The sequence below is a fragment of the Dermacentor variabilis genome, chromosome 1 (assembly GCF_050947875.1).
Source record: "Dermacentor variabilis isolate Ectoservices chromosome 1, ASM5094787v1, whole genome shotgun sequence".
NCBI classification, from domain to species: domain Eukaryota; kingdom Metazoa; phylum Arthropoda; class Arachnida; order Ixodida; family Ixodidae; genus Dermacentor; species Dermacentor variabilis.
In genome coordinates, this window is record NC_134568.1 from 126784410 (window position 1) to 126856498 (window position 72089).

Consider the following 72089-nt stretch of genomic DNA (forward strand, 5'->3'; position numbering starts at 1 on the left):
TCACGTGCAGGGCGACTTCGTACAAAACATCCAACAAGGACAGGCAACTACAAAGCGAACCCCACAACACGGCTCTGCGCCGAGATGACGTATCTTGGATCTCACTTTAGACTAGCTAGGCTTCAAAGAAAACACAAGCGCAGAAACAACCAATGCTGCATTTCGCTATGCCAATTTTTGAAGGAATTTCGTGCTGACAAATTCAGCAATCATGGAGGGAGTCCTGCTAAATGAGAGGGGATCTTCTTGGCTTAGCAAAATTAACAATAACAACCCCACAATTTAGGCGGGATCTCCAAACGCAGAATTCAAATTAGCCTGCCCAAACCATCCGCATTGCTATGCAACCTTCCCTTCTTATATCTAACGGAGAAGTTGTACTCTTGGAGAGTGAGGCTCCATCGGAGCACGCGGCCATTTTTGTGTCACATTTGATTGAGCCACGTCAGACGACAGTGGTCGGTCTCGAAGATGACCCTCGCTCCGTACAAGTAACACGACAACTTCTGGACTGCCCAAACTAAACAAGCACATTTCTTCTCTGAAGCGCTGTACACTTCCTCTCTTACAGGTAGTTCACGGCTGGCATAGAAGATAGGAGGTTCCTCACTATTGTCGCCGATCTGACTAAGTACCACGCCTATACCCCTGTCGCTTGAGTCGCACGGCAGTATGAATTCCTTTGCGTAGTCCGGTGCGCGAAGCACAGGACGACAAACCAATAGCGTTTTCAAACTTTGAAAGCGTTCTCTTTGTCTTTATCCCAATCCACGCTATTCGGTGCTCTCTTACGAAGGGCGTCCGTTAAAGGACTTGCTATTTGCGAGTAATTCGGAATGTACTGCTGATAGTGCCCCACAAGTCACAAAAATGAACGAATGTCTGTTTTCGTGCGTGGCTGTGAAAATTCTCCAATCGTAGCTATATCCAGCTCGGCCGGCCGTCTCGTGCCCTGGTCGACAGTGTAACCCAAATAAGTAACCTGCGAACAGCCAAACCTGCACTTTTCCGCCTTCGTCGTTAAGCCGGCTTCCCTCAAACGTGAGAACGCCTGTTTGAGGTTCGATACGTGCTGTTCGCAGCTGTCCGAAAAAATTGCTACATCATCAAGATATGGCAATGGCAAGGCGAACTCCCGCAAGTCTTTTAGGACAATATCCATTAACTTATGGTATCTTCGACTGGTCGCCTCCATTCCCCGAAGCAGAGTCGGGCAGATCCGGCGTTCCCCGAGCTCAGAGGTAGAGGACAAACGCGCAAGCCGAACGTGCGACTCGCTCTCGGGGAGGAAATGGGAGATGCGAAAACACGTGGCTATTCTGAACGTCCGATGTTTCGCCTATGCAAAGATCCCGGCGCTGCCGGGAAAACCGGCGGACGCGCCGGCGGGACGAGCGTTCGTCGAGACGCCAGCATGCAGTGGCCTAGGTTGCCTAGGTTACGGTGGGCCGTCGCCAAAAGCAGCGACGCGGCGCTGCGATGACGTTTCAATCTCGACGACTACTCTGACAACAGGGCCCGGAGCGCCTTAGAGCGCTCGAAGATGGAGTAGCGCTATCGAAAAGAACCAGCCGAACGCAGGGCGCGCACTCTCGTTCGACCAGCCGAAGACAACGCCGCTCGCGAGAGCGCTCCAGCCGAAGATGGCATTAATGAAGCTAAACGGCGTGTTGATCAGCCCGAAGCTGAGGGCGAGAGGGCGAAAAGTGCCTACAGGTGAGATAAATGCGGCATAGCGGCTGGGACTTTCTGAAAGGGGAACTTGCCAGTATACCCGCACGAGATCTATAGTTGAAATGTATTTAGCAGCGCTAGCTCTTTCATTTCGTTCTTCAATGTTGGGTATCGGGTACAGCTGATCCAAGTGATGGCATTTAACTTCATGTAATCCACACACGGACGAGGGCCCTTATTAGGCGTTTCTACAAGTATTAGCGGTGACGTGCAGTCACTCTCAGCGGGCTAAATAACTCCCAACTCTAGCATGCGCTGTATCTCTGCCTCCATAATTTCTCTCTGTCGTGGAGACACCCTGTAAGGCTTTGATCTTACGGGTTCGGTTGATGTCAGCTCTATTTCATGCGTTATTAGTTCGGTTCTACCTGGCCTATCGATGAATCTGTCGAGATATTCCCCTAACAGCCCTCTTAGCTCATCTAGCTGCTCGGGTCTAAGAGCATGCGAGCTAATCGAATGTTTTAATACTTCTTCTAGGCTGATTTCAGAGTTGGAGGTCGCCTGACACTCATTAAACTTGGTACTAGTGTCATCCTGCACTTTGATGGTACAGTTAACGACTCCGCTCCGCTCTACGTACGGCTTCATCAAATTGCAGTGGTATATTCTCACCTCCTTCCCACGACTGGACACTTTCAGAGCATAGTTAGTATCGGAAAGTTTGTGCAACAGTTTAACGGGTCCGTCCCAGTGAACTTCAAGCTGGTTCTTTCTTAAGGTTTGAGGATCATTACCTGGTCTCCGGCGTTAAACGTACGAAGCCCCTTATTCTTGTCGTAACATAACTTGGCGTTCTTTTAGGCTACTCCCATGTTTTTTTCGACTAGTTCTTGGGTTGCACTTAGCCGTTCCAGTAGATTTAGCACGTATTCTACCACTGTTGGACTTTCTCCTCTTTCCTCCCACACCTCTCTTAAGATTCTCAGTGGAGAACGGAGTGTCCTCCGATACACTAGTTCTGCTGGCGAGAACCATTTAGCCTCATGAGAAACCGTTCGCAAAGCAAACAAAGTGGTCGTAAGACAATTCTCTCAGTCCTCCTTGCGCTTGTAACAGAGCGCCCGCAAAACTCGCTTAAGTACTGAATGCACCTCTCTACACTATTTGACGGAGGGTGATAGACGGAACTGTGTATCATCTTTACCCCGCACTTCTGTAAGAATGTGGAAGTCAGTGCGCTGGTGAATACTGACCCTTGATCCGCCGGAATTTCGGCTGGAAACCCAACTCGTGTGAATACTGTCAAAAGCGCGTTAACTGCTTCGGTAGAGCTGAGCTCTTTCAGAGGGATTGCTTCTGGAAACTCTGTAGCCGGACACAGCATGGTAAACAAGCACCCGTAACCCGACTTTGTCTTTGGTAGCGGTTGTACCGTGTCTATCACAAGTCGTCTGAAAGGTTCGGTTATTAAAGGCACCGCCTTTAATGGAGCTTTCCAGGTTTCTCCAGGTTTACCCAAGCGCTGGCAGGCGTCGCATGATCTTACAAAGTTTTCTACGTCTTTGAAAAAGCCAGGCCAGTAGTATTCCATAAGCAATGTTTCCTTTGATTTGTTTATGCCTAGGTGGCCAGAGCACCCATTTCCATGGTAGAGACTCAAAAGGTCCTCCATGTACTTAGTAGGTACGACTAACTGAACAGGAATCCTACCCTTTCGGTCTCTGTAGTGCCGATACAACAATCCTCCTCTCTCATGTATCGTCACGTTGCGCCTAGCAATGCCTTCTTTAGCTGTGTGGTGCAATTTAGCTAAGCTGTCATCATTCGTTTGTTCAGCTGCCAGTGAATCTCTGTCCACACGTAAGAGTGGATCAAAGTTCTTTGAGGCCGGTGATAGTAACGACCCTGCCTCGCTTGCGAGTGCGTCAGCTGGCTCTGTCTGCAGGCGTGAACTTTGACACCCTAGTGATACGCTCTCATTGAGCGGGTCAGCTGGCAGGCTTTCCTCAACTGTTTTTTCGTCGCTCGAGCCTAGCTCGGATTCGGTTACTGAAGTTACCTCTTTTGCTACTTCCGCTTGAGCAGCTTTTGCATTTTTAGCCGAAAGCGACGCGATTTTACGAGCTTGGCCTCCCGTCAACGCCTCTACTGCGCCCTCTCCCAGTTTGAGCCCGTTGTCACGCAGTAACTGATCCGACCGATTCGAAAAAATGTAAGGGTACTGCAGTGACAAAAATTTGGAAACTGCAGCCTTGGTCACGAGCTCGCCGAACGGTCCACTGATTTTGACTTTGGCCATGGGTAGACGCACGCTGCGTTCTTTTACAACCTGTTTGATCCATGCTGCTTCTCCAGTGAAGTCATCTACCGTCACGTAAAGGAGATAGACAATGTCCATAATGGCGGCACTGTCTCGCAGCACCCGGCATGGGTGGCCATTAACTTGCAGGTCGTGAAGATACGAGCTTAAAAGTTCCATGTTCTTGTCTTTTTCAGCCACGTAGGAGAAAAATACGCTAGGCTTCCCGCAGTTTACAGCGATATGTCTGACTTTGGAGCACTTAAAGCAGCGGATCGGTCTAAAAGATTCGAACTTTCTTTTCTGCTCTTTTTGTACGGGGGTTTCCCTGTTTTATTTCCCCTCGCTTTTTTCTGAGGGCTTTCCCTCCACGTCTACAGTCTCCGGTCGTCTAGTCTGCGAACCCTTCTTGGACGGAAATGGTTTCTGCGGTCCATTTCGACCGTCCCAATTTCCGTCCTCGGCGTTCAGCTTGCTACGCGTTGCGTACTCTTCGGCTAATTCAGACGCGCTTTCCACTGTGTTTACATTTCCTCTGTCTTGCACCCACAGCTTCACAGATGGTGGCATGCTTTTGTAAAACTGCTCTAGACACATGCATTCAATAATCATGTCTCTGCTCTTGTACGCTTCCGCGCTTTTCAACCACTCGACTAGGTTGGCCTTTAAGCCTTATGCAAACTCCGCATATCCCTCGCTATCCTTCTTGCCTGTGCTTCTAAACCTCTGCCGAAAAGCTTCGGCTGAAAGGCCGCCTTAAAGACTAGCCTCAACTTTCGCATACTCATATGCATCCTGCGCGCTGAGTCCGGCGATTACTTCCGCAGCCTCACACGGCAACATAGACAGCAACCACTGTGGCTATGTACTCGGACCGAAGTTCATCTTCTCGCAAGTCCTTTCAAAATTCCCTAGGAACAAGCCTATGTCGTTCCCGACCTCAAATGGCTTTAACAGCCTGTCCATGCGGTATGATTCTGCCTCACTTGATCAACCGAGAGCCCCTTCACTTCCTTGAGACAACTCCAAACGTTTGCTTTCAAGTTCAAGTTGCATTTTTCTTAACTCGCGATCTTTCTCGCGTTCCTCTCTGTCCCGTTCTTCTCTCTCTCTCTGTCCCGTTTCTTTCTTTTCCTAAAAAGTTCTAATTCAATTTCAATGTCCTCATCACTGGCCTGTTCGGAAATCAGCTGCAATAATTCCGATTTTAGCATTTCCTTGCGTACCTCCAGGCCCAGTTCCTCACCAACACCTCAGCAGTGTCTTTAACTCCATGATTGCTGCTTTACTGCCTTGGTCCTGCTCGCTTAACATACCTAGACAAATACAACCTAGCTATCAATCAACAATCCAGCTTCCCTACTGTTCAAAGCAGAACAACCACAAAATGAAGCCTAGAGCGTCAAAGCAAGAACCAAGCACTCACCGCAGACACAGCACCACGTCGCAAAGTCCGTCTCACCTCTGCCAGCCAGTTGTAATGTTTGGGGTCGGGCATGAAATAGATGGTAGCTGGCCCATGCCATCGTCCTACTCATCCACGCTTAGGACGTTGTTGAAGGGAAGGACTTGTTCTCAACGAGGACGAGGAATATGGGATTTATTTACAGTATCTACATGGAGGACGTTACAGTTCATCAGTCTAACATGACTGAAAGAGGAATGCACACTGAACAGCCGACGACGGCTGCTTAAATACACTCTGTCCTCCCTAGATCCCTAGGTGAGGGAAAACGGCCGTTCAACTTTAGACCGATAGCAGCGTCCAAAGTCAGCGTCGATGACCCGCCTTTGAGGGGGAAGGTTTACACACTCGCTGCCGCACAGGTTTCACTGACCACACCGAGGTGAGAGGGTTCTCGCAGGCATGGGTCCAGAGCAGGCGCCTCTTTATCCCAGAGTTGACTCCGCAGACAGTGGCCACCGCGTCTGTCCATTGACTGACGACTTCTAAGACCCGTGAGACGGCACCGTAAAACATCTTCCAGGAGCTCCCCTGCTCCAAACAGACCGTGACGATGACGGCGAACATACTAACATTACTTGCTCCGCCGACCGCCCCTGAACATGGTGGCGCGGACGGGCTGGGTACTGTCGTATTATCGTCCTTTCAAAGCGAGTCGCCGCAGTAGACATGGTGGGGCCGTTTGGTTAGGGACTGTCGTATTGTCGTCCTTAGAAAGCGAGTCGGCGCAGTAGACATAGTGGCGCCGTTCGGTTGGGGACTGTCACTTCCCCGAAGATCACTAGCCTCCGCAAGTCGAACGTAACAGTATAAGTAGGTTTCATCAACTCTCGGGTGAGAAAGTTTCATTCTTCTGGGCCGAACGGAAGCACTTAGCATATTTCCCCACAAAGGTGCATCAATCACAGCAAGCGGGCATCACGCCCAAGCAATGTGTACCACGTGCACGCGCCATAAAGGTCGTCGTTTGGTCTACTCGCAACGCCACCGTGAAGGAGTACTGACATGACAGTTTCGACGTTTCATTTTTAAAGTAAAGCTTCCTTTGCCTCTTCCTTGGACTCTCCCACTGCTTCTGCTGCTGTGGGCTGCTGCTGTCGCGCACAACGCGTCAGGGGGTGGGTCAGAGCGTGTATATATATGACAGGCGCGAGTAAGAGAGGAAAGCCGACAGGAGAAACTTGTTTTCACCCCACCGCGTCGAATGCGCACAATTCCCTCTGAAGCTCCCTGGCCGCCACATTAGCCGCTTGACAGCTATAATTATCTGTGACTCCTCTCAGAAGCATTGCAGAAACTGCAGCACTTCCCTTTCTACTAACGTGCGAGGAGAAGGAGAGAGAGGAGAAGGAGAAGGAGGAGAAGAGGCAGTTCCCATACAAGAGCCGGGTGGGTGGGGGACGTAAGAAGGCAAGGAAACCCCACTACTATACGACAGCGGTTGCGGGGAAACAGGATAAGCTTAAGTTCAAGGTACGGTACAGTACGTTGCTGCTATTTCTGAAAAATAAACGTCATGCCAATATGTCAAGCGGGCATCTTACACAGGGCGTGCAGAAGCAGAGCCGCATTAATTAAAGCGTACCGCAGGGTCCAGAAGACACTATACGGAAGCGGTCGACCGTCAAATCAGCAGTTCTGTACCCGAGGCGTTAGCTTTGCGGCTATGGCATTACTAGAGGTCGTGGAATAGAAAATGCACGCGCACTTAGATTTGGGACACGTTAAAGAACATCACGCTGTCAAAATTCATGCGGATTCCGCCACTACGGCGTGCCTCATAATCCGAGTGTGGTTTTGGTACGTACAGCCCCATAATCCAATTCAAGTTTAATACTTCTGCCACAATTCGATCTGCCACATGAGGAAATGACAACGCTGTACCCTCTCAGCTAGAGGTTATAAAATATGGCGTACAACAACGCCTCAAGCAAACATTTCTCCCTGTGTGTTCTGCGTAGTACGCCAACAAACAGCAGTGGTGCACACAAGGTAACGCTTAACATCAACTCACCACTCTCGTGTTAGCCTAAACGTTGAAGAAATTAAGCTTTAGCCGTCAATGTCATCGCTAATTATCATCAATCAAACCATACAGCACAGAAAGCATCGCTAACATCGATTCCCACAGTGAGTGGGATCTGCATATTTCTTTCCTTCTTTGAAGTCCTCGAACTCGAACCCCCAGAGAAAATCCTGGCAAGCCTGAGAGACCTCTAAATAGTAAATATTTTACCCTAATAGCTTTTCTGGAATCAGTTCACATTTCGTTTGCGAGCAGCTGTATGTATCGTGACGTTGCGACACATGAGGTGGTCATGTGATAACAGAACATCGCGACGGTTTAGCGATCGCTCGACCGTCTGCTATGATACTAAAGCGGCTCACGCACCGAGTAGCAGCATGACTGGTAGAACCGGAGTGAGTGGGCACCCTGCAATGAAGTTTGCCTGCACATGTCGCGCCACCTAGCAACGGTGAGCACCTGTGAGTAGGCTCTCACCGCCATTTCACCTTTGTCCGTGATGCGCTCAGGCCCGCCAGAAAGCCTGCTTTTCCAATTTTCCGATGGACTCACCACGGCCTCATGGCAGCTCCTCAATGAGAAGTGTGAACAAAAAGAACAAGCGTAGATACTGCTGCGTTGAGGATTGTCACAACCACGAAGAGGATGTCGGCATCAAATTGTACCGCTTCCCTTCAAAACCGGGGAAGCAACCCGGCAGCCGAAGTGGATCGTCGCGGTTTCTGTCGGTCTTGAGAATTTCTGTTAAACGAACTAAGACGTAAATGCAAAAACACGAAAAAAAACCACCAGTGGCATCTGTAAAAACAAATAATAACGTGTTAATTGTATAAAAACGCGTGAACTGATTCCCGCTGTTGTAAATTAGTTTAGATAGTTGTTTAGCTTGTCTTGCTACAAACCAAACATGCAGTGGTTGTTACGTGTCAAATCTATCTTCGTAAGCGCTCCATGCTGGAGCTTTGTACGCACTGTGCTTCTTCCTGCGTCAAGATCAAGACGTGACTGCTGGAACCGGGCTCATTCGTGCCGTTGTTTTCTCGCGCTTAGAACAACACAGGTAATGTTGGAGTACACCGTAGCAGATGTCGAGCATTCGAAAATTAGCATTTCTTTCGTGCACGCTAGCGCATATTTGTTCAGTCTTCACGTTCTTTAGTCTCAGCTGATTGCTCTTTATTTTGCTTCAGCGGTAATGCCCTCTCACGTTCGAGCCCGAACGACAATACTAGAATATGCTCGAGGTACTTTCTCAACGGAGAAAAAAGAACTTGCCTGCCATTTCGCCAAAACCTCTACAATTGTGACCTCGTCACGAACAAGGCGCTCAAGAACCTCGATGACGGCTCGATTGAAAAGCTCGCACAATACTACAACAAGTGCTGGAGAGCGGGAGCGCTGCCAAAGCTGTGGAAGACAGCCAAGACCATCCTGATCCCCAAGCCGGGGAAGCCGCCGGACACGGATAACCTCCGGCCCATCTCGCTCACGTCCTGCGTGGGCAAGGTGCTGGAGCACGTCCTGCTCAACAGGTGGCAAGACTACCTGGAACGAGAAGGGCTGTACCCGGCCACTTTGATCGGCTTCAGACAGCATCTCAGCACGCAGGACGCGATGCTGCAGCTCAAACACCAAATCATCGATGATGGCGGCAGCGCCCGCGACAACAAAGCCATCCTAGGGCTCGACCTGCAAAGCGCCTTCGATAAGGTGAAACACTCGGCGATTCTGTCCCAAGTCTCCAAGCTCAACATGGGGGAAAGATCCTACAACTACATCAAGGACTTCCTCACGGACAGGACCGTCGAGCTACGAGCAGGCGACCTACAGACGCAAGAGAAGAAGCTCGGGAGCACCGGAACACCACAGGGATCGGTCATTTCGCCAATGCTGTTCAACCTGGTAATGATCGGAGTGGCCGAAAAGCTCGGGTGCATCGAAGACGTCAGGCACACCATCTACGCGGACGATATCACGATATGGGTGACCGGTGGCAGCGACGCCCACATCGAGGGCGCGCTGCAAGCCGCCGTCGACGCAATAGAAGACCAGCTGGAAGGCACCGGACTGAGATGTTCGCCGAGCAAATCGGAGCTTCTCATACTCCCACCTACCAAATACAGCAGAGGCAAGACTAGACAACGCGAAAACGAAAAAATCAGAATCGTGACCAAATCCGGCAACGTAATCCCCGAGGTCGGCAAAATTAGGATCCTAGGCATGGTCATCGAAAAGCACGGAAGGAACGGCGAAACCATCACCCGTCTCAAGGCAAAAACAGCCAACGCGATTCGACTCCTCAAACGAGTCACTTCCCGAAAGGCTGGCATGAGAGAGGAGAGCCTAATTAGGCTCGTCCAATCTTTCATCATCGGCCACGTCGCGTACGTTGCAGCCTACCACAGATGGCTGCAACACGAACGAAACAAAATCAACGTGCTCATCAGAAGAGCGTACAAGACAGCGCTGGGCCTGTTCGAGTCCACAAGCACAACCCACTTGTTACAACTCGGGCTACACAATACGCTCGAAGAAATAGCCGAAGCGCAACGGACCTCTCAACTGGAGCGGCTGTCCATGACCAAAGCCGGGAGGAAGATACTGGACGATCTGGGAATAAGACGCTCGAACGAGGTGGAGATGAAGCTCCCCGTCCCCGAAGAGGTCCGACGCCAGACCAGAATCGACCCCATACCGAGGAACATGAATCCCGAGTTCAACAAGGGAAGAAGAGCGGCGAGGGCCAAGGCTCTCATCGACCAGCATGCCAACGACGAACACGCGCGGTACGTGGACGCGGCCGAATACCAACGGAACGCCTTCGCAGCGGTCGTCATAGAGGCGTCAACCGGCGCCACGAGGACGGCAGCGAGCGTGAGAAGCACCGAAGCGGAGCAAGCGGAGGAGGTAGCCATCGCCCTGGCCATCGCCGACGCAGACTGCCACACGGTGCTGAGTGACTCAAGACAGGCGGTGCGAAACTTCGCCAAAGGGCAAATCTGCAGGGAGGCTGAGCGCGTACTGCGAGCGGTAAAACTAGACGAACGAAAAGTACGACTCAAGTGGTTCCCGGCGCACGCGGGCGACGCGTCGGAACGCAATGAGAACCATAACGAGACGGCACACGCCGCGACGCGAGCGCTAACCAACCGCGCCCCGGCGACAGACCGTCCGACGTGGTTCGGAACCAAGGACCGCATGACGGATTACAATGAAATCACGAAGGCCTACCGCTTGGCTCGCAGGACTCTTCCACCCCCGCACCCGAGACTGAGTCGAGCGGAGGCGGTAGTACTGAGACAGCTCCAGACCGGATCGCTACCGAGCCCGAAACTGTTGAATCGCATGTACCCCGAGACATATCCGACAGATATGTGCAGAGTCTGCCGGAGGGAGACCGCAGACTACACGCACATATTGTGGGACTGCATTAAATATCCAGAAGACGCTAACTCAAGAACACTCCCACCGCGGCTCGAGGCAGCCGCGAAGAGCTACGACCGAGACGATCAGCTCTGGGCCGTCCAGCAGGTCCTCGAGGCGCTCGAAAGGCACGGACCCAGCGAGCCGGCAACGGCGAGCGGAGACCCGCGCCGAGTAACGGCACCTTCGAGGATGACGTAGGCCCTCGTCGGGGCGCGCGAGCGCCCAACTGCAGGCATAAATAAAGTTTCTCCAATCCAATCCAATCTACAATTGTGAGGTGCAAGGCACGCTCCAAGTAATGAATCTACAAATGACAGTTGCAAAACGTCCACGACCGTATTTGCTCACTTAGGTGGCAGAAAACAATGATTTGTTAACTTACTTTGAGTTCGGCGTTTAAGCATGCTTGCTTTGCTGTGAGAAAGACCTCTCGGGCGGCGGTGGTTGCTTAGTGGCCATGGTGAAGGGCTGCTAAGCACGAGGTCGCGGGAACAAATCCCGGCCACGGTGGCCAAATTTCGATAGGGGCGAAATCACCCCTGTACTTAGATTTAGGTCCACATTAGAGAACCCTAGATGGTCCAAATTATTCCGGAGTCCCCAACCACGGCATGCCTCGTAATCAGATTGTGGTTCTGGCACCTAAAACCCCATAGTTTATTTTAAGCACCTCGCTGCGATGCCAGTGCTGTTTACCTCTTTGACGTGATATACATGGTTGTCGTTGTAAATGTCACGTACTTTTTCAGGCGTCGGTGGTCCGAAATGGGCCTCGATGTTTTCTGATTGCTCGGTGTTTCGCGGAACTGACACGGTGCCGCTGACGGCTGCGCCGATCGCTGCGCCGCCTGGCCATTGAAGGTAGCCCTATCTATGCAATGCACTGTTCGACTCGCACTTAGGTTATTGCTATTTAATCTGCGGCAATGGTAGGAAAAGATCCGCAAGTGATCTCATAGTCTTAGAAAAAAAGTCCGTTACGGTCCGTCGCTAATTTATCTCATGATGTCCATACCTACATCTTTGTTCAGAAAATACAGTGTAGTTAAACTGGCTTCACTCTTTGAGTATATATTATTGCATTCTTTAAAGATTGAAATTTGTATTTGGCGCGTATAACCGACGATCTACTGCAAAATTAAACCTCTATATGTCATCGCGCTCCGCAAGTGATCGTGAACACCGGTTTGTTAACAGGCCGCGTACAAATTATGGCTTCCAGATGTTGTCCTACACTGTACCACGTACACTCAATAAATTTAACCTAAGCGATTCGGAATTGTGCGTATTCCCAAAAAAACTCTTTTGTACGACCTGCTTCATTAATTTCTTTTCATGAATTTGATCTTTTTAATAATCTAGTCGCTTCTGCAAAATTTTGTGTGGTGTCATATGTAAGGGCGAGAAGTGTCGCCAACGCAGTTTCTTTACTTTGATTTACTTACTTTTGTATAATGATCCTCTGGTATGTTTATATATGTAGAATGTAGCGTATTTTTGCTCAGTTTATTTCTGCTAGATACGGAAATCGCCTGCCCTCTCTACTGCCTGGTTTTATGGAAGAGTTGTGCAGTCAAGCTGCCCTAATGCAGCTTTTTTTTTCTATCCTCCTCATAAAAACATGTTTTATTAAGTTTGTTTTTTACTTAATAAAAACAGATCGTTTTCAAAGCGCCATTAGGCCTGTTCAGATGGATTATCTGACGATGAGCATGTTGCTCGCACTGCAGCTCGCTGTGTCCACGTATTCATAATTGAATAGATTCACTAATTAACTTTTTAATTGTTCATTTTATGGTACATGTTGAAAAATATGAAGTGCAGTAGGTCGTGAGTCATGCTTGCTTAGGAGAAATCATAAAACTCACAACAATTTGGACAACTGCTTCTCCAAAATGTGGCAAGAAATATATTAGCGTCCCTGCAAACAGTCACATAACAGTCTGTGTCTCAGAGTACGGAACGATAATAACTGCATCGCCAATGTAAATTTAGTACATTTTCGGGACTGGTGTTATTGAACGTAATGCCAGTTGCGCAGTTTCGAATTATTTCACTACGTCTCGGTTTCAATTTCGCCATTTGATAAGTCTATAATAAAAGAAAGTTTATTAGCGCATTTTTTTTCTAAAGTTATCTAGTGGCCATTTCAATTTGTAGTGCAGGTAATTTCTGACTCTTCGTGTAATTCGCCTGAATAGACTGCATTGAGTTCCAGCTCGTTCCAAAAACTCGTTCCAGCTAAATAAAGCAAAGGAACACACACGCGGTACCACTCACAGCGATATGGAAATCTGCCGTGTTGCGTTTCGCCTGCGACACGTGGTTTTGCCGGCGCGACGGCGGCGGGGCGGCGGACATTTTGGCCCGATCGTCGTCACCGCAACACTCATCGCCAGGTGTTTCCAGGCGCGTCTGCGGCGATGCGACCGCCTAGGGATTTCGTTCCAGTCATTGTGCCCGAAACAGGCGAGGCCAAAGCAGGGATCTCCTTCCAGTTATTGGGCCCGAAACAGGCGATGCCAAAGCAGGGATCTCGTTCCAGTCATTGTGCCCGAAACAGGCGATGCCAAAGCAGGGACCATCTTCTCGTTACAGTCATTGTGTCCGACCGGCAGCGCCACGACAGTGTGCTGCGCAGCGCCACGACAGTATGCTGCGCAGCGCCACGACAGTGTGCTGCGCAGCGCCACGACCAGGTGCTACGAGATCGTGCGCAGCGCCACGACATGGTGCTACGGCATCGCTACGACAGTGTGCGTCACCATTAGCCCATTGTACATTCACGTGCTCGTCTTTTGAGGGGTTCCTTCTTGCCCTCAACTGCGAGAGTATAAAAACAGCTGCCCCCGGACGCCAGAGGAGGGCTCCGATTTCTTCCGTTGAGTGAAGTGCTCTCCCGTCTCTCTACTTCGGTCAAACCTGACCGCCAACTCTTTGCGATGTTAAAATAAACAAGTTGTTTCGTTGTTACCTGTCGACTCATGCTTTGCCGGGACCTTCGGATGCTTGCAGTTGTACCCCAGGCCGCCAGGCCAACGCTACCCTTGGGGCTTGCGACCCAGGTACAACCACGGGCGTCAGCGCCGAGTTATCAACAGATCGTACCAGCAGTCGGATCCAAATATCTGGTTGCCAGCGGTGAGATCGCCTACGACTTCAAACAACGGTCTGCCAGCGGCGAGATCGCGACAACGGAGGCCAGCAGCAAAGAGATGCAGTTGACTGTATGCTGAGCAGCTCAACGACGATCCGGGAGCAGTGCAACGAGCCCTGTGTGACGACTGGTTGCCTGCAGCGGAACGACTGCGCGGAATTCCTGCCTGCGAGGTTTGGTGAGTGCGGGACTTTCTTCTTCTGAGCGTTGCCAGGCTTTTTGTTAGTGTCAGAAACAGAGCTGGTAATTGTGGTTGTCGTTGCTGCCGGGTTAGTTTGCGGCAAGACAATAGTAAGCAGTAGAGAAAGCAGCATTCAGAGCAGCCATGGATTTGAAGTCGTTGCGCAAACCGAAATTGTTGGAGCTTGCAAGAGAGTTGGGTCTGGATGTCTCAGACAAACTAAGAAAACCGGAACTGATAACGGCTATTCTTGAGTTAGAGGCTGAGGATGACGAGCTGTCGGAATGCCTTGAGACTATTGAGGAGACGTCAAAAAGACAGGAGCGCGAACTTAAAGAGCAGAAAGAAAAAGAAGAGCGCGAACACGCTTTGGAAATGAAGCGTCTCGAGGTAGAGATGGAACGCGCTCGTAATGGAAGTCAGGCACACGGTGCAGGAGAACGCGTATTGTTCAAAATGACTGACCTGATGCGGCCGTTTAAGCTTGGAGAGGACATTGGTTTGTTCCTGGTTAACTTTGAGCGAACGTGCGAGAAGCAGGGGTTCTCTCGGGAAACGTGGCCACAGCGCTTGCTCACTTTGTTACCCGGCGAGGCGGCCGACGTAGTCGCTCGCTTGGATAGAGAGGAAGCAGAGGATTTCGACAAAGTAAAATCGAGTCTGCTAAAAAAGTACCGGCTGTCTGCGGAAGCGTTCCGTCGGAAGTTTCGGGAAAATGAGAAAGGCAAAAGTGAGTCATATACAGAGTTTGCGTATAGGCTTATGTCGAACATGCAGGAGTGGCTCAAAGAAGAGAAAGCGTTTGGTGACCACGATAAAGTTCTGCAGTGTTTCGGGCTAGAACAGTTTTATAGTCGGTTACCGGAGAACGTGCGATACTGGGTCTTGGATAGGCCAGACGTGAGTACGGTGGCTAGAGCCGCTGAGCTAGCCGAGGAGTTTGTGACGCGTCGAGCTCGCGGAGCTAAGGACGGTCAAAAGGGTGAATTTGGCTCGAAGTTTGAGAGGCCGAAGTTCACGCCCATGAGATTAAAGGGGGACACGCGTAGTGCGGATGCGAGCGAAAGCAGTCCGACCAAACGTAAAGAGACGGCGGCAGCCAAACGCAGAAAGCGGTTCGAGATGAGGCGAGCGCGCTTGTGTTATACGTGCCAGAAGCCGGGTCACTTTTCGGCGCAGTGTCCGGAAACAACACCAAAAGTTGTGTTTTTTTCAATAGGCAGCACTGACGAGAACATGAAGCTTCTTGAGCCTTACATGCGAGACCTCCTCGTAAACGGGAAAGAGTGCCGAGTGCTTCGCGATTCCGCAGCTACGATGGATGTAGTTCACCCGTCTTACGTAGAACCCCATATGTTCACGGGCGAGTGCGCGTGGATCAAGCAAGCCGTGGAAGCTCATAGCGTGTGTCTGCCGGTAGCAAAAGTGCTTATTGAAGGACCTTTCGGAGCGCTTGAGACGGAGGCGGCAGTGTCATCTATGCTGCCACCCCAGTACCCGTACCTATTTTCAAACAGGTCCGATCACCTCCTGCGCGAGAAGGGGCTTTTGTTTGGTGAAGCTAGTGTTCAGGCCTTAACCAGATCGAAGGTTCGGGAGCTCGCTGCAAAGGCGGTAGTTGCGGGGCCGACGTTATCAAACAACGAAAAAGGGTCAGAGGCGCAGCAAGCTGATATTCCGAGCACGCCCGAACTGAATAAAATTGAGTCTGTAGCGTTGAAGGCGCCAGATACTGGAGAGGAACCGCCCGACACGGGAAAGTTAGAAGAGCTATCTACAGATTTGCTCATCGCGCCTACGTCAGACGGACTTGATAGGTTGCTAAAAGTCAGCCGGTCGGCTTTGATAGCCGAGCAAAAAAAGGATGGCAGCCTGGAAAACGTGCGCTGCAATCTCAAAGAAGGTATCGCCAGGAAAACTGCGCGTTTTGTGGAAAGAGGTGGAGTCCTGTACCGGAAGTATCTAGACCGCCGAGGAGTGGAGTTCGATCAGCTGGTCGTGCCTCAATGCTATCGTCAGGATCTGTTGCGCTTGTCACATGGGGGTTCGTGGTCCGGACACCTAGGAGTTAAGAAAACTAAGGACCGTCTCTTGCAAGAGTACTATTGGCCAGGGTGTTTTCGGGACGCAGACCATTTCGTGAGGACATGTGACACTTGTCAGCGGGTGGGCAAACCAGGGGACAAATCGAGGGCGCCGTTGAAATTGGTACCTATCATTACGGAGCCTTTTAGACGGCTCGTTATTGATACAGTGGGACCTCTGCCGGTAACAGCCACGGGGTACAGACACATTTTGACTGTGATCTGCCCAGCGACAAAGTTCCCTGAAGCAGTGCCGCTTAAAGAACTCAGCTCAGTTGAGATAGTTAATGCACTACTGTCCATATTTGCGCGAGTTGGTTTTCCTGCAGAAATTCAATCAGATCAGGGCACAGTGTTTACTAGCGCTTTGACGACAACTTTTCTCGAAAGGTGTGGGGTAAAGCTGCTACACAGCTCAGTGTACCACCCACAGTCGAATTCCGTTGAGAAGCTCCACTCCGTCATGAAGCGCGTGTTGAGAGCCTTGTGTTTTGAACATCAATCTGACTGGGAGCTGTGTCTGCCTGGGGTGATGTTTGCTTTAAGGACCGCGCCGCATGCGGCTACGGGGTTTTCGCCAGCTGAACTGGTGTACGGTCGCTCGCTTCGATCTCCGCTTCGCATGCTTCGAGAATCATGGGAAGGTAGGGGCGACGACCCAGTCGTGGTGGAGTACGTGCTTAAGCTCCTCGAACGCTTAAGAAGGGCACAGGAGTTGTCAGGTGAAGCAATGACAAAGGCCCTGCAGAGGGCCAAGGTTTATTATGAGCGGACAGCCAGGGCCCGTCGTTTTGAGGTTGGCGATGAGGTCATGATATTGCGCACATCGCTAAACAACAAACTAGACGTGCAGTGGGAGGGCCCAGCGCGAATTGTTCAGAAACTGTCGGACGTTAACTACGTGGTAAGTCTGCCAGGAAAGCGGAAAGCACAGCAAGTTTACCACTGTAATCTGCTCAAACCTTATAGACAAAGGGAAGCAGTGGTGTGCATGATGGTAAACGTTCCTGAAGAGCTTCCGGTCGAGCTTCCAGGACTAGGCTCAGTGACGAACAGGGAAGACACCGGTCAAGTCATTAGTGACCTTATCAGTAAAGCGCCGCTGTCGCCTGAGCAGAAAACCGAACTACACCAGCTATTACAAGAGTTTCAAGGTCTGTTCTCTGAGAGGCCTGGTAGGACTTCTGTACTTACTCATGATATAGAACTTACCTCCACAGAGCCAGTACGATCCAAGGCGTATCGGGTGTCACCCCGCCAGAGCGATATTATGGAGGCTGAGGTAAAGAAAATGCTACAGCTCGGTGTTATTGAGGCAGGTGAGAGTGATTATACCTCCCCTTTGATTTTAGTTGAGGTACCGGGCAAGGAACCTCGTCCTTGCGTCGACTACCGCAGGCTTAATTCCATCACTAAGGATCAAATTTATCCGATCCCTAACATCGAGGAGCGCCTTGAGAAAGTTAGTAGCGCTCAGTTTATTTCCACCCTAGATCTTGTCAGGGGTTATTGGCAGGTTCCACTTACAGAAGAGGCTAGTAGGTATGCGGCGTTCATTTCACCAATGGGAACATTCCGTCCTAAAGTGTTGAGTTTTGGTTTGAAGAACGCGCCATACTGTTTTTCAAGTCTCATGGATAAAGTGTTGCGGGGACAGCAAGAATTCGCTTTACCGTATCTAGACGACGTAGCGATATTCTCCGCATCCTGGTCTGAGCATATGACACACTTGCGGGCAGTGCTAACCCGCCTGCGCGAAGCAGGCTTGACAGTAAAGGCTCCTAAGTGCCAGTTAGCACAGGCCGAGGTTGTCTACCTCGGTCACGTGATTGGTCAGGGTCGTCGCCGCCCCTCTGAAATAAAAGTGGCCGCTGTGCGAGACTTTCCGCAACCGCGCACAAAGACCGATATTCGGTCGTTCTTAGGTGTCGCCGGCTACTATCAGAGGTACATCCCTAGGTACTCTGATATCGCGGCTCCCCTGACGGATGCTCTAAGAAAGACAGAGCCTCAAACAGTCGTCTGGGACGAGACAAAGGAAAGAGCTTTTAGCGCCCTAAAGAGTGCCCTAACAAGCCAGCCTGTGCTACGATCGCCAGACTATACAAAAGGGTTCATTGTTCAGTGCGATGCTAGTGAGCGAGGCATGGGCGTTGTACTGTGCCAACGGGAAAATGGAGAAGTAGAACACCCCGTCCTGTATGCTAGTCGTAAGCTGACCAGTCGTGAGCAGGCGTATAGCGCCACCGAGAAAGAGTGTGCATGTCTCGTGTGGGCCGTTCAGAAATTGTCATGCTATCTAGCCGGCTCGAGGTTTATCATTGAGACAGATCACTGCCCTCTCCAATGGCTGCAGACCATCTCTCCCAAAAATGGCCGCCTCCTGCGCTGGAGCCTCGCTTTACAACAATATTCCTTTGAGGTGCGTTACAAAAAGGGGAGTCTCAACGGTAACGCCGATGGCTTAAGTCGAAGCCCCTAACGTAGGAATCAGCCTCAAAATTGTTTGTTACTGATGTTTTTCTTCCTGAGGCAGGATTTTTTTTAACATATTGCTTTTGTTTAGTGTTTCAAAGTGATGATATGCTTTCTAGTGCAATTTTTCAATTTGTGGACGCGTTCTGAGTGATGCTAGACTACTGTAAGGAACTAGGCAGTGGTATAAAAAGGGGAAAGAGCCTGGCAGGGCTTAGTGAGGGTTGTGCCGTGCTTGCTGACTGAGCGGTTGAGTTTTCAGCGTAGTTCTAACGCTTGCCGGGAACGAGAACAAAAATGTGAACTCTCCCGAAGTCACTTTGCAGTGTCCCGTGCGAACCTGAACGAGAGAACGAGGCCTTCTCTGTGCGCTGCGCTCAAGAAACGTCAAGGGACGCCCGACTTCGGTTATGAGCATCATCGAGCGACATCCCTCCGGACAGCGGATGCAGTCCCCTGTCCATCGGGATCTCCTTTCCCCGGCGGGGCGGTCTGTTGCGTTTCGCCTGCGACACGTGGTTTTGCCGGCGCGACGGCGGCGGGGCGGCGGACATTTTGGCCCGATCGTCGTCACCGCAACACTCATCGCCAGGTGTTTCCAGGCGCGTCTGCGGCGATGCGACCGCCTAGGGATTTCGTTCCAGTCATTGTGCCCGAAACAGGCGAGGCCAAAGCAGGGATCTCCTTCCAGTTATTGGGCCCGAAACAGGCGATGCCAAAGCAGGGATCTCGTTCCAGTCATTGTGCCCGAAACAGGCGATGCCAAAGCAGGGACCATCTTCTCGTTACAGTCATTGTGTCCGACCGGCAGCGCCACGACAGTGTGCTGCGCAGCGCCACGACCAGGTGCTACGAGATCGTGCGCAGCGCCACGACATGGTGCTACGGCATCGCTACGACAGTGTGCGTCACCATTAGCCCATTGTACATTCACGTGCTCGTCTTTTGAGGGGTTCCTTCTTGCCCTCAACTGCGAGAGTATAAAAACAGCTGCCCCCGGACGCCAGAGGAGGGCTCCGATTTCTTCCGTTGAGTGAAGTGCTCTCCCGTCTCTCTACTTCGGTCAAACCTGACCGCCAACTCTTTGCGATGTTAAAATAAACAAGTTGTTTCGTTGTTACCTGTCGACTCATGCTTTGCCGGGACCTTCGGATGCTTGCAGTTGTACCCCAGGCCGCCAGGCCAACGCTACCCTTGGGGCTTGCGACCCAGGTACAACCACGGGCGTCAGCGCCGAGTTATCAACAGATCGTACCAGCAGTCGGATCCAAATAGCCGCGTTAACATACGCGTGCAACCGCTCGTTGAAATCTGTGCCATCAGTGCATAAGACGGTATTAGCTCAAGTTTTGCAGACAGCGTGCAACGCTAATATATATGTATTTGATTACGCAAAAAAAATTTGGAGCACGCTTAAGCTTCGCCCTCAAGAGTGGAACGTCATAGCGTTATCGCGCCCCGTTCGCACCGCCCACTCATTCGCTCGGCATGGTCTTGAGCCACACAAAGACGAAACGTGCGCCTGAGCAAGCGGAACGAACCAAAGAACTCGGTGTCTCGGAGGGAGAAACGGTCTACGCGAGCCAAACGTCGTGATCGGCACGGACAGCCAGGCCGCGACGCGCGAAGAAGGCGTACGCGATCATGGGGCTGACGCCTCGATGGGATCGTCCTCTATCTCGCTTGGGAGCATCACGCAGACGCCTGACTCCTCGCCAGCAGCACGGCACACATCGCAGGGGACGCTTTCCCACCAGACACGCTACGGCGCAGCGATCACGTCAGAGGCGTCCCGCGTCGGACGCTGCACCTAGGAATCGCGCTGTGAGCGGAAAGAGGAGCCGCGTCGCCTAAACACGAGGGTTCGAGTGACGCACGCTGGAAGTCGGAAGGGGAGGGAGCGGGAAAACTTATTAAACGCAATGGTATTGGGGCATCCTCGCACCGGTCAACGCACGGCCCCAATTCGCTCAAATGAGACGAAGGGGAGACGCGGGCGAGTGGCGCACCACCTGTCGAGACAGCGCCGTACATTGCGAAGAGGGGGTCTTCTGTGTTTGCCGCAAGATGGGTTTGCATGTGCGCCAAGCGCAGAAGAAATTTAGCGGAAACGTACTTCGCTACTCGTTTAACTGCGGCTTCTGTAATTTACATGCTCATAATTACCGATATACACCGCAGTATAACTTTCTACGGCACGTTTCTAAGGCAAAACCGCATTCACTAGAGGCGCTTTTGTCACGCTTTGAACCATCGAACTCATGGCTGAATGAGACGATTTCCGGCCACCGAGCGTGACGGACGTGTGCTTCATGGGCTCCCAAGGAGCGGCTTTAGCGGCCCAGCCGGGTCGCGGTATCAGGAGCACTGAAATGCCTGCCCAGGATTATGAAATAGTTGTCCCGCATCTGCCATAAGGTTCGAGTGTTTTGAACACAGTATTTTTGCATGGTGATGTCACTGCCAGGCCATATCGCGTCGAGCATTTTCGCGACGCCCTAGCGCGTCTGTCATTGCTGCCGGATGTGGTTGCCCTTGGGGCATATCAGATGAACCACCGGTGGGCCGTTACTTTCAACAGCGAAGAAGCGAAGGCAGAGATTCTGCAGGCCGAAGCTTTCAATGTGAAAGACCACCGCTGCGTGGTTATTGACCCGACCAACCGAGGCGTCAGGCTGAAGCTGTTTTGGCTGCTCCACGGTGTGCAAGACGACAACGTGCGAGTGGCATTAGCAGCGTTCGGAAAAGTGACCGAAATAACCCGCGATAAATGGAAGGTTAAAGGCTGCGTCGACAAGGCCTCAACAATACGGTCGGTTACACTGAAACTGAAGGTGGGTGTTACCATCGAGGACTTGCCCCATCAGTTGCGTGTTGGTGAGCACGTTGCTCTCGTCCATGTTCCTGCTAGGGCTCCGCTCTGCCTTCGGTGCCGGGGAAAAGGACATATACGCCGTGATTGTCGAGTGCCACGCTGCGGGCTATGCCGGCGTTTCGGCCACGATGAGAGCCAGTGCGTGCGTAGCTACGCTAATGTTACGGGCCAGGCACGAAGTGATGAAGCGGCCGAACACATCATGGATGAAGCAGACGCGGTCGAAGCAACCCGCGGAAGTGGGGGAGATGATGCTACCATGGACTCAACATCAAAGGAAACCGCACCCGCACCTCTTGCAGATACCAGCCAAGCCGGTAAGGACCAAACCCAGCCGGCCGTCGCATCAAAGCCAGCGTTCCTTCAGGAAAAAGCGGATAGCGTGAATGCTGTAAGCCTGGTTACGACTGGGCAGAAGGGCGACAACCAGGAAGACGCCGATACCGAGATGCCCGCAGCCTCAAGTGTGCCAGCGAAGCGGGCTCACGAGGATTCGGATAATCAGGAACCGAGATTGGTCGGTGAACGCGGCGAGGAGCCTTCGCCGAAGGCACCTTCAACGCGCCGCGGACCGTTCAAGCCCAAACCGAAATTGCCACCGGAACGCAGTACTGCGTCTGCTCTCCCTCCACCTTAGCGGAGGCTTCTTTTGCCACAACGGTAGAAGCCCGGTCTTTGATCGGGTTAGTACTAAGTTCAAACACCTTAATGGATATGGATTCACCCTGTTTGACGTGTAAGTAGACTGATCGGCGTCTCCCTTTTCCTTAGATGGCTACCAACCTCACGTCCAGCCTACGTGTTGCTACGCTTCATGTAAGGGACCTGTCTGCGCGTAGAAGGCAACTGCAACTGAACCGCCTTCTGCTACAAAACGAAATAGATTTGCTCGCGGTTCAGGAAACTAAAATTGAAGACGAAGAACAAACAGACAGAATGGTAGCGGTCTATCGTAGCAGATACAGCGTTTGCATATGTCATGCTGTTGGAAGAGCGGGTGGATGGGTTATTTTTTTACGAAATGGTATTGGGGCTGTTGGTACTGTGTTCTCGTGTGAAAGTGGCCGTCTTGTAATGTGTGATTTTGAATCGGATCGAGTGGCATGGAGAGCTGTGTGTGTATACGCTCCGAATGCAATTGCTGAAAGGGAGAGTTTCTTCCGACAGGTGAAGCCTGTCCTGCTTACTGAAAGGCGGGTGATCTTGCTTGGTGACTTCAATTGCGTCTGTAGACTGGAGGATTGAACAACAAACCGTTCCTTTCAAGATCGGAGCGCCGAGTTACTTTCAGAAATTGTAGGAGCACGACCTTGAAGATGTAGGCTTGATATCGACGCATGAAGGCCAGGCAATGTACACTCACTTTCAGGGAGGCAGTCATGCTTGATTGGACCGTATATATTGTTACGTGTAATAAGACACAGATGAAAGATGATATTTACATGCTATTTACACAGGAGCCAGGCTGACACTCGCTCGTGCCAAGGGCACCGACCAACTTCTTCGTCGTTCTCACTTCGGCTCGTCTCTTGAGCATCGCTCGATGATATCGTAATATTATCCCCGGCGGCAAAAGCACCGTCACGGTGCTGTTAAATATCCAAGGTACATGAAGAGTTGTAGGGCTCGAGTCGGGCAATGTGAACAATGTGACTAGTTGTCACAGCGGAGGACGTAGTGGGCGTGGCTAGAACGATTTCATAGGTGACATCGGTCACTTTGCGTATCACGCGATATGGGCCTGTGTAACAGGAAAGCAGTTTTTCACAAAGGCCGACTTTACGCGATAGTGACCAAAGCAACACGAGGGCGCCGGGCACAAAATGGACATCACGGTGACGGAGGTCGTAGCGTTGTTTCTGCTTGTCTTAAGACACTTGTAGACGAGCGCGCACAAGTTGGCGAGCATGGTCAGCATGGGCGATTGCATCACGGGCATAATCGCTAGTTGAAGCTGTGGCGGACGGAAGCACAGTGTCCAGTGGTAGCGTCGGTTCGCGGCCATACAAGAGGTAAAACGGGGAAAAGCCAGCAGTTTCGAGATGGGAAGAGTTGTATGCAAAGGTAATGTAAGGTAGAACCAGGTCCCAGTCACGGTGGTCGTCTGAAACGTATTTGGATAGCATGTCTGTAAGGGTGCGGTTCAAACGCTCAGTGAGGCCATTCGTTTGGGGGTCGTAGGAGGTGGTAAATTTATGCTGTATTGAGCAGGCACGCATGATGTCGTCAACGACTTTGGCCAAAAAGGTGCGGCCGCGGTCTGTAAGCAATTGACGCGGAGGACCATGCATCAAAAAGATATCATGTAGGAGGAAGTCCTCAACATCAGTTGCGCAACTAATCGGAAGAGCACGGGTTACGGCGTAGCGGGTCGCGTAGTCCGCCGCGACTGCAACCCACTTGTTTACTGATGCAGATTCCGGAAATGAGCCGAGAAGGACCAAGCCGACACGATGGAAGGGCTCGGCGGGGATGTCGAGCGGCTGCAGGTAATCAGCGGGGAGCTGGGGAGGCTTCTTGCGTCGTTGGCAAAGTTCACAAGCGGCGACGTAACGTCGTACGGAACGGGCAAGGCCCGGTGTTGTGTACTCCAGGGTAGCGTACCGTACTGCTGCCGAGAAGTAGCGGCGCCTGCCTATTGAAGCTCGACCGACATTACTTATTGGGTAGCGTGGCGTTGTCGGCGGGCTGCAGGCATCCGGTAGATCATGGCCACCAAGTAGGGGCGAGACGATTTGCTAGTGCGAAACTTGCACGGTTTATTCAAAGGTAGTTGAAAGAAAATAAGGAAAGCATGAAGTATGAAGTCTCAAGTAAGAATATATCAAAGTACATTTCGGAGCCCCTTAAATAGCTCTCTACAAGTGTGGGCGGGATCTTGCTTCCATCGATGACACGTGACAGGCACGGAGAGAGGGCCCCTCCTCCTGCAATACCAAACACGGGTCGATCCTCTCAGCGACGAATCCGGTTGGTAGGATGACCCCTCCGGTACACGTGGGCTCCGGGTCAGAGAAGGTCGGGTGAATGACCCCTCCGGTGCACGTGGGCTCCGGTTCAGAGAAGGTCGGGTGAATGACCTGTCGCCACGTGGTGTCAGACGCCAACCCTAACAGCATCTCCGGCGGGGGAGGAAGATCCCGACGTGTAGGGGCCAGCAGCCGCTGTACGAGGGATCGGCGTTTCGGTATCAGGATTCCCCGTGGAGGTCATGAACCCTTCGTTTGTAGCAGGTAGATTCCGGGGAGTGGTCTTCCGTCCTTGGTGGCGCTCTTGACTTTTCTCCTTGGTCCGGTCCGGTGAAATTGGTCTTTGCCAGCAGGTCTCGCAACTTTTCGTCTCCTGCGAGGGCAAGCAATCACCCCAGAACAGTGCCGGACCCACAACCACAAAGCAGCGAGCACACGGCCACTCTCCCTCCCCCCCCCCTAGAGACACCCGGCTTTAAAAAAAAAAGACAACCCGCTAGACCTTTCCCATAACATAAAGGGAGTGCGCAAGAACAATTTTTCAGCACACTTAAGCACTTCCGGCACACAGCAAGTGTCGTCTGCTTGTGTTACAACGTGCTCAGTCTTTGACGAGAGCTCCGCCGTCAGTGTCGGTCTGTCTTTTCGCGAGCGCTATGATTCGACTTTGTTGCGTTGTGGACTGCAAACGTAGCGACTGGCAATATGTCAAGCTGCGACATCGTGTCCCTCTGCAAGCCAGTAGACGAGCGGACTGGCTGCAGCGCATCGGACTGCCGCTATTCGATCGGCACCAGTATTTGCGCGATTGCGGCCGTCACTTTACACCGGAAGATTGCTAACGCAATAGCGTTTGCGAGTCCGGTATTAGGGTAAACGCAAGTGAAAATAAGGGGACAAGGCCTGGCCGTGTCCCTTTGCGTGTCGTTTCATGGGATGAACAGAAGCGCAAATGTGAATGGTCTGCACGGTGCAGCCATCTGGTGGCATGGAGCTCAACCAGACACAGTAGCAGTAACAAAAGGTATCCTTCTTTGCTGCTGGTGTAAATTTTTCGCAGGAGTGTAATTGTTAACACGTTGTTTTTGTAAATGTTTAAAATATTTTACACTTGGTTAGAGCAATATTAGCTCTATCTTTGGCTGGTTAAGCTTTGCGCCAACGGGTGGCTGGACCGTGGAGACCGATCAGGCAGCTCACGTACGTCTACGCTAAAGTTCCTTCATCAGCTTGAGTTTAGGCTTCCACCGTTCTGTCGACACGTTCCGCTAGTGTGTGGTTACCGGAATACCGGACACTTTCGGCGCTGCGACAGAATGCTCGCAACGCCGCACGCTGCTTCGATAGCTTTCGCTTGGGGTTGACGGCCAAGCCGCTAGCGGAGACGTCTCGCGCGGGCGGGGGCTGGCTCCAAAAGAACCGGAAGTGGACGATGTGACGTCGCATCATGACGCGGAACCAGTGAAGGTGGAGCTTAGCCCCGATGGCTCGGCGAACGAGTTGAGGAGGAAAAGCATGGTTAGGGAGGAGGGTAACTTGTAATCGCTTGTAGCTTCATTAATACGTAACGCTTCACTTAAATTGTGGTGCGAATGTTCTACTTGAGCTGTACCCTACGCGTCTACAAAATTTGTCCGAACCGTTTCAGGGGCCCTATAACAACCCCCATTGTTCTGTGTGGATTGTCTGACATACTGGTCTTGCTCAATGAGTTCAACATTTTCATCTCCCTTTTCTGTTTGGGGCAGTCCTTGGAATTCGCATCGTCTGGTAGATGCCGCTATGGCGGCCACAGGCCAATGCATAATGACACATTCATACTGGGAATTCGTTTAAGTATAAAGTATTCATCTACGTGTTACACTGAAGTTGTTGTTCGTGACTGGCCAGAGCATACGCAGAACGTGTCCATGTGGCACGTACTCCTCCCGTCTCCGACGACCATGGCACTGGCAGAACACGCACTGCGAAACGGCGTTCTTGATGTTACGTGCGCCCTAGTGACACGGACAAACCACTGACAACAATAAATTGACGCTTGGCCTGCATATTCTGTATCGGCTTATGCGATTCCATGTGCACGGAAGCTTCGGCGGCTGAGGAAGCAAATCCAGTCGTCCTCAGTATTTACGCAAATGTACATTTTTCAGGAGAAAGAGAGGCAAGATTCATCAGCAAAATGTCTCCACATTTCTGCATCTGTTCCCCTTGTCTATTAGTGAAGGTGTTAATTATAGAGGTAGCAGTGTTGCATGAATAACGCATACAAACATATAAGGTGTTCCAGCAAGTACGTACGCGAGCACAAGTAAGAAGAAACGGACAGGACAACGCTGGACTGACAACAGAAGTTTATAGGGAATACATTCCACAAATCTCCGCCACGCATGCGTATACACCCAAGAACAATACCAAGGTCTATAGTCAAATATCAAGAAAATATATACACGTACACGAAAGCCAAGTCACACCCCTTCCCGAAAAGGGCAACGACACTTGAACTAACACGAAAAATCTTAAATTTCGAGTTCTTTATGATTGATATGGACCGAAGGTTCACTCACACATGTATACGCACCCATCTTTTTGATGTGGAATGCTTCGCTCATTTCCCTTTCTAGTTTACTGCGCTCTCTCCCCACAGTCGATACACTAACAAAAACTGGTCGGCAATCGTGCTTTTTGCAATGCAATGGAAAGTTACCTCCTGTACCTGTAGGTAGCACAGGCTGCATGACAAACGTATTGTGCCAATTTTTCGATATGTGGATGATTTTTTAGTGCTTTTAAGATTAAGTTCTGATGACAGCCTTGAATCAAATGCGAGAACGATTTTAACGTGTTTCGAGGAGTCCTCCCGCGACCTCAGGTTCACGTTCTAACTTTTCAAAGAAAACTAGATCAGATTTCTTTATTTGAAAATTAAATTTAAAAGTGAGAGTCATGTGCGTTAGTGTTATTGCCCTATATCGGAAAAATTGCTCCTCCCGTACGAATCATCCCACTCCAAATTAATAAAACGTGGCATAGTTTCCTTGTGCTTGACGAACGCTCTTAACAAGAGTTGCATCCACTAATTGCAGGAGAGTTTTGAAGCCCAGAAGGCGAGGTTAATGTCGGCAGGGTACCCAGTCTCACTTTTGGTGGCTGTGGCTGAATCCGTGTTTAGAAAGTTGACAAAAAAGAAACCCCTGGAAAACGCGGACGACAATGAATCTTCAAAAAGAAAAAAGAAATGTCATAGTGATGCCGTGTTTGCATGGCTTGTCTCATAATCTTAAGAGGGTGGCCCCTAGGAATGGCGTCACACTAGTGTTTTCGGCTCCGGTCAAACTGGTTGGGTTCTGCAAAAGCATCACAGGAGAGAAGAAAGATGCGACTTGTGGCTGTGGAAAAAAGCACACCACTTTTTTTCACAAGAAATGTACCTCTTCGGTCGTATATCACACACCTCTCTCATGCGGACTGGCCTATATTGGCCAGACAGGTCGTTGCATTATTGACAGCATGCGCGAGCACAGCTATTTGCTACCTACAGGTACAGGGGGGAACTTGCCATTGCACTGCAAAAAGCACGATTGTCGACCAGTTTTTGATAGTGTATCGATTGTGGGGAGAAAGCGCAGTAAACTAGAAAGGGAAATGGAAGCGAAGCGTTCCACATCAAAAAGATGCGCGCGCATACATGTATGAGTGAACCTTCGAGCCATATCAATAATAAAGAACTTCAATATTTAAGTTTTTCTTGTTAATTCAGGTGTTGTTGCCCTGTTCGGGAAGGGGTGTGACTTGGCTCTTGTGTACGTGTATAACTTTTGTTGATATTTGACTATACACCTTGGCATTGTTCTTGGGTGTATACGCATGCGTGGCGGAGATTTGTGGAATGTATTCGCTATAAACTTCTGTTGTAAGTCCATCGTTGTCCTGTCCGTTTCCTTCTACTTGTGCTCACGTCCGTACTTGTTGGAATCCCTTATACGTTCACCATGCGCCAACTGGCCCAGCAAACCACACTACTAAACGCATATAAAATTGTGGCATCTAATGTTTCTGCGTTTTGCTAACCACGGTAATAAATTATGCTGACCTTCAGAATTATGTTTTTTTTGGAGAGCATTCAAAATCTTATCAATGAAAAGACGTTTAGTCTAAATGTTTATTTATGTTTCTGCAGTGTGCTGTACTATGGAATTTGTTGTTTTTACTTTTGTTCAGTGTTTCTGCGCAATAAGGTTGATTGCTTACTAAAATATATAATTCGTGCCATAATGTGCGGTGTTCCAATTCCCAATAATCCTAGTCTGTTGTATTTTTTTTTGTTCACTTATGCCTTCGTTCAGGTGGTTATTTAAAGAAAGTATTATTCTTACGTACCTGTGGAATAATTAATTTCGCCTCCCGTATATCCCTGCTCGAACATTGCGTCCAAGAGATCATTTCATTTTGCACAGAGTGCGGACTAGATATGGGGAACGTGATCGTGCTTGCTAAGTTCCAAGTGTTCTGAATGACCTCCCAATTAGTGCCTTCTCTTTCTGTCGTCGCAAAGATGTAATGTCTGTTATTTTTGTTTTGTATGATTGATTTCTTTTATTTTCTTCCTGCTTAGTCGAGTTATTTTCGTGATGTGAACCGACATGGGGGGGGGGGGGGGGGGTGTATGCTCTGACTTGTCCCATGCTGCCGTCCGTTGGCTGGGGGAGGCCCATAATTGTACTCCGTAAATCCACAAATAAAGAATTTATTATATTTAAGAGAACGATGGACGCCTGTAATATACCACATGACAAGTATGTCTAACTGTCCCTTTCTTCTGCTGCATTCAACTTGATGAAAGCAGCGTCCTTGGGGTAAACTTTAATTCAATCCCTTGAACAGGATTCAGAACTATGCTTATGGCCAACTCAAGCTTGTCCATAGGAACTTTGGAGCTGACGTTGAAGCGGCGTAGAATGTGTGTCAGAATAATCTTTTGCTCCCTCAGCGCAAATTTTTGCCCTGTAATGGAAAAAAAGGGGGGAGAGGAAATTAGCAATAAAACAACACTGTGGCCAAAACTGCAATATTGAACAGCAGTTTTTTTTTTCACTTTGTTGCATCAGTCAGGGAAGTACCAGTAGAAAATGATGAGTCTACGCGAAAGTATGCAAAGGTCTCAGTGTCAGCAAATATTCGCCTCCACCGGCCACATGAAAGCCAACTTAAGCAGAACATTCGACAACTTATCGTTATATGGGTGTCATGCATATATATTATGTGAGAAGTATATATGTAGTATTAGGGTCATCTTTTCAAAATATAACCCTTTCCGCATGTTGCATAGACCGGCCTGTGCCGTTCCCGAACACCGAGGAATACTATTTGCCCAAGTTTGTTAGAAACCATCCAGCACAGAAGCTTTTTTTTTTTAATCACAGAGCTGCAATGCTGCCCTAAAGTCGCAGTTTTAGCGAGCATGACCGTAGGCTGTGAGCAAACCTATCGCTTACCTAGGCAGTTACGCGGTCCCGCTGAGAAGGGCACATATGCGTAGGTAGACATGCTTTTTGCACCCATGAACCTCTCGGGTATGAAACAGTCTGGGTCCTTAATATACCTGGGATGTCTGTGAAGGAAATACAAAGCTATGATGGCCAGCGTGCCGCGGGGTATTACGTGGTTTCCTGCAAGAAATAAAAGGAGAAATATGAAAATCAGATCCTCAGAGTCAAACTTAAACAAGCCAACTGCTCAAAAGACATAGCTTGTCATTAATGAATTTGTCACGGCAAACTTGATTAAACTTCACACTCTCCGAGTACTTACTCCGATAAAACATATATGCCCATCTGGTACTAGTGGATGTACATTACCATACGTTCCGTTCAGTTTCGCCACTCCGACGTCGTGCGGTGCATCGAGACATACACAACAATTTAGCTGTGGCTGATATATTTGGAGCTCCTGCGATGTCACAAACAGAAGCTCAAATCACAGTGGCGGATTAAGTGTTGAATTTCGTAGCCAAAAAAAAATTTACGCGTCGCTGTTTGAGTCGAAAAGTGAACTCAGGTTCGTTTTATCGCAAAATGAATCCTCCGAGCACTATGCCACTCGGGCAATGCAGGGGTGGGCCTCCTTTGTCATGGACAGATTTACGACTGAATTTGGGATAGATTTCGCGACAATGATTTGAAAAATATGATTGGGCCAAATGTTCTGTCCCTTTTGCTGGCGCGTTACATGTCTGAGTGAAACGAAAGAAAAACCTTTAAGCTATATATATGTGTAGCCACTGCCACATTCGAATTCATGCATTACTTCGTCCGCAAATCATTGTCTCCTACGTAATATTTCGAGGTTTCCAGACTCACGTTGTTAAAATTTCGCCTGTGTTTCGCCGACGAATTCGGCCGCGAAATACAGTACCGTTACTTGCGTTATGTGCTGCTGAAGGTGTGTAGAAGACATTTTCTGAAACGCATTCCAGTTGTACGCCTAGTATATATTTGTTGGGAGCTCGGTTTAGCGGATTCAAGTAATAGACGTTTGGCAAGTTGAGAACGGAGAGTCGGCTGGCTTTATTCCACAGTAAAAGCAGGTTTCCCAAGTGGCTGTGGTTGCGCCCCTGTCGGGCAGTCACCTCACTTCCAAGAGCGGGGGGCAATGACCCCTACATGGAGGCCAGGTGAGGTAACTGGATTTCCCAGAAGGGGAGGCAGCGTATAGTGGCGAACAGTCGCTACAAGGGCTCACCCCCCCCCCCCCCCCTGCAATGCCGGAGGCTTAGGTGTGCATGGCGGTAGGAATGAAGCGTTAATGTCCAAGATAGGCTGGTTTCACGCGGTCGCACTGCACTGTCTCTTTTTTGCCACGTACGTCAATTTTCAAGGCTTTATCTGAACGAGAAAACACAAGAAAGGGGCCTTCATAGGAAGGAGTCAATGATGGCTTGGTAGAGTCGGACCGCAGAAAGACGTGCGTGGTTGTGTCCACTGTCGCGTAACTAAACGCAAGCTGCCCGCGGGCGATACGTGGGAGTGTAGGCCGCAGTTGGTCGAGTCTAAAGATGTCGCCTCTCCAAGTGCTGCGCGGCCGCTGGCGGAGTGCTCTGCTGGGTGCCGAAAGACTGGCCTGGAACGCGGATTGCTGATCCATAGAGTATCTCGGCAGCGCTGACTCTGAGGTCATCTTTTATTGTTGTTCGCAGCCCTAGTAGTGCAAGGGGTAGCCTTTCGACCCACTGCTGTCTGTCGAGCGTAGCAGTCAATGACGCCTTCAGTTGTCGGTGGAGACGCTTCCATCATGCCATTGCTTTGTGGATAGTAAGCCGTGGTGATCTCAAGGCACGTGCCGAGCAGTCTCGCCGGGGTAGAAAAAAACGAACTTGGGAATTGTCGGCCTCGGTCAGCAGTTATTCCCAAAGAACAACCGTACCGCGTCATTCACATAGCATCAAATGCTCCCGCTACTGTTTCGGCCGTGAGGTATTGTAGAGACGTCGCCTCAGGCCACCTTGGCAGCTTCTTGCCCAGCTTCGAACATCTTTATTGATCCTTGGCCAGACGAAGCGGTCTGTAATCAGCCTCTGTGTCGCTTTGATGCCGGGATGGCTCAGACCCTGCAGTGAATTGAATATTGGCGGACGAAACTGATGAGGCACGAACGAGCGAGGAGCTGCCTGCTATGTGTCCCATGTGACCAATGTTGTCGTGTAGGGAAGCGGCACCTCCGCAAGCTGCAGCGACGAGCCTTTTCCCCGCAATTGGCTCAGCTCGGGGTCGTTCTGCTGGGCGGAGGCTAGAGCTTCGAACCTGTTTTGGAACCAGATGGAGAGGTTAAGACGAATTTCTCGAGGAAGGACGAATAACGAGGAGCGGAAATGCTTGATAATGCAATAGATGGCCAACATCGCGTTCGAACGTTAATGCATTCATGCGTTCATGCGTTCGAACTCATGGCGGGCAACTTCCAACCTCCGTCGAGCGAGCTTCCGTGGTCGCGTTGCGACAGGTGGGTCTGTGGGTGTGATAGGATACGTCACCTTGTGTTTCACGGGCAGCGCATCGTTTCGGGGCTTCGTGAGTTGCGGTTACTCAGCAAGTATCTTGTCGTACCTTGAGGTGAGGTTGGACTGCAGGCAGGGATGTACTACCTGCATTGACAGATGCATCGCGGGATGTGATGTTATCATTTAGGCGCCGATCGCAAACACTCACATCTAGGTTGAAATGGCGGCGGAAGTCCGCTCCCAGTATGACAAAGCTGACGTCGACGATCGCAAACAACCATCTATGCAAGCACCAGCGTCCGATGTCTAGCGTTGTTCACTGGAGCCCATACGACGCGATGGCAGTGTTTACTGCGTGGAGCGTGGGCGTGGACTTACCGCTTTGGCGATCTGCGGCCGTGGCGGGAACGATAGACAGCTCGGCTCCGGTGTCGACGAGGAGCCGGGTGCTGGTGATGCGGTTGACTACGAAGAATAGGCGGCTTGCGCGAGGGCCGATGTCGTATGCCGTCGTTACTGGCCGGTGCGTTTCCGGTCCACGAACAGGGCTGGGTGCAGCGACTTGCTTGTTCGCGAAAGCGACGGTGATACCAGCACAACTGCTGCGGCGAGTATCTAGGTGCGCTGTGAGACTGCGAAGGCTAATGGTTGCGCCGAAGTCGGTCGCCAGTGTTGCCACCCGTCGTCAGCTTGTCCAGTGCACTGGTAAAGCGGTCGAGTTTCCCTTGAGGCGTTAGAGTCGGTGTCCTGCTTCTGAGACTCGCAGCGGTGATGGGTAGCTGTGCCGCAGACGAGCAGTCGCATGTGCGACTGCTTGTCAGCGAGTGCAGCTAGCCGATCGATTGAGACTCGTCTGGTCGGAACCGACCAGCACCATGCCTGCGAACTGTGGAAGGCGCCGCAAGAACAGGTGGCGCGAAATTGGAAGCTGGCTCTCGTTTGTGAAGTGGCTACCCAGCAATTGGCGTCACGAAGAGAGGAGTTGCTCTCGCAGAAGTTTTTACCGGTGCAGGACTTGTGGCGGTCGTAGGTCGCCGATTTCCTCGGAGAGGAGCTGTTTATGCCCACTCGGTTGTGATGGCTCAAGGCGCTGCAGGACCGTGCATTACAGGTCATCGTATGCTGTGGACGAAGGCGTACCCGCTAGCAAGTCGTCTATATATGGCATCTTCGATGTCGGAGGATAGCGTGGCGACGTCGTGCAGGTACCTTGCTGTCTGTGAAGTAATGCGCTGGAGTTGAAAACCCGCCTCCACTTGCACAAACCAAACTCGAGGATTCTTGTGCCAAAAGCTGGGGAGCTGAAGCTCTGCGGCGATGACAGGAGACGTAATCGTGGCGTCTTCTCTGTCAGCAGAAGTAGGAGCAGCGTCGTTCATGTCAGTGTTCGAAAAAAATTAAACTTAAATGTCCTGGGTCATCACTTGTTTGCAGCTTGGTTTAGCGGAGGCAAGTAATAGACGTTTTGACAGGTTGAAAACGGAGAGTCCACTGGCTTTATTCCACAGCAAACATCCCTTACTGCGCGTACACAGACAGAGGGACTGAAAGAACGACGAAGACAAGTACACGCACGCTTGAACATGCCCGCTCAATGCACATGATCGCACATGCGCGCTCGTTCATCTTAAGGAGGCGGTCATGGTTCATTTGAATTTTGTATGCGTACTCATGCTGGCTTCGTGCTTTGGAGGGGGCGCTTTTTTCTTGGTGTTTGGTATATATGCTTCTTATTCAATATAAAAAAATCAATTGGTAGTCAGCGCTTGTCTTCGTCGCTCTTTCAGTCCCTCTGTCTATGTGATGGTGATTTTTGTAATGGAATACGAACTAGCCCGTACCCAAACACCCGCTTTATTTCACAGCAAAGCAGGTTTGCCGAGTGGCTGTGGTGGCGCCCCAGTCGGGCAGCAACCTCACTTCCAAGAATGAGCAGGAGGCAATGACCCCCACGTGGAGGCAAGGCGGCGTAGCTGGGTTTCCCAGAAGAGGGGACAAGGTCGTTTCATATTCAACTAAATATTTGATAACAACGGCGTTTCAGTGTGCTTCCAGCTCGCGGCTGCTTGATGCACTGCTTGTTTACGTCTCCAATTTCTGGTGTTGGATGCATCACAATCTACGAATAAAACATTTTCTAATGTACATGACAGCATTTTAGTTGTGGTCTAAGAGGTGTTAGTAACTGCCGATGTCAGCACGGAACTCATGCGTGTATCCACTTTGGATGTGAAGTGTCTAGTAAAGGGAGGCAGTCGCCACTGCCATTTTGTTTTTTCATTCATTCTAAATAAACCTCAAAAGCTATAGATTAGTCCTGGCAGTGCTAAATGTGGAAGGTTGCAGAATTAGAATGGCGCTCTTTGGCCACATCTGGCCCTTGCGTCAGTGAACTCCAATGATCATCAGAATTAGAACCGTTAATTATTCCAGTAACGCAAGAGGGTATTAAACATGTAATTTATCCCTGTTGAGTGATCTGTAACTTGTAGACTACAGCTGGCGTATACGTTCTCTGTTTGCCCGAAAATGCCTGTAACACGCTTAAACCACGCTTTTTCTATAATTTTTTTTGTCATGCGTCTTTCACAGAAATTCAGTGAAAAAAATTCCATCTCCGAAGCGGCGACTCTTTTACCATCACTCACAAATACAAACCTATCGACGCCCGCAATGTATTCGACGGTGGTGAGGGCTAACAACTAAATGGGTATGTGTACGTTTTCACTACGCGCTGCTTCTACGCAGTGATTTGGCGCAAACGTCAGTTTCGGCTAACGGACGCCTCTTCAGTAAAGTAGAACGGGTACTTAAAATACGCTTCGCGGGGCACATGTAACAGGCACGTCTCTGCACAGCCGACTCTGAAAGGGTTCACGCATTTCGGAGCGCACAATCAGCAATACTCATCGAGGACGAAGGCGACGTTGTCGGCGTCCTAAATACGACGTTGTTGTTTGAGAAGACGGCACCACTGTTTCAGGAGCAAATAAACAAGCCACAAGACGGTGGCCGCTGCACGAGCCAGCTGCTGTAGAGGTAAATTAGTTCGGTCTAATGATTTTTTTTACTGATGCCATTGTCTGTGTTGTAGCCTTGATGACTTCAGCAGTCGCGCCTCGCCCTTGTTCCGTCACCTATTTTTCCACATTTTACACCATCCGCCGCGGTGACAAAGTGGCTATGGCATTCTGCGAATCAGCGCATGGGTTTGATTTTCCGCTAATCAGGACAGAAATATTTTTTTCAGTTTGAACAATGCAACAAAGTAACTTGATTCGCCTACACATCGACTGCGTATGTAGCAGGAGAGAAGTGAGAAGCGGCGAAGGTGACCTAGGGATTTACGCACCAATTTTTGTGTCTCTTGTGACCAGGCGGCCTACAAGTTGTGCCGGGGGATAAAGCCGCAAAGCTTCCTGCAGGGTAAAGAGAAGCAAGCTGTAATAACAATGTTACTGAAACTGAAAAAAAAATAAAGCTGACAAAGAGTAGAGGCTTGGGCGTGTTTGTGATTCATCGCAACACAAGCACAGAGCGAAAGACAGAAAGGTAGAAAAACACACACGGCAGGTTGGAAGTAAGCACCAAGTGTGTCTATCTTGTCCCCGACTTTTGCGCTGTGCTTGCGTCACGATGAAAAAAGAAGTTTTAACAAATTTCTCCAACTACAAGAAAGTTTCGTGTTGAAGGCGGCACAGTCACTTGGAGTGCCTATACGTAAACTAATGCGGTTTATTATTTAAAAAATCCCAAATAACTAGCATTTAAAAGAAAATAAATGCGCCTTCTTTAGTTCCAACTAGAGGTCCGAATGTAGACGGCGTCCCAGCTAACTTAAGCCACGGTTCAAAAATATGCCGACGCACTATAGGTGGACGCAATCAAATGCACGTTTTTGGCTAAACTATGGAGCAAGTTTAACTATTTTTTGTTTCGCCTAACTGCATATTTATTCAAGAACTATCAAGCAAATTCGCGAACATTTACTTTATGGCACAATTTCCAATGACAAAATTGTAGAAGCGTTCCAAGCAACATTGAATTTGAGCAGCTTATGACTTCCTACTTGTTACATAATCATTTTTTTTTCTGCGTCGCAAATAAATTCCGCGAGATATGCGAAAAAAAAGCACGTGGCATGTCTTATTGCGCGCTTCGTATGAGTAAAAGGTGCATTTAGCCGGGTGTACTGCCGCTTAATAATTGATAGTCGCTGATTTACGCCCAGCGATGCTCTTCCCTTTAGGCGGTTCATGATAGCGATAAGCAGACCTGGCAGCTTTCACAGCGCTTTCGCAGCACTAGAGTGGTTCTCTAGAAGCACTGTATAAGTTTCATAATCTTCTCAACTAAGACTGTTGTCTTCGTTGACGAAACTGTACTGCAGAATGGAACCAAAATTATAGTGACAAGACTATTATATATATATATATATATATATATATATATATATATATATATATATATATATATATATATATATATATATATATATATATGTATAGGAAATTACTAAATCAGGGCAGGCAAGAGTATGTGCCTCCCTAAATGTATGTGATATTTGAGTAGCAAAATACGCAATGGCTAAATTAATTTTGATATTTTAAACAAATAATTCTCGCCCGATCGATTTGAAAGCAATTTAGTGCTATCAGTTCGAGTGCAAATGAGAGCAATCGTCCTCTTAACTGCGTTGTAAGCCACAGAGCCTAACTTTATGCAAACTTTTTAATTGCGCATCCCTTCCAGGCTGTCGTAATCGCCAAATGTCAGCGCACGCATTGGCTTCATGCTAATTTGCACTAAAACGCTGTGCGTATTCTGCGCGAGGTCATGTTACTAACTGAACGGCTCCTGCGAAACGTTTCATTCTGAATATCTGGTTGACTGGCCATCAGATATGATGCACTACTATAGCGGCTTGCCTCCCAAAAGAATGCAATAAATGGTGGTATAATAGTGCGTGATAGCTTCCCTATCGCTCTTATTTCTCGTGCGTGTAACTTTAACAATTCCGTTTACAATATTCCATTCTCGCAACTCCGGCTAAACGCCTTGAGGTGCTCCACCAACGACAATACGCAAGGTATGTCAGTCACCTTGCGTATTTGGGTGACATACCTTCAGAACACAGTCCATATAAGTGAGGCTTTTTACAGCTTCGTGGTCGAGCGGCTTCTCCCAGTCGTCTCCAAAGGCTGCGTCGATCTCGTCCCGGAGCTTATCTTGAATTTCTGGATGGTGGCCGATTAGGTAAAGAGCAAAAACGAGGCCTGTCGCCGTGAAGTCGAAGCCCTAGATGGGATAAATACAGGTATTTCATGTTTTAAATTATGAGTTCAGCGGATGTGCATGGGTGTGCGTATTCAAGTGCTAGCAGAAGAATTTCACTCCACTGCTTCACTGACGCCTATGAACTTCTGTAAGAATCTAATGATTCCGTTCGGTGTGCAAAAGAAACCTCAAATATGAGGAGCCGTCTTGCTAATCGTTGGATAAGTGGCGCGAAAAAAGGCGCCCTAAAAGAAATAGCGTCCTAAAAAGTCTTCAAATCGTCAACTGATTCAAACAAGCCTTGGAGAATTTCAAAAAAAAAAGAAAGAAGACCGGTTCTCAAGCTTCAATTTGTCTCTGAGAGCACTGTTGTTACTTTTTTCATTTATTTATTTGTTCATTTAATCAGTTATTCATTCATTTATGCATCCATTCGTCTGCAAATTTCCTTAAAAATGACAAATTGTTCCCAAGCAGCAGCACAGGAAGCTGCGACAGCGTTGTTAATGCTCTTTTATCGAACCTAACCTACAAGACACCAACGGAAGTCTGCAGAAGACAGTACACATCTTGGCGGCAAATTGCTTGGGCTGGCAGTGTTGTTTCGTTATGGCAATCGTGCACCAGCACGATCCCACTAAATGGGATTGGCTGGAATAACCATCATCCATTTTGCAATGCTTCGAACAGGTTAACGAATTTTTGCTAAACTCGCCATGATTGCTCAATGGCTATGGCGTTGGGCAGCAGTGGCTCCTGTTGGACGGCAAAAAACATTACCTTGGCTCTGTCCAGCTACGTGGCATTCGCATATTTTCAAACTCTGGCTAAAGTTAGCTGGTACGCCCTGCATATTGTCACGTGGTTGTGAGGGTGAAGAAAGCAAAACGCTGAATGGTGAAACTAGCGTTTTATTGGGCGAACTTGTGCCCACAAAAGCAGCTTACACATAAAGGAGAGCAACAGCGGCGAGCACAATCGGCGGTCGTCGAAATCTGATCAGCGGGTCAAGCGCGTCGGCTTTTATACATAAGTCATCGAATGATCCAAAGTAATCGCTGGGACCCGCGTGTTTTCCATAAAGTTCGACATTATTCGCGTCGCGCATACATGTAATCAGATTACACAAGCTTCGGTCCCAGACAGCTGATGGAACCATTGATAACATTCCAGAAACTTCCGATACATGCAGACGCGTCCTGCGCTGTGCGATAACATTTGTTGGGCGGTGAAACGTGGTCGCCCAATAAGATAAAGAAGTACCATGTGTCAATATGAAAAGAATAAATGTACACGGCGGCCGCATTTCGAATGAGGGCGAAATACGAAAACACCTGTGTACTTAGATTTATGTGCACGTTAAAGGACCCCGTCGAAATTTCCGGAGTCCTCCACTACGGCATGCCTCATAATCAGAATGTTGTTTTGGCACGTAAAATCCCATAATTTAATTTTTTTTCTTTGCTATGCATATGTCTTGGTGACATACAGCCGCAAACACCTGTTCCATGGCAGCAACACCCGCCGCGGTTGCTCAGTGGCTATGGTGTTGGACTGCTGAGCACGAGATCGCGGGATCGAATCCCGGCCACGGCGGCCGCATTTCAGTGGGGGTAAAATGCGAAAACACCCGTGTACTTAGATTTAGGTGCACGTTAAAGAAACCCAGGTGGTCAAAATTTCGGAGTCCTCCACTACGGCGTGCCTCATAATCAGAAAGTGGTTTTGGCACGTAAAACCCCATAATTTAAAAAAGAATGGCAGCAACGTGCTTCAGCATCATCACATTACAAGTGCAGAGATGTGTTTGCGTGGGCGTTGTACATATTACTTTTTAGCAGCGTTTTATATATTCAAAAAGAACTAAATGCGATATCGCAAAGAAATGTGATTCCAGCAGAAGTGATTGAGCACTTATTGGCCTTTTGCAGCTATCTACACTGAGATGCAAAATGCATAGGAATAGGAGCACGTAACTGAAGCTGATGCAGGTATGTAAATGCACTAGTGAAGGAGTAGCCCTGGAACAAAGGGCCGCTTAAGATTTCCAAGAAGATACGTTAGCAGAATACCAAGGGCATCTATTTCTTAGCTTCAATGGACAAGTAAAGAGACGTTAATACGCTGAGCCGTTGAAACACTGATATCAACGCAGACAACACACTTCGGAAGAACTCATCTCATAATGACTGTCGATGATAATGCGTTTAGCATTAAATCAATTATAGCGACACACCGTATTGCCACCATTGAAACGAGTTAGGCATGAGGCGTGTACTGCAGCAGGACCCCTCTTTCTCGCTTTTCTAAGAACACTCGGCGCCATCTAGCACCACCACCGCGAAGCCTGCGCGTTGCCTCCGAAATTCACGGCGCGCCTGTGCGTGCGAACGCTTAGAAACACATCGCCGCAACTGGCCTCCTCTCTCGCGCTCCTGTCCTGGCATACGGTGGCATTTAGTGGCGCTACCGAGAAGTTACGGCGTTGCCTTCGATATGAGAAGCCTGGCGTGCCGGTGCATGGGAACGCTGAGAATTGTTTCCTCGCGTGCCACACACCCAGTGGCGTATACTTAGTGACCCAAGTTGGCGAGCGGTTCATTGAAGAGCGCCCAGTGCATTCATGCTGCCGCTCGCTAGAGCGTTGGAGTGAAAGACGTTCATTAAAAAGCCGCAGACAGGCAGTAAATATGTGCCGCAGCCTGCCAAAGCACCAGGTTGCTCTACTTGAGGAACCCTATGTTTTGCAACCAATTGCGCCCCACGACGACAATCAATATATATGCATCACAGTTAAACATAACAAACTCTTGTTTACTCTCATAGGCGTTTATATATCGCCTTCCAGCAATTTCAATACCAAAAGATTTGCGGATATCTTGAGTGTTTGTCCCGCCCCATCGGTCATCATAGGAGATTTCAATGCACACCATCCAGCATGGGGAAGTAGAAGGACAAATGCAAGAGGACGAATATTAGCAAACATCGCGTACAACTATGGCCTTACTCCTCTGAACGATGGTAGCCCCACCTTTCTTCGAGGCGTGACATACGGCAGCTGCCTCGACCTTGCTTTCGTCTCCAACTCTCTCGCCAGATGTGTGAAGTGGTTTCCAGACATTGAGACACATGGGAGTGACCACATTCCCACCTATCTGAACATCAAAGGCTTGTCGTCTAGATCAGGCCCACGGAATACCATTCGGACGATTCAATGGGCCAATTTCAAATCTGAGATGGAAGATGCCTGCCGCGAGGGCCTACCCTCTGGGTTAGAGCAAACGATTAAAATTATGATGCAAAACGCCACTCCCATGATGACGATCTCTTCCACGCGAAATGACTTCGACATAGAATTAGAGCGACTTCGAGCGCTTCGTCGCCGGGCGGAACGTCGATATCGTCGTACAAAATCAATCCATGACCTTAGGGCAGCCAGGAGAATGCGAAAGAAGATTCAGCGTCGTATGGATAGATTAGCGTAGGAAAGTTGGGCAACATTTTGCCAGACACTCGACCCCCGCAAGCCACTGTCTCACATTTGGAAAACGGTGCAAGGTCTGCGTTGCCTTCCGGAACGGCGTTTTCCATTCACGGCGCTAGCGTTTTTCCAAGGGCGGCAAGACATCGATGTCGCAGAAGACTTTTGTGCGCGGATCGCAGACCAAGCGACTCGTCCAGATCCTCCAGCCCGAGCTGACGTTCCCCATTCCCGTGATTGCCGCATGGACCTTTCTTTTACGATGGAGGAGCTCGAAGCGGCACTAGCTCTTTGCAGGCGCTCATCATCTCCCGGTCCAGATGGTATATCATACCGGGCCTTGTGATATCTCGGAGAGTCCGCACGGATAGAATTGTTGAGCCCTTACAACTCCTCATGGCAGGAGGGAAATGTTCCTGACGAATGGAAAGTAAGCCGCCTGGTGCCACTCTTAAAGCAGGGCAAATCCCCACTAGAACTCATCTCTTACCGCCCAATAGCGCTGTCAGCTGTGTAGGAAAGATAATGGAGCGGATGATCATTGGCCGCCTGGAATGGTACCTTGAATACTACAAGATTTATCCGATTTCCATGGTTAGTTTCCGACGTGATCGCTCTTCCATCGACAATGTAGTTGATCTCGTTTCATATGTCCAGGACGAAAGGTCCCGTAAGTGTTTATCTGCAGCTTTATTCTTAGATGTGAAAGGGGCATACGATAACGTATTACATGAGGCCATTCGCGACGCTCTTGCGACGGTTGGCCTAGGTCGTCGAGTTTTTTTTTTGTGGATTGCAAGTTACCTATCTGCAAGATCATTCTGTGTGTTAACTGACAATGGCCCAACTACGCGACGCTATACCAGCAGGGGCATTCCTCAAGGTGGTGCTCTCAGCCCGACGCTATTCAACCTCGCTCTTGTTGGACTTGCTGAATACTTGCCAACAACCATCAAAATTTCAATATACGCTGACGACATCTGTGTCTGGACTTCGGCAGTCACACCTCCTCAGATACGTGCGCGGCTTCAAAGAGCGGACACTCTGACAGCGAACTACTTGTGTAAACAGGGTCTCAGCATATCACCAGAGAAATGCGCACTAGTAGCATTTACTCGCAAACCGATGACGGCTTATGTCATCTCAATCAATGGGCGGATCATTTCCTATGTCCGAACCCACAGATTCCTTGGTGTAATTATTGACCGAGACCTCTGTTGGAGCCCGCACGTGACCTACATGAAACGGCGCCTGACAGTAACTTCCCAGTTGTTTAAATACTTGACAGGAAAGACGTGGGGGATGTCAGTAGACGCAATGCTTAAACTCTACAGAGCTCTCTTTCTTGGTTTTTTAAGATATAGTCTACTTGTACTGACCAACACCTGCAAGACAAATATTCCTGTTCTGCAGGCAGCACAAGCTCAACCACTCAGAGTCTGCCTTGGTTTGCCCAGATGCACGTCAACAGAGGCAACTTTTGCGATTGCTCGGGACCATCCAATGCGAACTCACATTACGGTGGAAGCCCTGAGAACGCACATCAGACATTTTGCACGTGCCCTCTATCACCACCTTGCAACACTACCTTCAGACAGGCAGCAATCATCATTCTCTAAAACTATCATCAAGTACAACGACAAACTTCCCTCGGGCTTCACCGCTGCATCTAAACCATCGATACCCCCTTGGTGTCTTATCATCCCCACAGTCCATCTTAGTGTACCAGGGATCGGGAAAAAGTCTGAACTGTCGTCGCTTGTGCTGAAACAACTGTCTCTGCTTCCTCTGCACGAGAGGTACGCGGACAGTGAACACATTTATACTGATGGTTCCACAAACATCCAGTGTTCGTCCGGTGCTGTTGTTGTCCCAGCAAAAGCTATTACCATCAGCTTTAGGACTGACCACACTACAACATCGACATCTGCTGAACTAGCTGCTCTTCGCGTTGCACTTTGTTTCGTCAATCGGGAGCCACCTCGACAATGGTCAATCTTTAGCGACTCAAAGGCAGCCCTACAATCTGTACTATCAGCTCTGCGTCGCGGGCCAGCTCGTATTCGATATTAGATGCCTACTCCATACATCACATGAGAAAGGACACCACGTGACGTTTCAGTGGCTGCCAAGTCACTGCGGCGTCACTGGAAACGAAGACGCCGATAATGCCGCTCGGGCAGCTCTTGAAGACGCACAAGAAGAGGCCATACCGCTTTCATGATCCGACGCAGCTAGCAGACTTCGAGTGCTTGCACAGGAGATCACGCTCTCTCTATGGTGCACACCAAACAGCCACACCAACCAGAGCAACCGTCAATACCACCCGCCGCCCTCTTTGATGCATCTCTATATGCCAACTGGACTCCGCCGAAGACAGACACTCTGCTTTATCGCTTATGGCTAGGGGTGGCTTTCACGAAATGGTACTCATTTCGCTTTGGAATGGCCGACAACGCTCTCTGCAATGGCTGTCTTTGCGAGGAGACGCTGGAACACATTCTGTGCGACTGTCCTGAATGTTCAGCGAGAATCCCTGGCATCCGTTCTAGCGCACCTTAACACTAGACCATTGTCCCTCGACACGATATTCACATGCCGCCGACCGAAGACATCGCAGGTGAAGGCGACGAAGGGACTATTTCGGTTTTTCAAAGAGACGGGATTGGACAAGCGGCTGTGACAGGGATATCACGTACCATGCCAGATTGATGGACTCTACCGGACGATGTGTGTGCGCTGTGCTATGTGCTCTCTCTTTCTCTTCCCCTTCCCCATCTATCATCGCCCCCATCCCTCTCCCATGTGTAGGGTAGCAAACCGGTTAAGCTAAACTGGTTAACCTCCCTGCCTTTCCTTCTCAACTTTTTCCTTCCTTCCTTCATTAAGACGCGAGCTCGATTCCGCTCAGCATCGAATAAAGGTCAGGGATATTTTTTTCATAATTGTAGAACGGCCCATTCCCAGCGGCACCTACCTAGTTCGCGTCAAAGACGTTCATTGAAGAACGGCACACACCTACTGGCACATACCCAGTGGCAAAAGTCGGCACTAAAGAGGTTCACTGAAGACAAGCTCAGACCGAGCGGCACATACCGAGCTTTCTAAGTCGGCGTCAAACAGTTTCATTGAGCAGTGGCACCTGCCCACTCTCGCCTTTACAGTGGCGCATGTCGGCGTGAAAGATATTCCTTGAAGAGCGGCACATATGTGCACATTGGCACATACTCAGTGACCCAAGTTGGTCCCTTGGACGGTTGGCTTCGAACCCTACTGCCTAGGCACAGTAGCTCGATGCGCTACCCATTCGACCATGCACTACCCACGCACCCAGACAGGCGGGAAAACGGTTAGATATCTAAAAACCCAGCCCCTGGAAAGTTCATGAAGTACTCCAAAAATGCTAACGCAATAAAAACTACATGGCGGCACAGTTCCCGAACGGTGATGGTAATTTAAGGGACATCCACATTCTCAGGATTCAGACACATTGTGTGCTTATCTATCCGGACATCTGGATTGTTCGCGACTCATTCAGACGACCATCGGCAGCCTACAGAAAGGCACGTACTAGTGCAGACAGAGGCTGCAAGGTACATTAATAACAAACAAGTCTTACAGTCAACACAGACAAGCGAGCGTATAGTAAGTGCAGTAGCATAGCCTTTGATTCGCGATTTGATAATTCTTCAACGAACTTACTGCACTCCCGAGCAGCGCACTCATTGAGCATGGTCGCGTAATCTTTTCCGAGGCCTCTTGATCAGAGCACACTTTGCCCTGGATAGCGTGGGTACACCGCGAGTTGTGTACTGACGGATGCACCTCTCGTCTCTTCGGCTTTGTGACGATAGTGCGACAAATCCAGAAATTTCCTTTTTTAATCGACTATGTGACCCTGCTAATGCAACCCAAGCTGTTTGAAAAAATAAGAAAATAGGTACGCGATACGATAATGGGACCCACGGTGTTGTGCTAGCAGTCGTCTTACGCACACTGGTGAATTTTTCTATTGTCATTGATAAACTGAATTCAAAAAATTATTGTCAATATTTTTCATTACTCGCATAATTGCTTAATCTCGAATATCAAGTTCTGCACAGCATTTGAACAGGACAAATTCAATAGTTTCCAACTCGCTACATTTTTTCCAGTTAATATTTCCGCGTTTCAAAGTTGTGGCGCAAACGTGAAAACGCGTGCGAGGTGAAGGAAGGCCCACGGGGAGTTTCGCGCGCGCAACAGCAGCATTTTAGGGCGCAGCTCTTTGGAGCCCGTTCCTGCGTTTCGCGTTACCGTCGAGCCTCGCCGTCGCGCCTCGCCATAACCAGCTACGTATATCCGGGAAGCTGCGCGCGCTCCTGGCGCCATCTCCCGCGCAAAGCACGAGCCTCGCTCTCTTCGCTCCTCCTCGGTGGCGGCTGACCTCGATGATGTGCTGCTGCCCAAGCCGAAACGCATAGCCGCCGCCGTAATGTAACTGACAATATCCTAAAGTATTCAAGCTGTCAGTTTCATGGCTTACCCCTTCTAGTGCACCGAGAATTTCGTCTCGAACCTCAGTTTCACTGAGTGTGCCTTCGTCGACGCACATTCGGACAAGAAGTTCCAGGAGAGAGTTTTTCGAGACAGGATCCCTGAAGCCTTTTCGGTACTCGGTGATTCTCTTCCGGAAAACCTGCGAGTTCAAAGCCGCCCGACATGAAATGTAAAATATTAGCTGATTTTTTTTCTCGTCAATGACGTCTGCCAGGACAAGTATAGAAATGTGTGAAGTAAATATTGTTATGTATTCCTCTGAAGCTGTCAGCCTGTTTTGTAAAGCACTACCCATCTACCAGCCTTTATCCTGTCCTTCGCTTGTGATGCTCCAATTCGCAGTACTTGAATCTACATGTATGCACGATAAGGTGACGAACAAGTGCGGTCTGCATGCTGTTTGGGTTAAGTCAAATAGTGGCTCTCTCCTGTCCTACGTAAAGTGGCATTAGCTTATCGGTACAACAGTCAGGTTATACGCTATTTTTACCGTACCACAGCATCCACATTTTATTAGCCGCTGAAAAATTTCGTGAAACTCCGGGGGCATCTTCTAACACAGATATTGGGAGCTTTATCTTTGGATATCACGAAAATCGCAGATGAACTAGCAGCGCAATGGCAATAAAACAAAATAAAAAAAATTAGCATTTTGTTATTATTTCTGTGTGGCCGCGATAGAAGCAGGCAAAAAAGAAATAGATATATCTGGTTCCATTATAACTTCCAAGGCTCCGCACTCGTGGGCGCAAAGTAAGGCATGAACAACAGACACATTTCCGTTCAGCTGTGGATCTCTGATTATTCCATTTATTAAAGTAAATAGAAAATTGCCAGAAAAGCTGCTCCTTAGAGCTACAGGAATCGAACAGGATGAATAGAATACTTACGTCACTGACAAAGTCTCTCGCCTCTTCCACATGCTTCAACATCTCTTTGCGGTCTTTGGTGAATGCATAAATGCAGTCAAACCAGTGGTGGAAGTTCGTCACACGTTTTACAATGCTTTCGCAAATTCTGCAGACGCAAAAGTATTCCAATGTTTCAGTCAAGATCCTTTCTTCCCATTCATAAAGCTGAACTAACAGAACTTACGCGTCATGAATTTTCAGATATCCTGCTATCTTGCTGTCATCTTCGTCATAGTCGACACCCATCGCTGTTTCTGCGAAAAAGAAGAAAGAACGAAATAAAATTGTTCTGCCCCGTTAGGAAAAACTTCGCTAATGCTACATGCAATTTCAAGTAGCCATTTTACTGTTCTTATTGCGTAATCAACTCTAGATGCTTCAACGCGACTTTTCGTGAGTGATTGAAAAGATAAACTTCACTCATATACTCACGTTAAAGAATGGAGTCCCCTTCATGGCTCTCCGTTAACACTATCGATTTCGCGCAACAATGCGTCTCCTGCAGGAAATCCTCGTTCTTTTTTTTTCATTTGAATAAATGCACTAATTAGACTATGTCCATGCAGTCGAAGTGTGTCCTAATGAATATGGCAGTATTTGATGAATCCATGCGTTGCCACATTTTGTTTGTTTTGCTGGTGACTTGTGCCAAAAATGCGACGACTTTACAGTCATGAGCAAAAGTAACGGACCCCTGCGAGTGCGTGCCAAAAAGTATGCCAGCGTCACCTGGCGCCATGTCACTCAAGCTCATGTGACGTCAATTCAAGCGCAGTACGCATGTGCGAACGCCATTTCGATGAATAATATAGGAACGTCCTTTTATTTTGACAAAGCGGCGTAAAGATAATTAGACTGACACAAGGTGGCTGATGTAGGCTAAGAATGTAATTCCATTGGCATGGCTATCGTCAGGATTGGCTGTAATTTAGTCTTAAAAACATTTCTGGCGTAAGAGCATTTTGTAAATACAGGCGGCAACCTAAATGAACATTTGGCGCCTTCACTTGGCCCTGGCTGTCTGACAACACAAGCAAAACGGCACTTAAAGGGTCCCTCACCAGGTCTGGCCATCTTGAGCTGACAAGCGCAGAGCATACATTGCACGATAACAATCGTGTCTGCAAAGTATTACATCGCTACGTGCCACGGAAAGATGTGAAATTTCAATCCGAACGCCGTTTCCCGCATCACTCGCGGCCGCCGCGCTCCTAGCCGGACGGTGACACAATCGTGCCCCTGCGTCTATGTAATCGTGTCCGCAGTGTGACGTCTCTCCTGGTGACATGTGACTTCGAGAATTATTCAAGACAAGATCTGTTATCTGTACAATCTGTTGCTTGAATTGATGAATTGAAGCTTAGAGAAATAATAAAACACACAAATGGAATGTCTGCGTCTTTTTTTGTTTTACTTCGCCTCGACGAACCAAAGACAGATGTACTTCCGCTTCATCTGCTTGTTCCCACGGTCGTGCGGTCACGTGCGCAGGTACCGAAACTATACCATTTTCTACCGTGTTCCAGCGCGTGATCACGCTCTGCAATCCACTTGTTCTGCCTCAGTATTCGTGCAGCACTGAATTATACCGCTAGTCATGTTTCTTTGTGCACAGCACGCAAAATCGTGCGCTGCGCGAACGAGACAGCAGCTCGCTCGCGACACCGCCGGCGGAAGTGCGAAGCGCGAAAAGAAAGAAAAGCGAGGATAAAAAAAGTGAGGGTGGGGCCCGGGACGTATGTGTCGCGCGATGCTCGAGGTGCGGCATGGGAGAACGCAGGGAAGGAATTTCGCTTGCGAAGGCTAGAGGGGGCGAGTGGAGTGGGAGTCTCGCTATGCAGTGCAGCCCGCCTACTGAGATCATGGATTCATGGCACTGAAATATTTCCATCTCGGCTATTAATGGAGCCAACTTGAAAATTTTTTTGCGGCAGAACGCTCCCTAGAGCACTCGTAACAAGTCCCAGCGTATAACGAAAATTTCCTATGGGGCCTGGTGAAGGGCCCTTTAATACAAGTGTTGTGGCTGAACATCGCACTTTCGGGCCCACACACAGTTGCTTAAAGGGAAGCTGAAACGGTTTTCAAATTCCATGAATTGCTGGTGTTGGGAAGAATAGACCTATTAATTTACGGTTCTGAATTTTTTCTTCGTTTTGTTAATATAAGGGGCAGAAATTCCTTTCTAAATCCGCTCCGCGGACACGCCCCCGTCGCTTCCCGGATTGCCAGGTGAGGAGGAAGCCGGAGGAGAGAACCGGCGAAAGTGACGTCATTCCCTGGGTGCGTGCCGGCCATCGTGCCAGCGGACCGGCGTTCTGACTGCTGGCGTGTTTCTTTCCGTCCTGCGCTTTACTAAATGACGTTGCGAGACATCTGCCGCCGCTCATGTTTGCTCTCTTTTGCGATTTTCGTGAACTGTGCTTCCTTTCTGTGCTGCGTGAGTGCCTACAGCAAAGGGCGCCCAACATGCCCTCGTTCTGTGCAGCATTCGGCTGTGCGAACACAGGCGGCCAAGACGATGTGATGTTTCACATGTTCCCGATGGACAAGAAGCTAGCAGTGCAGTGGGTCCGTGCGGTGATGAGAGAGAATTTAGTGCCGACGAAATCAACTGTGCTGTACTCGGACCATTTCCGCGACGGTGATTATCATCGGAGCTTGACAACGATGCGGGCAATCGTTATTCAAATTCCGGTGTTCCGGTGCCCACATTGGTGCACACGAGAAATGCGAACATTTGCAGCCATAAACGTATGGTAACACAGTTTTAGCGCAGCCGGATAGCCTTACGACCAATGCGGAAACGAGTTGTTGCTAGCGTTGCTAGGCTTGACTAGCGACATTCGACGTACGGTTGCAGTTACCGTAAAGCTACTGTGTTTACCACACGGCGCTGCTAAAACTACCTAATACCTGTATGTCAACACTAGCATGCAGCACGCATACCGATTCTTGATCGAGCCACAATCGCAAAGTCGTCGAACCATAGTCTGAATATTGCACTTATAATCGCCCTGCAGGGCCATCTCGATCTGGATGTGTATGATAAGCAACTTCCATGACTGTACAGGTGCTCCCAGAATAATTCGGAACGCCGGAGACGCAGCTGCTCGTCGGCGGAATGCGCCGGCGGATAAATACAGGCAAGATTTGCACATGCACAGTCTCCCTAGCGAGCAAGTTTCGCTCCTTAGTGCATCTAGATTGGCGTTGCCTTCTACTCGCAGCACTGTATGGGCGCGCTTTTAAACGCGGTACTTATGTTCGCGATCGTGTATCAACACGCAAAAAAAAAAAACACCGAACTTTAGGCAAGCAGCGGCAAGGTGCTTGACATCGCGGAATTGCACCCGTGTTTACAATCTAACGAGAAGTTAGTGCTTCGGCATTCTTCCAGCAGCAAGTTCGCAGTGACACTTTAGCGCGCTTTTTTTCTCCTGTCATTGTAACGTGCAGCTACATGAAAAAAAAAAACACACACACATACGTACCAGATAATATTTCCAATGCGCGAGAAAGTGCACACATCGTTTTCGCTGTTGGCACACTCAACATCGTCGTTGCCGCCATCGTTTTCTGTATCGACTGTCAGTTCCAACATGTAAGGCGAAAATACAAACTGTCCGAGACAGCGAGAGCATTCTATTATGTTTACAACTTATCTGTGAAGCCAGACCATAACAGCGTGCTACGCTCTGAAACGGCCGCGTCGACCGGTGATCCCCGTGAATGACGTCACAGCGGTCCCGACCAATCACGGGCAACAGCGGCGTTCGCGCGATCACCAAGCTTATAGTGCCCGCCGCTGTAAAAACAAGTGCTGTAGTCGACAAGAGACGTGTTAGTAATGGTAGCAGACGTACGAGTCGTGATTGGCCGCTGTGTAGAGCATACCAGGCGTGCTCCTAGGACGCGAAACTGGAGATACATTTATTGCTGCCATCGACGCGAACGGGAAAGCGGGCTATGTGCAGGTATTGATAAATGCCTTGCCTACTTTATCGGCATCCTCAGGAAAGTAGATGGCCCCACGGAACGGCGTGCAGGAATAGTTCCGGTCGTGAAACTATTAGGTGACATGGGAGCTTTCTGTCACCCGAGTTCACGGCGTTTGGACGTCGCCCTATATAGGGGCACGCCTGGCGTACGCATACATGGGGGCCCATGATGTCAGTGCGAACTTCTTTATTTGCGCTAAAAGTATAGCGCAGGTTGATTCAGAAATATATAAAATGCATAATATATCGCAGCATCCGACGTGAGCACCAATTACTGCGATAGGGGCTAGCCACTCTTCGAAAATATTTAAGTCAGTGCTGTATTTTTTTTTTCTGTGAAAGAAAGGAACAGCCACAAAAAGCTGCAACAGCGAGTAGCTTGACAAGGTGACTGCCGCCCCCAAATGACAGCAATGGACAGTTGGCAGAACAAAACTAGAATACGCAGTAAATTTGTTACATAGATGATTTGAAATTTCTTGAACACAGAGATGGTAAGGCAACATTTATGCTTAAGAAGCAATTCTGGCGCACTGGAACAGGTTCTTCAGAAATATATAACTCGACAGTGGAATACGTTAACATATGAAAGCGAGGTTAATAATGTAAAAAGGAAGAGAAATTATTATTTCATAGCTCGACAAACCCGTAGAAAAAAAGATACGACACCAATCTGCGCCACTCGAGTTGGTCCGGGTATAGTGATGGAAAGCGCTGTCGCAGACGATTGGCTGGGAGGCCACGAGTGTTGCTTAAGGGTAACAGCTGCTTTCTTGTTACCGACACGCCCTGATAGACCATCTAAAAGCGTGCAGCGTAGTTTAACACATGATTGATTGAGGTCATGCTCTGACTGCGAAACGCAATTTTAATGCTCGTTGGGCTGGGAAGATTGTTGAAGTTTCAGCTGGTGCTTAATGTCCAGCAACTTTTGTTTGTCCAGGGTTTCGATAGACTACAGCAGGCTACTAGCGCTCGCGAAGATAGTGCATGGTATCGGAGTTGCTGGAAATGCAGTATTACTCCATGACGATCTCCAAAGGTGGTCAGTGATTTGACCTGTTTCTTGCCCTACCTGTGTTGTATGTCCACAGTAAGCCTGCCCTTGCAGATAGGTGGCACTTTCTTTATTGTGATAGAAATTATATGGACAGCCAAGGCGCATTTATGCCGTCGGCGTCGCCGTGATGTTCCATATAAAATCTAACGGCGATGATAATGTCACCGCGTGCCGTATGCCGTATGTGCGAGGGTGAGCCGAGGATAGCGGATCAACCTCGCGTGCCCGAGGGAGCACTGTGCGGAGGGGAGGGAGGCGAACTTCTCTGACAGATACTGCGTATGGCGCGGGCCCTATCCTGAAAGTGATCTGCGATGGTGATAGTTTCAGGTAGCAGGTGTTGGTTTTTTGACCGTTTGCCTTCACCCAAAAAGACCACGTCCTCGTGATGGGGATAGTGCGCCGATGCGCCGAGTGCTAATATCTTCGTGTGCCCTGTGTTTTCAACGCTTAGTTCGCGTTGAAGTGAAAGGCAGCACGAAGGTCAAATCTCGCTGCTGCTGCCGCGCTTCCTGACTCCAGCGTGTTGACAGCGAGTTTCCGCGGTCATCGAGTGAGATGTTTGCTTGTGCGCGCGTGACAGTGTATGTTGTTGGTTCAATTATTAAGCGAATGTTTACAAGTTTATACGGCAGATAAAACTACTATCCTAACTTCCTATAGCTATCTACTAAATTAGCTATCGCAATCGCTGCTTGGCCTTTCGGGCGAAACTGTGTCACTTTTTTTTCAAGTGCTCGTGATATTAATTTTACACGCATAATTAAAGACCGACAGCACGCCCAGTTGAAGAACACAACGGGAAATTTCAGTCTGTCGTTTATTGGGACGCCCTGTAGTCTGAAGTTCTGATGTGTGACGTCTGTGCTCTGACGTCCTGTGGTTCTCGATAAATATCTAATTAAAAAAATCACAAAGAGCGCCTTGGGACTATGCAAATTAATTTGTTAGTGTAGAAAAGGGAAAAGTTCTCACGTGGGATTTGAACTTCCGACCTAACGCGTCTAAATCCAGTACTTTACCACTCGGGTTGAGGATTGGGCGAGTTGGTATTGCATTCTAAAACTGGTACAGCGCAACATACAAAGGAAGAAACAAGCCAAGCCAGTCGGATAAAGGAACAGGATAAAGGATAAAGAGTTGGAAGTTAGCGCTCTGTTCCTTTATCTGGTCCGCTCGGCTTGTTTCTTCCTTTGTATGTTGCGCTATGCCAGTTTTAGAACTTTACCACTCACTGCGCCATGCCGAACGTGGTTGTACGCGTACATTTTGACCATTTCAGCAGTAAAAATGTCTGTCTACTCTGGTGCTTACATTTGTACGTTGATAGTCAAGGTGCGCTTTCACACCGCCACGTGAGCTGGTGTGTCTCTAGAAGAGCAACAGTGCTGCTACTATCGACAAGTACTCCATGAAGTGCTAGAACATTGATTTTGCTTTACGATATCTACGTCAGTTAAGAAATGCAGAAACTGACAACGGCGGCCAGGGACGCTGTAAGGGTTGTTACTGCTAATTTCGAGAGCTGCCTCTCGCTCTTTACACTTTTGAGGGCGCACATGATTTGTGTGCTCAGTTAAAAATAACTGCATAAACATTCTTCGTTAAGTGCTCATTTAGACAGTGTGCCGGCTTCTCACGGTAGCGCTTGCGCCACAATCGGGGGCGAGCTCCACCAATAGAAACGCGCGCACCGCCGTCGGCGTCACGTGCTATATGAGGGATCACGTAGACACATCGGCAGCGTCGGCTGCTTCGCAAGCGCCGACGCAAGCTGAAAACGAAAGTTTAAAGTCCGAAATGCGGTTCTGATTAGGTGGGGAGGTTTTCCCGCGTCAAGTGTCTACTTGCCGAGACTTGAAAGCCCTATGATATGTAGTGGCTGCCTTTGAAGGCGTCCGACATGGTAGGCTACTGGTCGGGCCGCAGTGCTAGACGTACTGCTGCGTGTGCCGGGGTATGCGTGGCCGGCAGGAGGTCTGGACCCCACTTCACACAGAGTAAGAGACGAGGAGAGCTTTCTCGGCTAAGAATTCTTTATGCAATTTTACAAGTTGGCGTGGTTATCAGGAGAGAGAAACAGAGTAGCTCCAAGCTGCTTAAATAACACCTCCTCGTCCCCAGGTTCCCCAGACAGTCCCTAAGGACGAACAAGGTCGAAAGAGAGAGGGTCCGGGCAGCCTCCGTGCTCCCAACGCCGCTTTCAGTTGCCGGTGCCTCCGGGCACCGCGTTGCGTCGTCAGGCCAATCTGGCGGTCGGTCGAAATGGTGCGCCGGACAAGTTCAATGACCCGGCATAGGACAAAGGCAGGGTGTCGAAACATAGTCCTTGGGTGGTCGGTAAAAGGGTTGCCCCTGGGCGCCGCCGCACAAAGGAGGGGGGGGGGGGGGGCGCTACATTGCTGCTGGCACGAGGAAGGGCCGAATAGCAGTCCGTAACCCTGCGGCCGCTTCCGTCGTTGACGCCGTGAAGCCGCGAAGACACCCAAGCCGTGCACGTAGTCGTCATGTGCCCGAAGCGGGCACCATGTGGGGATGAATGCTTGCTCCACGGTCGACACACCACAGCACTGGCCTCCTGTCAGGCAAATCCCAAGGCACAAACATAACAGCTCCTCCGCCGACGGGGAAGATCTCGTACGGTGAGAAGTCTCAGCTGCTCGACGGAAGAGATCTGCTTCGCCTCCTGTCACTCGGTTTTCTCCTAAATCACGTAGAACGAAACCACTTGCTCGGCAGCACCAGCCATACTCCCCAAGCGACCAAGCTGACATTGACACTGAAAACTCCTATACTTCGTTAAGTCTTGGCAGTCACACAAGTGTTCTCGCTTCTTCACAATGCAAATAAGCAAAAGTATACAGTTGCGACCAAAAGAAATTTAGTACAAGCTGGCAAGATAAACTAAAAGGCGCGGCTTAAACCATCAGCATTGGCATTGGCTGTTCCCTTCCGATAGCGCAAGCTGAAATTCACCTCTTTAAGTGCTATACTCGACCTTAACAATTGGGGATTCCTGCCTGACATTTGAGCCACTTTAGCGGGCAATGATCAGTCACAAAGAGAAATGTCGTTCCGTAAAGGTAGCAGGCTAGTTTTTGAGATGCCCAAACAAGGTATGCACATGTTTTTCCCGATGCGCTATGGGCCTCCTCTCGTACCGTGAGCGTTCGGCTCGCGTATAACCCTGGGTGCTCTTCACTGCATCGCACTGTACAATGAGGGTCGGTCGTAGTTCGGTGCACGCAGCACGCGAGAAGCTGAGAGAGTAGCTTTGAGCCCCTGAAACGCGTCCTCGTTGGCGTAATCCCAAATTACTCTTTCAAGAGCCGATTTTCTTGGGGCATCGGTCAGTGGAGCCGCTAGTTCTGAATATTGGGGAATGGGACACATCTGATCTTTGGTTGTTGCATTCAGCTTCCTATAATCAATGCAAGGTGGTGGGTCTTTACCCGGGACCTCTACAAGAATGAGCGGAAAAGTATAGAAGCTCTCGCAAGGCTCGATTATTCTAAGTTCTAGCATCCGCTCAACTTCTCTTTTTAACATTTCCTGCTGCCTCGGTGCCGTCCTGTAAGCTCGTGATTTCACTGGAGTCTCGGATGTGAGTTCTATGTCGTGAGCCATCAGCTCCGTCTTTCCTGCATTTTGAGAAAACAAATCCGTGTTCTCTTCTACCAAGTTATTTAGATCAGCCAATCGCAGGTCTGTCAAAGCTTCCTGAGACGCAGCGACCCTCATCACATCTTCCGCACCCGTAATTTCGTTCATTCCGCTTAGGCCCGGAATTTCTGTCGCCACTTCCTCCGTCATGTTGAGAGTCAAATTAACTGTTTGCTCCTTAATGAGAACCTCTCTCGTCACTTTTGCTAGCATGCTATCTAGTGAGCTAGAGCACGGCAGGACAAATAGCCAGTCGGCACATTCGGCGTCCTTCGTCAATGCGCTCTCGAACTTGGTTTGCCTGGTTGTTCTGCCTGGCTGCCCAACAGCCTTCACCTCTGTATTTTCTGCAATCTCGCTCTGATGCTTAACCGTCTCTTCCTCACTGCTCACTGATATCGAAGGGTTTTCTGGCTCAATTTCGCACTCATCGCCGAGGGAATTGCTCACTTCAACATCGGTATCCCGTTCTTTTATTTCCAGTTTAGCAGCCAAGGCACGCGCTTTAGATGTCATTAGAGCCTGAACGCTACCCTCCACCCAATCTTTACCCTGGTCCCTCAGTAGGCGATCGGTACGGTTAGAGAACAAGTAAGGGTACTGCGGCGGCATCTTGTTAGAAACAGCCGCCTCAGTACACACTTCACCGAATGGCTCGCTGAGCACCACATCTGCGACTGGAAGGCAGACACTCGTGTCTTCTAACACAGGCTTTATGCAAGCGCATTTGCCATTGTACTGCTCCTGCTTCACATAATCTGGGTGCACCAAGTCAATGATTGCTCCACTGTCCCGCCACACGTTACAGTTTTTCCCATTCACCTGCAGTTTAGACAGCTGCGGTTTGAGCAGCTCATCATTAGTCCGCCAGTCAGAAACGTACGCGAACACAACTTTTGGTTTGCGGCAGCCGACAGCTATGTGACCGATTTAGTTGCAGTTAAAGCACGTCACCGGCCTCTGTTCTTCGGACAAGGTCTTCTGTGGACGTTTCTCACGAATATCTCTCTCTTGTTCCCCTACCGGCTGCTCGTGAACCTTCGGCTCCATCGGCTCCACTTCTTTCGTAGCATCTTTCCCATTACTGGGCTTAGCTGTACCCTTCCAGCCTCTCTTTTCCCCGCACCGGCGATCGTAGCCTCCTCTTTATTTCCTTTGCGTGACGCATACTGATCCGCCAGGTCAGCGGCTGACTGCACCGACTCGACACGATCCCTGTCTTGGATCCAAAGTTTCATTGCCTCCGGCTCCTTTGAGCAAAACTGCTCCAAGGCAAACACTTCTAACGCCTTTTCGAAGCTACCAAAAGCTCTGGGGCCCTTTAGCCACTCGGCCAAATTTACCTTTAACTCATAAGCAAACTCAGCAAAAGTGGCGCCCTGCCTTTTGTTCAGACTTCGAAATCTCTGCCTGAATGCCTCTGCTGACAAATGAAACCGCTTCAATAGGCTCTCTTTCACCTGATCATAGTCATCAGAATCATCCGCAGGCAACCTCGCAAGCACATCTGCTGCCTCGCAGGGCAACAAACTAAGCAAGCACCGCGCCCAAGTGCTGCGAACAAATTTTGACTTTTCGCAAGTTCTCTCGAAATTTACGAGATACAGGCTTATGTCTTGCCCAATCTTGAAGGGCTGCATAAGCATAAATAGATCATAAAGGTCATGTCTACCTGCTCCCTCTGATTCCGGAACCACACTTGTCTTTCTCAACTCGGACTTCAAGTCGAAGTTTCTCTATCTGAAGCTCTGTTAGCTTCTGCTCGTCCGCCTTGCGCCTTAGTATCTCGTTCCACATTTCTACGATTTCCTCTTTCGCAAGATCCGTTCTCTCAATCGCTGCAATGATACTTGATTTCGTCATTTGAAGCTGAAATTCAACGTCTAGCTCCTCGCAAAGGGATATGAGCTGAGTTCTAAGCAACCGTTTCAGATCCATCGCGGAACACTGGTGTGACAGTGCCTTGACCTCTACCCAGAAGTACCAAAACACACGCTTCTGCGGCAGGTCCCTACCAGCGACTAGGATTACACCTCTATCCAGTCAGCCTGGTGACTCAAAAGAGCAAAGCTAACACTCACCAGCTCTAAGCTGTCCGTCACTGTGATCTCGGTGTGCTGTCGTCCGTCATACTTCAGGCTCGATCCCACCGCTCGCGATCCAGTTGTTGCTTATGCCGGGGTATGCGTGACCGGCAGGAGGTCTGGACCCCACTTCACTCAGAGTCAGAGACGAGGAGAGCTTTATCGGCGAAGAATTCTTTTTACAATGTTTACAAGTTGGCGTGGTTATCAGGAGAGAGCAACAGAGCAGCTCCAAGCTGCTTAAATAACACCTCCCCGTCCCCAGATTCCCCAGACAGTCCCTAAGGACGAACAAGGTCGAGAGAGAGAGGGTCCGGGCAGCCTGCGTGGTCCCAACGCCGCTTTCAGTGGCCGGCGCCTCCGAGCACCGTGCTGCGTCGTCAGGCCAATCTGGCGCTCGCTCGGAGTGGTACGACGGGCAAGTTCAATGGCCTGGCATAGGACAAAGGGAACAATCTGCAAGGCAGGGTGTCGAAACATAGTCCTTGGGTGGTCGATAAAAGGGTTGCCCCTGGGCGCCGTCGCACAAAGGAGGGGGGGGGGCTGCATTGCTGCCGGCACGAGGAGGGGCCGAATAGCAGTCCGTGAGCCGGCGGCCGCTTCCGTCGTTGACGCCGGGAAGCCGCGAGGACACCCAAGCCGAGCACGTTGTCGTCATGTGCCCGAAGCGGGCACCATGTGGGGATGAATGTTGCCTCCGCGGTCGACACACCACAGCACTGGCCTCCCGTCAGGCAAATCCCAAGGCACCAACATAACAGTACGCAACGGAGTCTGGTGTCAGCCTTCACACGTACCCGCAGAACAAGAATCTGCGTGACACTGGGATCGCGAAACTTAGAACCGGCAAGCAGCCATCAGCAACAACTCGGATGTGCAGCAAGCACTTCCACGAGCAAATTTTCTGCTGCGGCGTCAGGGCTGTTATGTTCAGTGAGTAGCAAAAACTGCGCAGAGAGACGCTCGCCCGCCTGCACTGCCCAGCTAATGTCATGAAGCTTTGATCTATGAACTTGTTGATGTTAGGTATTGGCAAGTTCACTCGAATAGAAAGAGAACAGTAAGGAGCACATTAAGAAAAGGCGTGGCATATTCTCATGTTTGTGTTAGCACCAAACAATGAATGTGCTGGATTAAGAGAAAGAAGCAGCGGGAAATTGCTTGTTGAGAAGACCGATAAACATACAGTGCGATGAAATTTCAGAAATAATGATGTTGAAACGTCCAAAAATTTAGAAGAAAAAAAGATTTAATCGTCGTGACGGCACGTCACAATTGTCTGTAGGCGTCAAACTCCCTAGTTACAGCGAAATTATTTTTGAACAGCTCTGATAGCGACCACACAACAATGGTTGCTTGTGTACTGTCAAATGCTCGTCTGCTGCAGCCTAAAGCTCATGGCATGGTGCGAAAACGCGCTCGTAGCGTAAGCGAAGCATTGTGCGCAGACATGCATGCAGACGCCCAGTTATACACTGCGAAATCGTGAGATCGCTGCATTGAGGCTTCGTTCTGTTATGCTCCATTTGGTTATACAGACAGCCCACTAAAGGAACGGATTTTACGCAGTTTGCTCTCAGCGACTGCCTACCTTTCACGCAAGAAACCGGTTCGGAGGATTCCATCGCGATGACCGCGCACAGTGGGCGTTCACTGTATGTATTCGGTAAATAGCGTCTGTAAACAATTCTGTGCGTTCTGTTTGCCCGAGATTATTATTTGGACACTAAAAAAATTCTCTTGTTTCGGCACATGTCTAGGAAGACTGTCGCGTGATGTTTTTATTGAGCACTGACAGCCAAACCTATGAGGAACGCGCCGCGTTATCCATCATACAATGCAAGCGACGTGCTTCTGACAGATGGCGACTGCGTAAGTCCTCGCCGCCAATACTGACACCCGAGCGAGACAGATTTTCACGCACCTTTGTGGAACAAAGCAAAACGTATTTTCCGCTTCGCAAAAGCTTATGGAATATGTCTAGGAAATTATGTAATATGTGAGCGTAACAATACGTCCAAGTCCACAGACCTGTATGTCACATCTTACAAAATAAAACAAAATATATACGCAGCCGCTGCCGCAGACGGCATGGTTTCGATTAGCGGCCGATTTTGAGGAGCCCGCTGGGGCGATTGTTTGTGTCGTGTCGATCGTCCCGGCACAATTACGACAATTGGCCACGTCGACCTTAATACATGTCAGGCAAGAGTCCTGCACAAAAGGACTTGACGTAATTCCGTCTGCCATCCTATATTCACATTTTCCTCCTTTCACCTAAAAAAAACGTTTCTATGTATTTGTGAATACCGCGCAAGAATTTTCTTACGGTGCCGAAAGCTGTACTGCGCGTCCGTGGCTGCTGCGCAGTAAACAATATGGCAAGGCCGCGTTAGTAAGCCGCGGTTTTTGCTCTTAAATCGTGAAGGATAAGTATCTTTAAGTCATTGATCACATTGTGAAGCATGTTAGAGGCTGCGCGTACTAATGTGTGTCATGTCAGCAAGATTGAAGCGTTTGTTGAATTGCGATCTTGTGACAGCGCGATGTTCAGCAACTTTGTTCAATGCGTTTGGACGAAGCTGCAACATCTAAGCGTATAATTATCTGAGCAAGCGCAGGGCGTGTGGCTGGTAAGGAACAAACTTCACGCAGAAGCCGCCGTGCTGGCAGCGTTCAGAGGATAACTCGAGAATTGTTTCGTCCATGTTCTTCAACTGCCATGTCTACACTTTCAGCCAAAAGACGAGTCATCGGACTCGTTTTTAGAGTTATTTCGCCATAGCCCCGCCCGGGATTCTGCGGTTTAAAGAAGTTAAGCTTTGCGGATGTACCCCACCTTAGCTAATTGTGCATTACCCCTGCTTGCATATTTATCCCAGTGGCTTCTGCCTGCTAGCCTTCAAGAAATGGTTGCCACCAAAGAGAGAGAGACAGACAGAGAGAGTGAGAGAAAACGACAGTGGCAAGTCATCTCGCATTGTACCGAATAAGACATCTCCAAATCCGCGTTTCTTTATGTATTTCTAGTTCGCCATATTCCCAAGTCTTTCTGACCCGTCTTTTCGAATATTTTTTTGACAGAGATGCATTAGGTAATGGGAGAATCATGCCGTCCCGCAGAACGTTCTTGTCGATTGCCCTTTTCTTCAAGTTGCGGACTGTCGTTGCTGTGCTTTCCTAGTACATTTATGATTGTTGGTGTGCATTCGTGCCTTGATTGTGCAACGCCTGAAATTTTAGTGACCGCCTTATGATGCTATTTCTCGATATGTTTGCCATGCAAGAGCCAATTTCACACAAGGCTTCGTACGTGAGAACTTTTTCTGGTTGTTCTGCGGGGCCCGTCTCTAGTAATATGTTTCCTGTCAGTATTGGGTGGTCTTTGTTGTAGCAATCGAACTTTAACGAAGAACTTTTTTTCAGAATAAGGAACTAGGGCTCGTATTCACAATTTATCTTTTACACTAAAATTGTTCGTGGGAGAAAAATTACAGCCAACCTTGGTGCTGGATATATTTTTAGCCAAGGCGGCCGGTCAACGGCAAATAGCACTTACGAACGAAAAACTTTGTGAATTTGGCCCTAGAATCGCTAATAACTTTTGTTTATTCTGAAACCTATTTATTCACTTGCTCAGAGCCAACGAAAGTCCAGCGATGCTAGATTTTTTTCCTCGTGCACTCTGACACGCGACTTACCGAAGAGTACTCCGCAGACGGCTGCCCGAAGGACGGGGGTGACGTCGAAGTACTCCCCACTCATAGTGGCGAGCTTTTGCACCAGCCTCGCCGCTCTCTTGTCCATGATGGGCGTGTAATCGTCAAGAATACGGAAGTGAAAGGAAGGTGTCATAGCCTTCCGACGGGCTTTCCATGGCTTGTCATTCCTGGAGGACCCGGGGAAGAGGATGTCGTAACATAAATAACAAAAACTAGTGCCTTTCCACTGGTCATTCACGTACACAGAGTAACTGTGGAATCCATAACCGTTATAACTACTACGGCTAGGAGAGGTATCGTTTTCTAAGAGGTTTGCCAAGACGATGCGTTTTCCAAGGGGTTTCCTACACGACGGTGGTGGCGGCCTTGCCCACCGTGCAGCACGAGCCCTCGTAAGAATACTTTCATAAGGCTCGCACTTATATTATTATTATTATTATTATTATTATTATTATTATTATTATTATTATTATTATTATTATTATTATTATTATTATTATTATTATTATCCGTCAAGCGTCTGATGGTGCTGAACTGGAAACTCTGAAAACCGACACTCAGACAGCAGAAATACAAAAACTAGAAGAAAACCAAGATGAAATGGAGCAGTCCAGCAGACGAAAGAATCTTGACGTTCATGGTTAGCCAGAGAAAAGTAATGCAAGCTTAACAGAAACAATCATGCAAATGGCAGGAAAATTGGAACTCTTTGGGTTTTCATCTGAGGACATTGCGGGCCGTACATCGCTTGAAAGTCAAAATCCGTGGTACAGCTGTGGCACTGGCGCGCTTCGCATCTGTAATTTGGAAGGGAAAATGGTGTGAAGTGCGGGAAAAAGCTGCAGCAACTACATGAAGGTGTATCACTTCCAAAGATCTACTTCAGTGATAACTTTACCAAAGCTAACCGTGATCTCTTCTGAAAAGTCAGAAGTTTTAGTGTTCTCAAACATTACTTCAGCAACCGATTTCAAGTGGTCGCTACTGATAATAAGGGCGTTTTCTGTGCTAAGCAATTGCTGAATATTGGTGCTCCTGAGGGGTCAATATTTTATCGCCATTGTTGTTGAAAATCTTCGTTAATGACTTTCCTTTGACAAATTTCTAAATATGCCGTGTTCCATTATGCGGCCCACGCTGTGTTACTGGCAAAACATCTTTCTTACAAAAGGTCCACTTAAATGTTTCAGTGACGTCTACAATGCGATGCTTTGGTTCACTAACAATGGAATTCTTGTCAATGCCCAAAAAAACACAACTTGTTTGTTTTCACTCTTTACTCAAGACTACTGTAATGAACACGCCTCTCTACTTATGCAAGACAAACTGTGTTTCTTGTGAATGTGCGCCCATTCTATACGTGGGTTGCGTTAAATACCTTGGAATATCTTTCGATGGTACCTTATCTTGGCAACATCACTTATCACTTATTTGTTCTAAACTGCGTTGATTCGCTTGGCTGTTTAATATCACTTGGTTCCCGGCCCACATGGAGCCTCGGCTCTGCCCCGTCGTTCCCAACGCCAACGAGCTGGCCCACGCCGTGCGCGCGAACTCATCTACCGCGCCGATGAAACGCCGCTCGCGGGCGCGGAAGCAGGGCTCCACAAGGACCCTCTCCATGCGTTCAACGAGGTTACAAAGCACTATACGCTGGGCAGGAGGGTCCATCCCCCGCCCCACGCCAAGCTCTCCAGGTCTCAGTCTTCCACCCTTCGCATGCTGCAGACCGGGTCTTATCCCAGCCTAGCCAGGGTCAGCAGGTACGCGGACTCGTTCGAGCCCGATTGTGCGGATTGCGGAGGTCCCGTCTGCAATTTAGGAGACACGCTCTGGCGGTGTCCCTCGTTACGAAACCACGATCACCTCCCCACGGAAAAAGAGTGGAAGGAGGCGCTCAAGAGCTCCGACCTCGCCGCTCAGCTACGGGCCGTCCAGGGGGCCCGCGGCGCGGCGCTCAGGCATGCCTGCCCGTCCCGACGTGGGAGCGGCCCGCGGCGGTTCCTCCCTCGGAGTCGCTCCTCGGGACCTAAATAAAGTTCATTGCCAGCCTGCCTGCCTTCCTGCCTGCCTGTCTGTAAAAAATAATAATTTTACATGCATTGCTTTACAGTGTGTTCACATATGGTATTACAGCCTTCGCCTTCTGTTCGGATCGTTGGAGATGCAGAGTAGACGGTAATATAAAGAATGTTCATAAAAATGTTGCCTGCAATTCCACAATAGTAACAATTGCAAATATCTTCCGTGAACTTGGTCTACCAAATTTTCTATCATTACTCATCGAAACAGATGTCCTCAAACATTATTGTAATTCCGCATTCGAACAAAAAAAGAAAGAAAAATACCGCCACAAGGGAACTTCAAAAACATGTCTGTTATGTGGTTCCTCCTTCACCCACAATGTATGGTGCTGCCAGACGCTGTGCCAGACATTTTTATTAAGTTAACGGATGAAATCTTTAACACACCTTCGAAAAGCACGCTGGAAGAATTATTGAACGAGTTATGGTGAAATTAGTTTACTTCCGGAACATTTTGGCATCGTAATATTACTTACTTAAAGGGACACTAAAGGGATACAATAAACCAGTTTAGACTAATGAAGCATTGTTTCAGAACCCTGCGGGTAGTCATTTAAAAAAAATAGTTTGATTATTAGATGAGAAAATGAAGGTCCAAGTATCAGTACTTGAATTTCGCGCCGAAACCCCAGCGCCGGTACGTCAGCGTGTCATCATGGATTCCAAAGTATGTTTTCGCATTTCGGCCGCGTTGGCTGAGTAAAGGTTCCCGAAACTTGCCATGTTTAGTATGTGTTTCCTTTAGAACACATTGTAGTCAATCTGTACCGCTATATATAATTAGTAGGCCCTAGAAGGTGCCATAAAAATCCATGACGTCACAGCCACCAGGTGCGGGAACTTAAGTAGGCGCCGCCACCCGTATTTCGTTATTGCGCTTTTCTGGCTTGCCAAACGTCTTATCGTTGTAAGAGTGGTGTTTTTGGTGTTGTGGAATGGTAATTTACTGATGCAAAAGAAACCATTTTTCACTTAAGTGTCCCTTTAATTTCTTTTGTCTTAAGTAGTATAACCGAATGTTACCTTGTTCTGCTTTTCCATTTCGTGTCCTTCATTTTTATTCTTTGTTGTACATATGTTTCTAAAAGGCGAGATCACAAATTAAAAATACGTGAGATTCCTTTTAAAAGCGGCGCTTTCCGGTACTCTCTTTTTGTTCTTATTATAAGAGATTGGAATACTCTACCACCTGACACTGTCTGTATTTTTTCAAATGATGATTTCTTCCATGCTTTATGAATGTAATTTTGAGTGTTTGTTTATATGAGTTGTACCCTCCCTGCTGCAATGCCTGAATGGCGAAGCAGGTACCCAATAAATAAATAAATAAATAAATAAATAAATAAATAAACAAACATGTCTCATCAATTTATGTATTTCTTTCACCATGTGTATCATGTTCATACGCACAGTGCTACAGGCCAACTGAGGCGTGGACCGGCCTGTTCATATATCACATTTTTTAGGGGGGGGGGGGCAATAAACATTATTATTATTATTATTATTATTATTATTATTATTAGTAGTAGTAGTAGTAGTAGTAGTAGTAGTAGTAGTAGTAGTAGTAGTAGTAGTAGTAGTATTGATTCCCCTTCGAAACAGCGGTGCTATGTGCCACCATAGATGGATGGATAGATGCAACTTTCTTGTACGTCCGGGAAGGTTTAACGCGACCCGGGATCAGGTCTCCCTGCCTCAACGCCGCCTTGAGGGCATGCTGGACTGCCTACGTCTGGATTCCGAGGTCTGAGCTGCGCAGAGCGGCGACTCACCTCGACGACAGGTTCTCCGGAGAAATTGCCACCCTTCCTATAACGGCATTGCACTCCCACAGCATGTCTTTAAGTGTTGCTGGTCCTTCCTGGCAAAATTTGCACGTGTCATCCTGATGCTTGACTGGGAAGATACGTTTCAGACGGAATGGATTAGGGAAGGTGCTCATCTGGAGCTGTGCCGCAATCAGTCCAGTCATTTAAGTTCATATACCACTTGGCTATCGTTACATATATGCTTTGATTCTAACTCCTTGATGTGTATTAAATCCATGATTACATCTGTCAGAGAGTATATACCGATTCTTTATTCGATATCACTCTGGTTCTTCTGTATACCTATGCGCCACCAATCTTCCAAGCGCCTCTTGCTCATGCATATTGCGCGAATGTTTACCCGGTCATTACTGTCTTTGAAACCGTAGGCTTCATGGAGATTGACCACATTTTTAACCATATTTTGATGCATAATTTGATATTTCAACACGGTATTGTGTAATTGTCTCCGCAGTAATTTTTAGATGCTACACAGAGATCACCTTTTAGGGGGTCGGGAGGTGGAAGTGGGGGTGGGGGAGGGGCGTTCCTGCCGAGCTCAGCAGCTGTTTGCCAGCTGAATACTGCCGTAAGTCTGCGCTTTGAAAGTTCCACGTGTGCGCAACACACGCCTCCGCAGTTTTCTTTTATTTTTTATTGATTCATGATACATTGCCTCGCAAAGCCACAACTATAGACTAGACGCAAACCGCATTGCCTATGGCTCTGTAGCAATTTAGACCCCAATGGGTTCCTTTAGGAAGAAGCTTTAGCTAGAGGCCAACTGCAATTTTCCCATTAAAATACACTTGAAACGCACAAATACTCTCACAAGACAACCGCTAAACAGATTTGAATTACCTTTGTTGCATTTGAGAGAGAATAAAAAATTCTGAAACAATTTTTATTTTGCGAACGTTCCTCAACCTAGCGGGTTTCAGCAGAACATGTTTGCCACATTCAGTGTCCATTTGCTCGGAGTTGTCAATTACTTCGGCTTCGCTCGGTGATCTGATAGCCTCCTGGTTAGCCCCGGTGGTAGAGCGGCAGACCCGGAAAGGCGCCTTTATCCCGAGTCCGATCCCTGGACCGGGACACATTTTTTCTTCAACTGCGAAGCTTTCTCTGTGACAAACGCGTGTACTTTATGTTTTGTTGCTTCATGCTGCACTCGTGTGGATTTCATTTCTTTTTTGTGGATTGTCCTCCACCTTGCGGACTTTCGCAGAACTTATTTTCTATGGAAAATTTCTGCCGAATTTAGGAAGCAAGATTTTGATCTATGGCCTCAATTTTTCATAAATATTGTCAGAAATCTGTTAACTTAAAGAAAAACATTAAAGCAACACGAGTTCGTAACTCTCAGCCAAAAAATGTATATCACAACTGTGCAAACGGTATTTGTTTGAACGTCTGATGGAGAGATATGTGATGCGTTGGCTTACGTTTTAAGTGAAACCGCCACAATGTTTACAAGCGTTATCGCCGAAATCTTGCTTTACAATTAGGCTGTGCATTTCAAGATGCGTGCGATGATAAACTTTATCCGCTTTAGATATACCAATAAGCACATTGTATAGAATTTTTGTCCATTTTTTATTGTTAAGTTACGCAGTTGTAAAATTGATGTTTCAGTTTTCTCAATATATATGTTTTATTTTCAGCGAATTTTATCAAACATTTGATGGTATTCAAAATCTCCTCTCTTACAATCGCTTCATTACAAGTTCTTGTTCTTGATTCTGGTTTAGCAGAGATGACTTCGCAATTGCTCGTCTTCAATTTCACAATTGATATGTCTGCCCTAAAGTAAAGAATTAAAAAAGTAATAAGTGAAGCTCCTTAATTATTAACCGGGATTTTCCTTTTCCCATGCAGACGAATGCATCTTCCAAAAATCCACCTGAAAGGCGGAACAGCACCATCACAGGCGACTATTCAAAATACGTCCGAATTAAAGAAGAAAAAAAGAATGCCCAAAAAAGCAGGCGGAAAGTGTGGTTCACCGGTTTCTGCGCCTCGCATTTAGAACAAGAAAGATTGGCCGCACGGCCGACACGTTTCATTGCATAATCCTAGATGCGGCCTACGCAACTGAATTTTTCAGCGCATGAAGAAACATGCATCCTGCGCGTGCGGTGGCTGCGATCACCAGTGTGCTTCTGTGGAACACGTGATCATTTAATTTTTCTCAATATGACCGGCACTGGGAGTCGCCCCGTGAGGATTAATCATTTCAAGTCGGCGCTCTTTCATTAAGAGTAGCGACTTGTACCTTGACCGTACCTTTATAAAAGATATACATTTTTCACTGCTTTTAAAGACTTTCTTATAGTCGAACTAATTTATTCGCTCAGCACTTTTCGTAACTAAAGCATTTCAGCTCCACGTGGCAATAAGTTATTAGATGCTTATTAAGACTGGCATATGTCCTCTAGGGTTCTGATACAGCTGGGAGTGTGAAGCCGATATTATTTTGCTTCGCAAATACTGCACAAGAAATGCCGAGCGCTTCGACACAGCAATAGGAAGCTCCCTATGGAGAAGAGAAAGCGCAAGCACACTTTGAGTCAAAAATTGCTTACAATGTGACGATGCCTTCACCCATCCATGGCTTCAGCATATCGTAAAAGAAGGCCCTGGTCGTGTTGCTTATGTCGCCCAAGATGGCCTGCGTATATGACGAAAAGTACTGTTTTTTTAAGCGAAGCTTTCTTTGCCTTTTCTCCTCGCTTTGATTGTGCCGGCTGCTTTCTGTTGACTGCTGGTTCTCTTGCCGATCTAGCTTACAACCTGGAGCACCGGGTATGTGCAACTGGGTATGTAAACATTGTTGTTATTGTTGTTGCCTCAACACATTTTTGGTCAATCTCCCAGAATGCGCATGTGCCAATGAGGGGGTGCCCGAATAGACAATCAGAAAAAAGTGAAGAAGTCAGCAACAGAAGCAGCAGTCTGAAGAAAGAAGTTAAGTGAACATAATAGGACTTTTAGAAAGAGAAGCTGTACGCTTATGCGTCGGGCTACCTAGATTCTCTGTCAGCTCTGTTTTATATCAAGAAGGTCATATACCCACCCTAGATTGCAGATTTCGCATGCTTTCGATTCAGCCATTTTTTTTTTAAATTCATGATTTTTCAAGGAAACGTAGGCAATACGTATTTAGCACTGAACCTTCTGAGTTTTTTGACATATCGTCGACGAGATTCCACAGCCGTCAGATAAAATTTGTGCAAGCACAGTTACAGCAATTGAATGCGTCCATACGTCAGGTTTACTATTCGATTGATGCCTTACCGGACCTCAAAATTGTGTTCCAGGACATAGTACCGTATCACGCTGAACTATTGGCTAGCAGACTATTATTATATTACAAGGCCATCTACAACAGCTAACGACTGACAACATAATAGCTACTGAAGCTTCTATATGCAACGAGAAAGCAGGAGTGGAGTTCTTCTCTGGATCTTTCCAATAGTGTTACTCAGTTAACCTTCCTGATTTAACACCAATATTTTAGGTATAATTATTAGCGATTGTATTAGCATTACAAAAGCTTCCCCAAAATTATCCATTAGCTATTATTCTGACCGACTCACTTTCTGCATGCACCACACTTACTGCACCCTCATATTCAAGAATTGTGCGAACATTTCGTTCGATGGTGCCTCCGTATATATGGCAACTATATTTGCGTTTAGCACCGCGACATCGTGGGTTGCAGTTGAATGAAGTGGCTGATTCAGTCACATGAACATCCCTCAATGACCCTGTCATTTATGTGTTGCCAACATCAGCCTATGTCACCGCGGCTAGGTACAGAAGTTTCTCTACATCGCAAAATTCTGCAAAATCAGTTCTAACATCATCTTTGGAATTCCATCATCTTTCTGTCCCATGCAATAATGATTGTTGTCCTTCAAAGCAATTTGATGTCATATACCGCCTCTAAATTTTTACTCTGCTCGCAATGTCTCCTCTCTATCTTCCGTTTGCAATGCACCTGAATCTACTGAGCATTCTTTTCTCCCGTGCTAGCCATTTTAAGACAAAAAAAAGAACTTTTAGAAATTTAATTTGGACATCTTCGCTATCGCTAACCTCGCCAACCATTCTTTCTTTTGGGGCGATTTCACAGGGATCTACCCACACGGAGGCTTTTCTCGCAGTTTATAGTTTCATTAGAATTTCTAAGATTATCAGTTATTTTTATCATTTCACTTTTTTATGTTCAATTATTTTATCTAAAATTCTCAACAACATTTCTATAATTTCTAAATTATATATCATTAACTAACGCTCTGCTGAACACGTTTAGTTTTGTTTTTATTCTAAACATGCCTGAAACCGCCTGCTTCTTGGCCAATCAAGCGTAGTGGGTATGCGTCATTGTTTGGAAACAAGACAAGAATGGGACCAGAGCGCGGATTGATTGATTGATTGATTGATTGATTGATTGATTGATTGATTGATTGATTGATTGATTGATTGATTGATTGATTGATTGATTCTTTATTAGTTTATCACATATATATGTGATGGGAGGCGAAGGGAAAAGCCATTCAAGGATGGCTTGAAGGAATCCTCCGCCCCCATACTGGCAAAGACAGCAGCAGAGGCATGTACATTTTGTTCGCATGGTTGTACACTTTCAGAAAACCACCATATTAAACAAAACATTAAACACAAGAAGCAGAAGTGAGTTCAAGACATTTCTGTAAACATGAAAGAAAGCTTCGCTTATCACCGATTCCCACATAGACGTGGGATCCTCGGATTTTTTTATATAATGCATTCCTTTCAATTACTTGCTACAGCAGGCCGCCATGTTTTTCGCATTGGCAATATTACTGTGGAAGCCTACAATATTCGCCTTTCGCAGGGATGATGCACTTTCCGTGCCAAGGTACAGTTTGGAGAACAACGGAAGTCTACATTTTTATCATGGTAAGAACATGCGGCTTGCTAGCAAAATAATATTTCATTCAATCAACAACATAAATGTTTAGTGTTATTTTGATTACAGGAAGAATACTCTTGTCAGAATAAAAGTGAGCTTAGAAATTACATTCGAAGTATAGAAAGAGGATATGATTGTAGCATTAAATGCGAGAGAGAGAGCGAGGTTGCACCTAGTTTGCTAACCCACGCTGTGAGAAGTGGAAACGCCAATTTCGCATACACCAATTTAAGCTTCTCCTAAATCAACTTCCACAGCATGTGGGAACGGCATATTTTCTTTTTATTAGGAAGGAGTAACATAAATTTTATTGTGTCTATCGTTTTGTTTTGTTTCCGTTCTTTGAACATTGTCTGGTTTGAGTATTTGCAGTGTCTATGACACTTAAAGGTGTGCTTTTTTTTTCCAGCGACATTTTGCGCTCTGAGTAATCGTTGAACGTATAGCAGTTTATGTTGTGTCGTGATATCGTTCTTTTTAGCATGAGGCAATGAGGAACCATTACCACTTTTCTAGGGGCAGTACATATTTGATTCATCGGGTGTTTAAGAAAAAGAAGAAATTATATTCAACCGTATGCGTAAAATATTCTGCAAGCAATAATTCGTCCTTGCGCTAAGTCTGCTATAAAGCTTGACAAACGCGCGCAGACGGACAGTGCGTGACACGCAGACGAACACCTGTTGTTGCTAATGCGCAAAGATGTGTAGAGATTCAAGTCACTACGACGCCAGTCACCACCGCATGGTAATTTAGTAAGAAGGCTTATAAAGCGCTGTTTATCGGCTGCCAATTCTGAAACGAAGTTGCATTCCTGCACAGCACTAATTAGGTCAGCATTGGAATACACTTCGGTAATACAGCATTCGAATCGCGTTGACCTTTCAAGCCGGCTTGAATCTGTGCAGACCAAGCTAGCCAGGCTCAATTTATCTAAATATTCATCGTGTAAAAGCGTATCGGTGTTGAAGCGAAGGCGTAATCTACTCTAATCTTTGCACTCGACGCAGGATATCTCTTTTGTGGTTTTTTCAGTCGCTGCGTTAGAGCAATTCAGTTATTGCAACTACGAATATTCTTCCGGCGTATAACACCTCGTCACGCAGCGACCATTGTCTGAAAGCAGACCCAATTTTCGCAACGACATTGAAATACCAGAACTTACCATTTGGTGTTCTAACAGGAAGTATGGAATCATTTGCCGGAACAAATAGTTACTCTTACTGATGTATCATCCTTCAAGGCAGAATTAATGATGTCTATCGATCGAGTTGACATTCAGTAACTTTGATCTTGCTTGTGTGCATCAAATCGATATGTCATTAGCACAGCTCTGTCTGTTGATTCTCAGATGATATTTAGTAGTACTCTCCTGCTTTGATTTGTAAACGCTCCATTTCTATTTTAATTGCGATATTTTATTAATTTCCTTGTCACTTGTAACCATGTAGTATACCTTGCATACACGAATACTCCCGCACTACGTGAAGTCAACAGAATGCAGTCATACTGAGCCTCGTCTATAAGGCATGCGATTAATCCAAAGTCGAAATGTTTATCTTCCGCTCTCTTTCAATCAATTTTTTTGCCACGCGTATATAGGGTGGCGAAATGTACAGCGTCCAATTAACCTCCCAGCCTTTCCTCTTTTCGCAAACAGAAAGAAGTGAACAGAACTGGATCAGAATGAGTAGTGAAGGAGAAGATGTAAAACAGAAGAACGTATAACATGACGCAACACTCTTAAAATCGTATAGGTGGAGCCCGAATTCTTAAATTATATGAAATGTTTGCGAGAGTTGGTAGGTATAGCCGCGACCTACAGATGACAACCGTCACTAGGTATCGCCTCGAAACATCCATTCCTCGAAG

General features: G+C 48.3%; 1 protein-coding gene across 1 annotated transcript; it reads right to left on the reverse strand.

Annotated features, from left to right (window-relative positions):
* Positions 1-29439: 29439 nt before the first annotated feature.
* On the reverse strand, positions 29440-46890 carry LOC142584472 (cytochrome P450 4V2-like). Its single transcript, XM_075694621.1, has 6 exons — positions 46815-46890; positions 45911-46063; positions 37752-37925; positions 35980-36046; positions 30127-30300; positions 29440-29635 (listed from the first exon to the last, which is right to left on the reverse strand). The coding sequence occupies exons 1-6, from the start codon at positions 46854-46856 to the stop codon at positions 29460-29462; spliced, it is 786 nt and encodes a 261-aa protein (XP_075550736.1). The 5' UTR covers positions 46857-46890; the 3' UTR covers positions 29440-29459.
* Positions 46891-72089: the final 25199 nt, after the last annotated feature.

Bases quoted from the DNA above. Each gene is read 5' to 3' on its own strand.
- LOC142584472 (XM_075694621.1), bottom strand. From the start codon at position 46,856: ATGTTGAAGCATGTGGAAGAGGCGAGAGACTTTGTCAGTGAC. The intron at 46,064-46,814 runs GTAAGTATTCTA...TTGAACTCGCAG, and splicing joins CGAGAGACTTTGTCAGTGAC to GTTTTCCGGAAGAGAATCAC. The intron at 37,926-45,910 runs GTAAGCCATGAA...TATCCCATCTAG, and splicing joins TTCTCGGTGCACTAGAAGGG to GGCTTCGACTTCACGGCGAC.